A 72,089-nucleotide genomic window follows, 5' to 3' on the forward strand; every position below is an offset into this window, starting at 1 on the left:
TTCAATTTGTGCATTACAAATTCTAAAATATTAAATTCTAATTCTACATCCTAATACAAATTCAAAATTATGGAATTCCAAAACATTTCTGTTGGCACTGAAATTGCTCAATACTTGTCACACTCAACAGAAGAAGGATTAGGAACATGTTTGTATATCTTTAGCAAAACAAATCAAGTATTTAGCCGACTAACCAAGGCCATTATTGACAGTTATTGATAATTGCAGCTTTACTTTCCAGGTCACTCCTGTGTAGGCCATGACCTTTTGTTGCCTTTGGCTGTTAATGTCGGGGAAACATGACTTAGAATTGTTGAAGTTCCCATTCCAGCGAAAACTATTACGATGATTAGGAGATAAGAAAGTGACTCTTTATTTCTGTTTTTCATTTCAAAGGAAAAAACAAGACTAAACATGGCTTTGGTCCAGTGGTAAATACAGTAAGTAGAAGCCAAGGTTATATGATTTAGTGAACCTAATGATCTATTCAGCTTGAGTCTTTGTTTACGGTTCACCTTCAACTTTTTATTTAACCTAAAGAAATTGACAATGGACAAATTGTTATTATTTTTCACAAATGATAACATAATATGTATTGTGTACGAGTCATTAGAAAACAGTTCTGAAACTCGTAGAAAGAATGCACCAGGATTGCAAAATGCTATGGTGCTGAAGGCCTGTTTCTGAGAATTGAATAATATAAAACATACTGTATTGTATGCCTTGAATAAAAAATATGTACATTCATTCTAGGCTATATTACAAATCATACAGTGCCATCGGAAAGTATTGACCCCTTGACTTTTTCCACATTTTGTTACATTAGAGCCTTATTCTAAAATGGATTAAATAACTAAACATCCTCAGCAAGATACACACAATGCTCCATAATGACAAAATGAAAACAGGTTTTTCGAAATTGTTTCAAATGTATTAAAAATAAATAACAGTAATACCTTATTTACACTATTCAGACCCTTTGCTATGAGACTCGAAATTGAGCTCAGGTGCATCCTCTTTCCGTCGATCATCCTTGAGATGTTTCTACAACTACATTGGAGTCCACCTATGGTAAATTAAATTGATTGGATATGATTTGGAAAGGCACACACCTGTATATAAGGTCCCACAGTTGACAGTGCATGTCAGAGCAAAAACCAAGCCATGAGGTCGAAGGAATTGTCCGTAGACATCCGAGACAGGATTGTGTCAAGGCACAGATCTGGGGAGGCGTACCAAAACATTTCTGCAGCTTTGAAGGTTCCTAAGAACACAATGGCCTCCATCATTCTGAAATGGAAGAAGTTTGGAACCACCAACACTCTTCCTAGAGCTGGCTGCAACCATCCAATCTACCTACCTCATCCCCATATTGTTTTTATTCACTTTGCTGCTCTTTTGCACACCAGTATCACTACTTACACACCATCATCTGATCATCATCATCTGCTCATCTATCACTCCAGTGTTAATCTGCTAAATTGTAATTACTTTGCTACTATGGCCTATTTATTGCCTACCTCCTCACGCCATTTGCACACACTGTATATAGACTTTCTTTTTTTTATATTGTGTTATTGACTGTACGCTTGTTTATTCCATGTGTAACTCTGTTGTTGTTTCTGTCGCACTGCTTTGCTTTATCTTGGCCAGGTCACAGTTGTAAATGAGAACTTGTTCTCAACTAGCTTACCTGGTTAAATAAAGGCAATTATTTTTATTTTTTTTAAATCTCTGCAGCACTCCACCAATCAGGCCTTTATGGTAGAGTGGCCAGACGGATGCCACTCCTCAATAAAAGGCACATGACAGCTCGCTTGGAGTTTGCCAAAAGGCACCTAAAGACTCTCAGACCATGAGAAACAATTCTCTGGTCTGATGAAACCAAGATTGAACTCTTTGGCCTGAATGCCAAGTGTCACGTCTGGACAAAACCAGGCACCATCTCTAAGCATGGTGGTGGCAGCATCATGCTGTGGGGATGTTTTTCAGCGGCAGGGACTGGGAGACTAGTCAGGATCGAGGGAAAGATGAACGGAGCAAAGTAGAGAGAGATCCTTGAAGAAAACCTGCTCAGGACCTCAGACTGGGGCGAAGGTTCACCTTCCAACAGGACAACGACCCTAAGTACACAGCCAAGACAACACAGGAGTGGCTTCGGGACAAGGCTCTGAATGTCCTTGAGTGGCCCAGCCAGACCCCGGACTTTAACCCGATCAAACATCTCTGGAGACACCTGAAAATAGATGTGTAGCAACGCTCCCAATCCAATCTGATAGAGCTTGAGAGTATCTGTAGAGAAGAATGGGAGAAACTTCCCAAATACAGGTATGCCAAACTTGTATCATCATACCCAAGAAGAGTCAAGGTGGTAATCGCTGCCAAAGGTGCTTCAGCAAAGTACTGAGTAAAGGGTCTGAATACTTATGTAAATATAATATTTACGTTTTTTATTTTTAATAAATTAGCACAAAAAAAAAATGTTTTTGCTTTGTCATTATGGGGTATTGTGTGTAGATTGTTGAGGAAATATATATTTTTTTAATACATTTTTGAATAAGGCTGTAATGTAACAAAATGTGGAAAAAGTCAAGGGGTCTGAATTCTTTCTGAAGGCACTGTAGGTTACATTGTATATCTATAAACATAAAAACCATGGCAACATTGCATCATAGCTACATAGACCGTCTTATTTAAAATGTCTTTGTTGATATTATGGCATCACCTTATCAAGCCCAGCTAACTCCTCCACTCTGCTCACTCTCCAATCAGAACATTCACAGTGTTTTTGGAACACGACATTTTTATACTACTATACTACTAAAAATATTAATTACATTTTCATAATGCTCTATGTAGCTATAATGCAATGTTTATGATGTGTGTATAGATGTGTAATGTATGATTAATGGTACACATTCAATGTAAATTGTTAACATAGATTCATAGCACATGATATTGTAGATGCTGTCAGCATTAGGGAACTTTATAATAAAGCAGGAAGGTGATCTGTGATTTATTCATAATATATCATAGCATCTTGTGCCTTGTTACTTTACTATACAGCTCCATATTGTTCTATAGACTGCATCTTAATTCATAGGTGCTATAAATATGTTTATCTGGCAATATGAAACCATTAATTCCTTGTGTATAGTCTTTATCTTACTATACATTCAGTTGCATGTTCAATTGTTATTCAAGTATATTTACTCATACCTAATCCATATACATGACATAAACTGTCATTGAACGTTCATTGTCAATATCACTGTTTCTGATTTATGTGGAACAAATATTCATGGATTAAAACATTTATTTCAGAGGTCTAGAATTGCTTACAGGTTATGTCTGTGCTGTAAAGTCCTCCACTTCTAAGCCCTGAAATTGTGTTACTGTAGCTACCCAATGAGGTAGCCCTATTTGCTGCTGGTGAACCAAATGCATGCTGGTCCCTTTAAATGGGTGAGAGTGAACGGCATCCGAAGCAGCCAGCTGCACTGTGGGCCATGTGTTCCTGCATCCTCCTCCCCTCTCATTCAGCTGTTTCCAAATGACAACACCTCCCCCTCCCTCTTAAACCTCCTGCTCCCGCTCTGCTTTGCTCTGAGTGCAGTCATTTCTAGTGCAGAAAAATGTCCCTGGTGACACTAAAGGATGACGCAGGCTCTCTCTCGTTTTCTCTCTTTCCTTCTCCTCTCTCTCTCTCTTTCTCTTTTCCAATAGCTCAATATATCTTGCTTTGTTCTATCTCTCCCTCTCCCGCTATATCTCTCTACCTCTACCTCTTCATTTCTCCTTGCTTTCCCTCCCTCCCTCCCTCCCTCCCTCCCTCCCTCCCTCCCTCCCTCCCTCCCTCCCTCCCTCCCTCCCTCCCTCCCTCCCTCCCTCCCTCCCTCCCTCTTCCCCGGCACTGCAGTGCTGGTTGTGATTGCACACATACGTGCACACACACACACCACACACACACGTTCTCACACAGCGGAGCGTAGCTGAGAGGCAGGGACTGCAGCAGTATGCACCAGCCACGTCTGATCTGTGTGGAGACTTGAGGAAGGAGAACTAGGAAGAGGATATAATGTAGCAGTGTCTTACACAACCCAACCCCCGTGCGTACAGTAGCTACATCTCTACTCTGCAGCAGTGGCAACGGTGCATTTCAAGAGTGGACAGCTTATGTTATCTGCCCCCCTCTGACTGCACTGCCTCTGCATCCATCTCCATTCACTCTGCTCCTCCCATTCCACATCTTCATCCTCCTCTTCCTCCTCCCAACTACGGCAACATTAGGCAGGACCACGGACCGTACGAGATTGCCAATGCTGATCACAGGACCCTCAGGTTTGTCCTGTCTGATGGAGTCGTGCTGGTTATGCTAGATCATCATCACCTTCATTAACGACTGGATTCTAATCGAGCTCAGGAGACAAGGAAAGAAAAAACATCCCCCAAAAACGAAAAAGGAGTGTTGGATGTTTGTGACGCTCTTTGTCGGCTCTGTTGGGTTGTTGGCTCTTTTCCTGTATTTGCTTGGTTGTTTTTGCCTTCTCTGAGACCGGCTAGCAGGCACTGCAGCACCAGGAAGGACTGCAGGAGCCGTGAAGTAGTATGGCATGAGGACCCAGGGGCGAGCGAATCGGAAGGGCTTGAGCTACCATTACTGCTGCTGCTGAGGTGCTTATCTTAATTTTTTTTCTCCAGAAAGGGCATCTGGAGGGGGCTGGGTTGGGGTGGGTTGTGACAGTGAAGGTACCCGGGACCCTACAGAGTGGAGTGGGTGTCTCTGGCGTAGAGGAGCCACGCAGATAGGCAGGACGTCCTGTGGGAAAGGAGGAGAGAAGAGAGGAAGAGGGGCTGGCTCAGGCTCGGGCCCCTGATGGTGGCTATTTTTGTCTCCCCTAGCTGAGTGATTGGGGACAGCAGGTAAAGGAAAAGATGCTTATGGGTGCGGGACGAGACACGGCGCGGGATGAGGCCCAGAAGCTTCACAGGAAGTGGCTGAAGCACCAGGCCTTCATGGCCGAGCTGGCCCGCAACAAAGAATGGCTGGCCAAGATAGAGCAGGTGAGTGGAAAGGGCAGGGGAGAAGGTGGTGGGGGGAGGTCAGAGAGAGCAGGTGAATGGAGAGTGCAGGGGATAGGGTGGTGGGGGAGGAGGTCAGAGAGAGCAGGTGGATGGAGAGGGGAGGGGAGAGGGTGGTGGGGGGAGGTCAGAGAGAGCAGGTGGATGGAGAGGGGAGGGGAGAGGGTGGTGGGGGGAGGTCAGAGAGAGCAGGTGAATGGAGAGGGTGGTGGGAGGAGGTCAGAGAGAGCAGGTGAGTGGAGAGGCTGGTGGGAGGAGGTCAGAGAGAGCAGGTGAATGGAGAGGGTGGTGGAGGGAAGTCAGTGAGAGCAGGTGAGTGGAGAGGCTGGTGGGGGGAGTTCAGAGAGAGCAGGTGAGTGGAGAGGCTGGTGGGGGGAAGTCAGAGAGAACAGGTGAATGGAGAGGGGAAAGGGAGGTGGGGGAAGGTCAGACAGATCAGGTGAGTGGAAGGTGCAGGGGGAGGGTAGTGTGAGCACATGATTGAGAGAGGGTTTGTGCTTGGGGAGGATAGTGTGTGTGTGTGTGTGTGTGCGTGCGTGCGTGCGTGTGTAAAAGGGATGGTCACGGCGGCAAGACACACTAGGCATATTGGGGAGGGGGGGGGGGGGGGTTGTCATTACTCCGTTTTGATTACTCAGCCATGAGTAAACTGTAAGCAAATATTGTTATATGCTTCTCTTAAGGACATCCTGAATTTCAAGTTCAAGGTTATACATGTGGAATCATTGTTATGCTTTCTGCATAACTGAAGCAGTAAACCCTGGGCAATGTATTTTTCCCATTGCCTTTTCATCGGCCCATGCTATAGCTACATAACATTGGATTATATTTTACCAGTGTGCTTCTTCCTCAAAATATGTATTATCAATAATTGTATGAAACGTGAACATCATGACAGTTAGTGGGCAATCTATCAAACCTGTGTGCTATTGTCAACATACAATCCATTCTTGGCCTTATTTTATGAATATCCCAACAAGCCTGTATTAATAGCGTAGTACTGTCCAACATGCAATTGTTTGTATGGTAACTAGAGAGGCCTACAGTAAATGCTGACATCCCAGTTCTCTGGTGCTGTTTTATCAGTGAAGACAACCCATACCTGGGTTGGGTTCAATAGAGAGAATATTTTCGAAACTGGGAGGTACTACTTGAACTTGTCCAATAAGAACAAGCCTTGGTGTTACTGTGTGCCCTACTGACCCCGATCCAAGTGTTCTTCAACCACACTGCTGCAGAGAAGCCTGGTGGGAGGCTCATGTGGGTGCTCCACGTTTTAATTAGTTGATTTAACTCGGAATTCCACATCAACCCCTAGCCCATAAACCTAAGGCACTCAGCCAATCAGAAGGCCAGGTGAGGCAATTGACATAATATTGCCATACACAATCCTTTCAGATCTACAGGGACTAGGCTCGATTTAGAATAAGTCTACCCATTCCAGGAAAAGGTCTACTGGATGTAGAAACATTTATTTTGTAAAAGTCTTCACCCCAAGTAAGTCAATTTAGGGCCAGGCTATACTGTGAGAATTAGCTTATCTAGCCCACATGCCCTTTTGAATGCTCTCTTGACCACTATTGTTTATTTAGGCATATCAAGAGATAAATGTAATCGAACAAGTCACTGCATACAAATAACTTGGTATTTGGATTGACAATGACTTATTGTTTAAAAAAACATACAGATGAGCTTGTTAAGAAACTAAGATTTAAAGTGGGCCTTTTTTTTACAAAACTGATCTTGTCTCTCTCTAGTCAGCAGGAAGCAGATTGTGCAGTGAACCTATCTACCTGTTCTTGATGAGGGTGATGCTATTTATCAAAGTGAAACTGCCTCTACTCTTAAACCCCTGGATGCCGTTTCTCATAGTTCATTTTGTTTTATCACAGGAGACAGTTTTAATACTCATCACTGTATTCTTTACCAAAAGGTTGGTTGGACCTCTTTGAAGTCACGTAGAGCACATCATTACGCTCTTTTTGTTTACAAAGCCCTGCTCCACAAGCTTCCGACTTACCTAACTTCACTATTAAGATTTAAAATGACAAGTTATCAAACTCGTTCATAGGGTTGGTTAACTCTGGAGATTCCTATGTTTGTCAGTGCAATTTGTGTCGTGCTGTATTTTACTTGTTTTATATTGTATTCATTTTTTTTGTTTCATGAAATTGTATATTCAGGGCTCCCTTCAAAAAGAGACGCTTGTCTCAATGGTGACTCCTTGCTAAAATAAAGGTAAAATAAAAAAATGAAATAAAAATATATTGGATGTGAAAACAACATAGGACCTAGCTAACTAGCTAACTAATTATTGTGGGTAACACCATTTTGAAAGCCTTAAATGTCTGCTGGATGTCTTAGCCTTAAAATTGTATCGAAGTATATGCTATTTTCATGCATTTCCGGGCACTCTTACCTTTTTTAATTTTCTAAGACTTTTGCAATGTCCTGTGCTTTCCTGCAAGAACGTGATTTTAACCTCAGTTGGAATACCTTCACGATTGACATTTCAATGGATTTCATTTCAATTATTTAATTTATTCCGGTAAATCTGTTTTGTTATTGTAGCAGTTTACTGAAATGATTTTTTCATCGAGCTCATAAGCAAGGTATTTATCTTTTTGCTCTCACATTTCATAGAGTATTATGGCATGATAAACTGAAACACCTCTAATTTATGAAAATGACTTTGTTGATATATATCACAAATGCAGAAGTTTTATATCAAAAGGGATTATTGATAACAAATGTTATATACAGTACCAGTAAAAGGTTTTAGAATACCTACTCATTCAAGGGTTTGTCTTTATTTTTACTATTTTCTACATTGTAGAATAATGTTGAAGACATCAAAACTATGAAATAACACATATGGAACATGTAATAACCAAGAAAGTGTTAAACAGCTTCATGAGGGAGTCACCTGGAATGCATTTCAATTAACAGGTATGCCTTCTTAAAAGTTGATATGTGGAATTTCTTTACTTCTTGATGCGTTTGAGCCAATCTGTTGTGTTGTGACAAGGTAGAGCTGGTATACAGAACATAGCCCTATATGGTAAAAGACCAAGTCCATATTACAGCAAGAACAGCTCAAATGTGCTAAGAGAAACGACAGTCCATCATTACTTTAAGACATGAAGGTCAGTCAATACAGAAAATGTCAAGAACTTTGAACATTTCTTCAAGTGCAGTCGCAAAAACCATCAAGCACTATGATGAAACTGGCTCGCATGAGGACTGCCACAGGAAAGGAAAACCCAGAGTTACCTCTGCTGCAGAGGATAAGTTCATTACAGTTAACTGCTCCTCAGATTGCAGCCCAAATAAATGCTTCACAGAGTTCAAGTAACAGACACATCTCAACAACTGTTCAGTGGAGACTGTGTGAATCAGGCCTTCATGGTCGAATTGCTGTAAAGAAACCGCCACTAAAGGACACCAATAATAAGAAGAGCTTGCTTGGGCCAAGAAACACGAGCAATGAACATTAGACGGGTGGAAATCTGTCCTTTGGTCTGGAGTCCAAATTTGAGATTTTTGGTTCCAACCACTGCGTCTTTGTGAGATGCGGTGTGGGTGAACTGATGATCTCTGCATGTGTATTTCCCACCGTGAAGTATGGAGGAGGAGGTGTTATGGTGTGGGGGTGCTTTTCTGGTGACACTGTCTGTGATTTTTTTAGAATTCAAGGCACACTTAACCAGCATGGCTACCACAGCATTCTGCAGCGATACGCCATCCCATCTGGTTTGGGCTTAGTGCGACTCTCATTTGTTTTTCAACAGGACAATGACCCAACACACCTCCAGACTGTGTAAGGGCTATTTTACCAAGAAGGAGACTGATGGAGTGCTGCATCAGATGACCTGGCCTCCACAATCCTCCGATGGTTTGGGATGAGTCGGACCGCAGAGTGAAGGAAAAGCAGCCAACAAGTGCTCAGCATATGTGGGAACTCATTCAAGACTGTTGGAAAAGCATTCCAGGTGAAGCTTGGTTGAGAGAATGCCAAGAGTGTGCAAAGCTGTCATCAAGGCAAAGGGTGGCTATTTGAAGAATCTCAAATATAAAATATATTTTCATTTGTTTAACACTTTTTTGGTTAGTAGATGATTCCATATGTGTTATTTCATAGTTTTGATATCTTCACTATTGTTATAAGATTGAATGAGTAGGTGTTCTAAAATGTTTGACCGGTAGTGTAAATCAAAATGATATATTATATATATATTATATATAATTATGTATATTATTAGATATATATATATATATATATATATATTAAATATATATTATTACTGAGAGGTTATATGTTATAGCAGAGATTAAACGTGAGGTGATGAATGAATGTCTTATTGAGGATTTGAGAGCCTCTCACCATACCATACGTATCTGAATGCTCACATGGCCATCTTGCTTGTCCATGCATGAAATGTGTCATGCAGTGTACGATGCAATAGTATGCCCCCCTTCATGAGCCTGATGCTGCTCAATGATGCTCAATGTTCTGCCCTGCAGTCAAAGGCAAATGGGTTTTCTAGAGGGTCCAGGTAGTAGGCCTTTTTATAAGCATATGTCTTTGTTTATTCTTGATGTGGCTGTAAAATGAAATTGGATTATATTATAATAAGTGCATGAAATAACCGATCAATCCAACTAGTAATAAAAGTAGTCAGAGAGCAGCAGTACCAAACATTGGTAAATCGCGATCTCTCCAACACTGAGAAATCTTTGGAAAGACCAGGGCCATGTTCAGTAGGACACAAGGTCATGGAACGTTTAGATATACATATATTTGGAAAACAGACAAACCTATTTGCCTTGTAGAGTAAGGATTGGAGATGGTTCTCAAATGGTTGATTTTTAGGAGTGAGGATGTACATGGTGCTGTTGTGTCTGTTGGTAGAGTAGATACAGTATAATATGTACATGCATAAAATAGCTCAGTCATAATCAGTATTCGATGTTAGTGACATACATTTAATACCTGTGATAGATATCTTGGATAAAAGCATCTTACAATTAAGTATGCATTGTTCATTATGTACATACAGTACATCTACAAATGGCTGTGAAATGTCTACTGGTGTCACAGAGAGACCCTCGCTTGAGCTAGAATGACAGCTAGCTCAAAGTGAAAACGGAATGAAAAAGGATACCTGCTCTGCTTCAGAATCATCAGCGTATTTGTATAACCTTTCATACCAGATACCAGATAGATACAGTACAAAAGTACATTAAAAGAATGGACACAGAAGATGTCTCCTCTGTCTGTGGTGACTGTATCCACAAGGCTTCCTAGCGGGGTTTCTGAAGGGCTCTATGTCTATGCTAGCCCCACGCAAGATGTGTTTCAGAGACCCTCGTGTCTTGCTACTCTCGAGAACATCACTTAATCGGCCCCCACCTATCCTTCCTCCTCTCTCTCTCTCGTTACCTGAGAGACCGGGGAGAAAAGATTATGCTGCGTTCTGCTGCGATTTGAGAACTCTCTGTCCTTTTGGAAGGGTTCCCGCCCCGGGCCAATTCCTCTGCTCTCCCTCAGTACTTACTCAGCAGATGGGCCTGAGTCCCAGCTTGGAGCTCTGAGCTGGGACTGGGCCTGAGCTCAGAGCTCTGAATTGGGGCTGTCTCAGTAGAGGCCTCTTCAGTCCCGTGGGGATGCTTGTCTGTAACAAAGAGAGGACTCTGGGGTTTACTTAAGACTGACCTTGTGGCAATGCTTTGCCAATGTCAAATGCTCTGTAAACATAGAAAAACACTGTGTAAACACAAAAACACCTATCTCTCTGGAACACTTGATACTGTCAAACAAAAGCATACGACAGGATCACATCACATCCAGTTGATGTCCTTGGATTCGGTCTGGTGAACATATAATAGTTGAGGTCTGTTGTTGCTGTTTTTAAGGTGTTGGTTTTGCCAGCGAAAAATTAACCATGCACTAGCCTTTTAGTCAGAATCTAGAACTGCGTCAGTCACACGTTGTTTTGGTTGCCCAGAGTAGTAGCTAGAATGTATCTGCACACCCACTTGAGAAACCATGTAGCTGCACCTAGCTAGCTGTATGTAAAGTATCGTTATGGTGATGTCATGGATTAGTTTAGCGTCACAATATACCTGCCAATAGGGTAATTAACAGCAAATGATTCTAACCAGGCCTCTGATGGCATTGTGGGTGTGTGTCTGTATGTGTGCGCACGCACGAGTGTGTGTATCCATGTGAATGCCATGTTTGAGAGAGTGTGAGTGCCTATTGATTTTCATAGGCTACACGTACGGTGCATTCTGAAAGTATTCAGACCCCTTTTCCACATTTTGTTACGTTACTGTCTTACTCTAAAATGGATTAAATAACAAAAAGTCCTCAGCAGTCTACACACAATACTCCATAGATCTGGGGAAAACATTTCTGCCGCATTTAAGGTCCCCAAGAACATAGTGGCCTCCATCATTCTTAAATGGAAGTAGTTTGGAACTGCCAAGACTCTTCCTTGAGGTGGCCGCACGGCTATACAGAGTAATCACGTTCCTTGGTCAGGAACGTGACCAAAAACCTGATGGCCACTCTGACAGAGCTCCAGAGTTCCTCTGTAGAGATCGGAGAACCTTCCAGAAGGACAACCATCTCTGCAGCACTCCACCAATCAGGCCTTTATGGTAGAGTGGCCAGACAGATGCTACTCCTCAGTAAAAGGCAAATGACAGCCTGCTTGGAGTTTGCCAAAAGGCACCTAAAGGACTCTCAGACCGCGAGAAGCAAGATTCACTGGTCTGATGAAACCAAGATTGAATTTTTTGGCTTGAATGCCAAGCATCACTTCTGGATGAAACCTGACACCATTCCTACGGTGAAGCATGGTGGCGGCAGCATTATGCTGTGGGGATGTTTTTCAGCGGCAGAGACTGGGATACTAGTCGGGATCGAGGGAAAGATGAACAGAGTTAAGTACAAATAGATCCTTGATGAAAACCTGCTCCAGAGCACTCAGGACCTCAGCCTGGGGCAAAGGTTCACCTTCCAACAGGACAGCGACCCTAAGCACACAGCCAAGACAACATAGGAGTGGCTTCGGGACAAGTCTGTGAATGTCCTTGAGTAGCCAAGCCAGAGCCCGGACTTGAATCCGATCGAACATCTCTGAAGAGACCTGAAAATAGCTGTGCAGCTACGCTCCCCATCCAACCTGACAGAGCTTGAGAGGATCTGCAGAGAAGAATGGGAGAAATTCCCCAAATACAGGTTTGCCAAGCTTGTAGCATCATACCCAAGAAGACTCGAGGCTGTAATCGCTTCCAAAGGTGCTTCAACAAAGTACTGAGTAAAGGGTTTAAATACTTATGTAAATGCAATTTTTTAGGGGGGGGGGGGGGGGGGGGTTGTGTACATTTGCAAAAATGTCTTAAAACCTGTTTTTGCTTTGTCATTGTGGGGTATTGTGTGTAGATTGATGAGGGGAAATAAACTATTTAAGCAATTTTAGAATAAGGCTGTTACGTAACAAAATGTTGAAAAAGTCCAGTGGTCTGAATACTTTCCGAATGCACTGTATAGTGCATGAGTGTTTGTACAGTATTTTATGTCTGTGTATTTTATGAATACGTGTGCATATGTGTTTGTTATTGTGCTTCTCAGCATACAATGTATTTACATAGGTGTGTGTGCCCTGCACATCCCCCCTCTCCTTTTCTCTTCCTCTTTCTCCTCTCACTCATACCTCCCTCTCCTCTTTTCTTCTTTCTCTCTGTCCTCCTTTCTCCTTTCTCCTCTCCATCTCCTCTCCTCCCCCCACACTGATTTCTCTTCTTCCTTCTCTCTCCCTGTGTGTCAGTGAAGCCAAGGGAGAGGAGAGAGATCTAGCCTGCTTTCTGCTGGCTCTGCATTATGCGAGGAGGAGAGAGTGGCAGAGAAAAAGAGAGAGAGAGGGAGGGAGTGGGAGAGAGAGAGCCAGGGATAGAGCGCTGGCAGCAGTTAAGCATAGAGACGGTGCCAAGAGGAGGAATGCAGCACTGCATTATGAAAGCCAAAGGATAGGTCCAGCTAGAAATATGTTATATTCTGGGTTATTATGTATGTCCCTGCAAGGTATAGTTGATAGCCACACCCGTTATTTTAATTTAGCAGGGTATTTAGAATAAAGGACCAATTTTATTCAGGCTTCTCTTCTTGAAAACTAACATTGCACTAAGCAGGTCTCTACTGCACTTATGGTTATGAAGGTTTACTATGTGTGTATACAGTACAGGACTGTATGTCATTATTACTGCACAATTTCCTATGGCTCCATACGGCTGACTGACATTCAGTGGTCCTTGATACTATAGATGATGAGGAAACGTCTGATATGAACGCTTGTCATAGGAAACACCTCCTGTTCCTCTCAGTCGGAGCATGGGAGGAGACTGTGCAATGCAGAATCTATTTCAGGAGAGCTGGAGTGGAGCCACAGAGAGTCTCATATATATATGATGTGTGTGTGTGTGTATATATATATATATATATATACACACACACAGACAGACAGACAGACAGACAGACAGACAGACAGACAGACAGACAGACAGACAGACAGACAGACAGACAGACAGACAGACAGACAGACAGACAGAGAAGGAAAAGCTTTGATCTCTCTCTCTCCACATCTATCTCCTCGTACAGCTCACATCATGCACAAAGCCCAAGATTTAGAAGAAGAAACCCTCAAGTGAATGCAGGGAACTGTTGTGCTTAGACAGACAGACCAGGGGTATATTAGGGCTTTCCATGCATTCTTTTTTTTAGGTCAGCCCAGGGCTAGGTTTTGTTATACACCTGTCTCTGTGCGCGTTAAAGCCATTCAAGGCACCAGCCTTTTGGCATTACCAGGGCTATTGTGGCTTTGCTCATGAGTTAACATGGATTCAGAGACGAAGATCAGAAATGAACCACACACTTGTTATAGCCCAGAGTTTGAACAAAAGAATATGGGACATTTGGGGACACAACATTGGTGGTCAATCAAAGGGTGTTTGTCTTCCTTTCCCGAAACAACCTTTTAGTTAGGAGTCATGACCTTTAAACAGAGACAGTGCTGTGGTTTTCTGTGGTGTCTTCAAAAGATGATGCTTTGGATCTCTGGGACCCCTAGCCTTTTATTGAGGCACTGTAGACTTGTGTGTAGACACAGATGATTTCCATGGAATTCATGTGAAAGCAACCTGAAATCAGCCTGATTGCAAAAATTGTCCTAGCTTTGTGCAACCTCTGCTCCCGAGTGACGCAGCGGTCTAAGGCACTTCATCTCAGTGCTAAAGGTTTCACTACAGACCCTGGTTCAAGCCCAGGCTGAATCACAACCGGCCATGATCGGGAGTCCCATAGGGCGACGCACAATTGGCCCAGTGTCGTCCGGGTTAGGGGAGGGTTTGGCCGGGGTAGGCCGTCATTGTAAAATAAGAATTTGTTCTTAACTGACAAGCCTAGTTAAATGAAGGTTAAGTAAAACAAATGAAATGGCCATGACAAACATTAGTTTGATATGACGGACGGTCAAGTCACTTATGCATAGGCAGAGAGACATGAAACATTGTCTGTGCTTCAATCTGCTGCAGTCATCTTGCACATTTCACACTTTGCTTTGTTAGTAAGAACTGATCAAAATAGTCATATTGTATGGAGATTGTGTAGCCTGTATTTGAGAGATTTTTCAGCATACTGTACTAAATGAGGAAACAATCAGCACAGCTAGTGAGTAACATCCCTCCAAGGGAAAGCTGACATTATACTAGTGTACATGTTGGAGGGAAGCATTACATCTCCCAGTTGAGAAATATCACTGTTCATTGCTTGATTTAACGTATGAGTTTGAGTTTATCACAGTATCAGCAGCAGAGCAGCTTTACAGTTACGACAATGGTATATGATAATACAGCATGTCACCTGAACTTCCTCAACTTATATTTAACTATATACAAATTAAATAAATTGTTGGCCATGTAAGTGGCCATACTTAGGATAAGCTAAACTAAGAAAATAACTTTGGTAGGGTAAATATGTAACCACTGTTCTCTCTCCTCTTCCCCTCTATGTGCCTTCAGGAGGGCCAGGAGCTGATCGATGAGAAGCCGGAGCTGCGTTCGGTGGTGCAGCAGAAGCTGGAGGAGATCAGGGAGTGCTGGACGGACCTGGAGACCACCACCAAGGCCAAGGCCCGGGCTCTGTTTGAGAACAACAAGCCAGAGCCGGTGGTGAAGAGCTACTCAGACCTGGACCACCAGCTCTCTGGCCTGGAGAAACAGCCCCCCCAGCTGGAGCAGGCTCATCACCTACCCACCTTCAACGAGCAGCTGCAGAAATTTCAGGTGTCTATTTACTGTTATAGGTTGCTTTTCATGATTTTTGCTATGGCAGTTATTTTGTGACAACACATTTGAACTCATTTTATATTAATTCATGTAATATTTCCAATCCAAATGTCTGTTAATGCTATAGAAGCCGTTGTTGTTGACTTTTACATGCCACGTTCCCTGCCATCAGACACTAGGCTGGTTGTCGACATGAAAGAATGAACCGCATAGTTTGTTCCTAAAGCCAGCTAATCCATTACAATGCATTACATTGAAGCACAACACACACAAGAAAATAGCTCAAAGTGCTGTTCAAGCCCATGTGCTGTGTGTTTGGGCATCAGTCTCTCATCATCTGTTCCTAACGTGACCTCCTCTTTCCCACTGGCTGGCCTCCCTCAGTCTCAGATGGGGAACTTGTACAAGGACGTAGGGGAACTAGGGTCCCTCCAGGGGGTGTGCCTCCCCCAGCGAGGCAGCCTGGTGAAGGGTGGCGAGGGAGAAGGGGGCGAGCAGCCAGCCGTAGTGGAGACCCGCATCGTGCGCCTCATCGAGCCCCTGAAGGAGAGACGACGCATCCTGCTGGCCTCCAAAGAGATGCACCAGGTCGCTCAGGACCTGGAGGAAGAGATAGTGAGTGACTGACACACTTCATTACTCCCTGGTGCCTCTAGCCTTTCTTTCCCTATGTTGATTGATTTGATTTAAGTTATTTGACAATTTTTTAAATGCATTCTGTACGAGTCAAAAGTTTGGACACACCTACTCATTCAAGGGTTTTTCTTAATTTTTTTACTATTTTCTACTTTGTAGAATAATAGTGAAGACATCAAAACTATGAAATAACACATATGGAATCATGTATTAACCAAAAATGTGTTAAACAAATCAAAACATATTTTATGTTTGAGATTCTTCAAAGTAGCCACCCTTTGCCTTGATGACAGCTTTGCACACTCTTGGCATTCTCTCAACCATCTTCATGAGGTAGTCACCTGGAATACATTTCAATTAACAGGTGTGTCTTGTTAAAAGTTCATTTGTGGAATTTATTTCCTTCTAAATGTGTTTGAGCAAATCAGTTGTGTTGTGACAAGGCAGGGGTGGTATACAAAAGATAGCCCTATGTGGTAAAAGATCCAGTCCATATTATGGCAAGAACAGCTCATCTCAACCCAATTGAGATGGTTTGGGATGAGTTTGACCAAAGAGTGAAGGAAAAGCAGCCAACAAGTGCCCAGCATATGTGGGAACTCCTTCAAGACTGTTGGAAAAGCATTCCAGGTGAAGCTGGTTGAGAGAATGCCAAAAGTGTGCAAAGCTGTCATCAAGGCAAAGATTGGCTACTTTGAAGAATCTCAAATATGAAGAATCTCAAATATAAAATATATTTTGATTTGAACACTTTTTTGGTTACTACATGATTCCATATGTGTTATTTCATAGTTTTGATGTCTTCACTATTATTCTACAATGTAAAAAATAAAGAAAAATCCTTGAATGAGTAGGTGTGTCTAAACGTTTGACTGGTACTGTACATAACGCCTCCACATGCAAAATATACTTCCCTCTCTCCGTGGCATATTTCCCTCGCTCTCTCTCTCCATCTATTCTGTTATTTTCTGTCCTATAGCCACTTAAGGTCTCTAATATGCTTTTCTAAATAGTTATTATGTTCTGTGGTCAAAGGTTGACGCTGTCTCCCATCCTTTATCAATTAAACCATCAGGGTCTCCTCTCAATGAGATAGGTATGTACAGACGGTCTCTGACCACAATTTGCTGATTTGTTATAGCTGTGGATCCAGGAGCGGCTTCCTCTGGCCTCCTCTAATGATTACGGCAACAACCTGCAGAGTGTTCAGCAGCATGTCAAGATCAACCAGGTGAGAGACAGATGACCTCTATATGAGCACACAACACTATCTCTTCATAGCACAGTATAAACTCAATGACTATCCCTGCTCATCTCAGACCTAACTACAGTCCCCACACAACAGGACACACCGCCATACATTTTTAGAAAGGAAAGCGAAAATGTGAGCTCTTATTGGACAAATTCAGATAATGCCTCCCAATTTCACTCTGTTTCGAGGCATTTTTACCCAGCTAAACATGACCCCTGGTTCTTATTGGCCCGTCAGACACTGCAGAGGGATCTGCAGGGGCGCCAAGCACGGGTGGAGGAGGTGTTGGACCGGGCGGGGATCATCGCCTCTCTGCGGACCCCTGAGGTTGACTTTGTGCGTGAGGGGGCGGGGCATGTGCGTCAGGTGTGGGAGGTGCTGAGGCTGGAGGCGGAGAAGAGGTCTGTGATGCTGGATGTGGTGCTGCTGGCCCAGCAGTACTACAGCGAGGCAGCCAAGGTGGAGTCCTGGCTGGCAGGCCAGAAACTGCACCTCATCAATGAGGAGAAGGGCACGGTACGCATGGGAGGCATGGTATCATGAGATTGAACTGGCAGGGTGGGAATGAGACTGGCCCGTTGGTTAGTAGTCCACAGTGCTCCCGGAGGATCTTTACCATGATTTGCCTAATGTGCCTGTTTTTTTTTTTTTACAAAAAATGTACATGTCTGGTTGATGGTTTGGATTTTGTCCCTAATATGAGGTCACTGTTGTGTAGGACGAGGAGAGCACCCTGCAGCTGCTGAAGGAGCACCTGGCCTTGGAGGCGACAGTGGAGAACTACGCTGAGACAGTGGGCATGCTCTCCCAGCAGTGTCAGCGACAGCTTGAGCTGGGGCACCCAGATAGGCACGGGCAGACACACTGACAGTCACACCCAGGCTCAAACTACATCTAAACACATCCTTCAATGATACTCCAACTCATACCCACAAACAACAGCTAATTCACAGGTGGAATTTTACCATAGACCACACAGAAAATAAAACGGCCTCAGTTTGTATCGGCTACTACATTTCAGTGAATGATCCGTTATTTTACTGTCTACTGTGTCAGTTTCCCTCTCAATATCCCCCCTCTCTCTCTTTGACAGTGAGGGGATCACCAAGCAGCAGTCCCACATAGACCGTCTGTATGTGTCTCTGAAGGACATGGTGGAGCACAGGAAGACCAAGCTGGAGCAGCAGTACTGGATGTACCAGCTCAACAGAGAGGTGGAGGAGTTAGAGAAGTGGATCACTGAGAGGGAGGCCGTTGCCAGCTCCACTGAGCTGGGTGAAGACCTGGAGCATGTCACGGTCAGTCTATCAATCAATCAGGCAATTAATCAATCAATCAATTGACGATGGATGGTCACAATCAGTCCATGGCGAATTACATTGTCATGTGTTTATTCAGTAAACATAATTGTTGTGAGCATTTGAGTGTTTCAACAAAATGCACCATGAAAACACAACTGAATGACACAAAATAAAGTGCAATAGAAATGACAAATGAAATAGAAATGTGAAATACGATACCTGACCTCTATAACTATGGTCCCAAGCTTATTCTGGCCTCTCTCTCTCACAGATGCTACAGGAAAAATTCACCAAGTTCTGCTCAGAGACCAACAGCATAGGCCAGCAGAGGATGGAGCAGGTGAATAAGATGGTGAATGAGATGATAGACTGTGGCCACACGGACGCGGCCACCATAGCTGAGTGGAAGGACGGACTGAACGAGTCATGGGCCGACCTACTGGAGCTCATGGAGACCCGAAGACAGATGCTGGCAGCATCACACCAGCTGCACAAGTTCTTCACCGACTGCAAAGAGGTACAGCTCAGTGTTTCTCCAAGATTATTTTCTAGGTTCCCCAAGATTATTTTCAATAAGCAGAGGGAAACATAGCTAGGTAGGGAGACCTGACCTGCCTGTACAATGGTGGGAGAAACACTAGTACGGTTCGGCTGGATATATATTAGATTACATCAAACATGATAGTGGTTGGAGGTGCTAGTAGACAGTGTAGACACTTAGATTTGTGAATATCCCGGGTGTTGTATTTGTGTCTGTCCTGTGTTGTGCTGTGCTGCAGGTCTTGGCTCAGACTGCGGGGAAGATGAGGCAGTTGCCAGAGGTGAGGGCGTGCCAAGCCAGCATCGCCAACCCTGCCACCCTGCAGAGGCTCATGCTCTCCTTCGAGCACGCCCTCCAGCTGCTCGTCTCACAGGTATTGGTATTTGATTAGGATCACCATTAGCTGTTGTGATAGCAGCAGCTACTCTTCCTGGGGTCCACAAGTGAGTGTAGACGAGGTTATTTGGTGAAATGTCCCCCTCTGACCTTAGAGGACCGTCAATGCACTTTGGCTCTCCTCTAACACCATTCACTCAAATAAGTAATGCTCCTGGAGGGCATGAGGATGTTACAGATGTTAACCCCAAGATACATAGCGCAGTAAATAGAATACCAATATGGACAAAGTGGCAAAGATGAAAGATATTGTGTACCGTATGACTGGAGTCATACTTTTGCCTCAACCCTAGCTAGCACACCTGATTAACCTGGTTGTATTCTAAACTGAAGACCAACCATGATTAGTTGATGATTTGAAGGAGGCATGTCCTAGAGAGGCATGTCCTATACAGAGGCATGTCCTATGGTGTATTCCAGGTAAGGCAACTGCAGGAAAATGCGGCCCAGCTGAGGACCATCTATGCCGGAGAGAAGGCTGAGGCCATCATGAGCAAAGAGCAGGAAGTGATGTCAGCATGGAAGGAGTTACTGGTTTCCTGTGAGGCCAGTCGTGTGCAGGTCACCTCGGTGACAGACAAGGTGCAGTTCTTCTCGGTGGTGCGCGAGCAGCTCATGTGGATGGAGGGCATCATGGGACAGATTGGAGGGGACGACCCCAGGTAAGTAATGGAAAGTCTCCTAACCTGAACTAAATGCTAATTGTCAGCCATTTTGATAATCTCATAACTCTGATACTTGACTTGATAAATCGGCTCTTCTTAGTTTAAGGATAAAAAGGAAATGCATCTGTAATGTATATACCAAACAAAAATATAAAAGCAACATGCAAAAATGTCAACGAGTTACAGTTCATATAAGGAAATCAGTCAATTGAAAAAAATGAATTAGGCACTAATCTATGGATTTCACATGACTAGGCTTGGGCGCAGCCATGGTTGTGCCTAGGAGGGCATAGGCCCACCCACTTTGGAGCCAGGCCCAGCCAATCAGAATGAGTTTTTCCCTGCAAAGGGCTTTATTACAGACAGATATACTCCTCAGCTCTCCGGGTGGCTGGTCTCAGACCATCCCGCAGGTGAGGAAGCCGGATGTGGAGGTCCTGGGCTGGTGTGGTTACACATGGACTGTGTTTGGGAGGCCAGTTGGAAGTACTGCCAAATTCTCAAAAATTACATTGGAGGCTTATAGTAGAGAAATTGACGTGAAATTATCTGGCACAGCTCTGGTGGACATTCCTGCAGTCAGCATGCCAATTGCACGCTCCCTCAAAACTTGAGACATCTCTGGCATTGTGTTGTGTGATAAAACTGTACATTTTAGAGTGGACTTTTATTGTCCCCAGCACAAGGTGCACTTTTGTAATGATCATGCTGTTTAATCAGCTTCTTGATATGCCACAGCTGTCAGGTGGATGGATTATCTTGGCAAAGGAGAAATGCTCACTAACAGGGACATAAACACATTTGTGCACAAAAATAAGCTTTTTGTTCATATGGAACATTTCTGGCATCTTTTATTTCAGCTCATGAAACATGGGACCAACACTTTACATGTTGCTTTTTATATATTTTGTTCAGTATATGTATGTTATCTTCTATTTTTGTAACCTTTTCAAGCACCCCTAGTTGAGCTAATACATTCTTGGCTTGCACATACTGTAGATAGACCCATTCATGTTATGCAATAAAGCTTTACTTTGTTTAAAAATAAAATGCTTTGTCACCTTGACCTAATTTCTTTTAATATCTGCCATTCAGTTTAATTTGGTTGTGGGAAATGAGGGAAATAGATGTTGTTTTTGTTTAGAATATTTAAGTAGTCCTCATTTATATTTTAGGATACATCACATATTTAACTCTACTTTCTTTAGCTGGTTTGTCAGAACTCACTAGTCAAGCACCTGGCTAACATTTCACACATACTCTTTTCACACTAGCTGAGCTGAGCCGACCTGTACTTTGCAGGCCTGGTTACAGTATGTATCTACAGTTGCTAGAACCATACTGGAAAGTATAATATAGGGAAAATGGTAATAGGTCCCTCTCTTCACTCTTCTTTTCTGACATTTGCATTTTGTGCTTTCCTCCTGTCTGACGCTGTCCTATGGGGTGGCTTCCGCCAGGGACTCGTCTTCTGCAGAGGTGATGATGAAACAGCATGGTGAGCTGAAAGCCAAGATGGATGGCCGTAGGAAGACAATACAGCAATGTGTGGAGCTGGGAAAGATCCTGCTGGCCGCAGGCAACCCAGCCTCCGAGGAGGTCAGCATCACATATAACCTCACCTACATAAGTATACAGCAAAACCACATTACACTGAATCTGTATGCAGCAAAACCACACATCACACTGTATGGATCCAAACCACACTTCACATCACACTTTATGTATCAAAACCTCATTACGCACTGTACCCACCTAGCACAAAATGTTCTGAGAACCATATGTTTCGTAGAGCTTGGTGACAGCGTGGTTGTCCTATGTTTTTTTGTTGTTGCATGCAACCATCCCACAACTTTCAGGGAATGGTGCAGGATAGTTGCTTGGCTTTGGAACATTCTCAGCACATTTAAGGAACTTGACAAAAAATATATATTTTCTTGGTATTTCATTATTTTAACAGAATATTTCCTAAAAGTTCAAACATGGTTACATTTAATTTACAGTTTGGTAATGGAACGTTCTCCAACTGGTTTGACATTGGAAATGTTCTCAAATAGTTCAGAGAACAACTTTCTTTTGTGGGAATTTCAGTACTTCAGCATAACGTTTCCTACCGGTTTCATCATGATTCTAATTAAAGTCATGTTCTCAAGAACGTTAAGAAAACTTTACATAAAAACCACAAGAAAATGTTAGTAATGCTCAGATGAAGTTCTAAGAATGTTAGATAAAAACATATACATTCTGTTTTAAGCATCGATAAAACTCTGTCACGTTAAAGCTGTAATGTGTAACTCCATAGTGCATCTTTATTAAGTGTGTTCAGGTGTGTTGGCTGCACCCTGTTTGAGTAGACGGTAAAAAAAAACATTGCACAGCCTTCCAAGTGGCGCAGTAGCCTAAGGCACTACATCGCTGTGCATCCCAGGCTGTGTCACAACCGGCCATGACCGGGAGTCAAATAGGGCAGCGCACACTTGGCCCAGCGTTGTCCAGGTTAGGGGAGTAATTGGATCGCAAATGTGTATCATGAAAGTTGTGAGAAAAAGGGTGTAAAACACAACAACAATAACAACAACAAAAAACATGTTATGCTAGCTCTATCCTGGTGGCGCAATGAACTAATTCCATGGATAGAGAACAGAAGATTATTGGTTTGAATCTCACTTGATGCCGTGGAACAAAACAAATAAATGTGTTCGCATGATTAAAGGATAAGTAAATGAATTTCCATGTGTCTTATCTGTTCTTGGAGTTCAAAAATGTTAACCCAAAATAAGCTAGCAGTGTTATTAAAAGTCTTATTAAAACATTCAGTGAAAGTTTTAAGGAAGTTATTAAAAACGTTCTCAAAGCGTTAATATAACCTCCCAGGAAAACTTAAGGAACCAAAGTAAAACATTTTCAGAACCTCCCTGCAACCTAAACATAAATGTTTCCAGAACAGGCAAAACGTTCACTTCTGTTCTCAGAATGTTTTAAAAGCATTCTGTTTTACCGGTCTGGAAACTTATGGCTTCGTTCCCACAACTAATGTGAAACTAAAATCATACGTTCCTACAACTTCCAAGGAACCAAATGTGCAAGCTGGTTAGGCAGCAAAACCACACTTCACATCACACTGTATGCAGCAAAACCACAATTCACTCATGCTGTGTTAGTTAAAACCTGCTGCAAAACTGCAAAAAATGAATAACTGAAAAGAGCAATGAATATTGTGTAGGTTTGTCTTCAATGGAGGTGTATCACTTAAACCTCACATGATGATGAATATAATTCCCTGTCAAGACTGACTTCAAATGTTTTAATACATTGTCGTTGCATTCCATTTGTTGTGATCTTGAACGCTCCCCAACCGTCTCTCTCTCTCCCTCTTGACACAGATAAAGGAGAAGTTGGATGCGCTCCTGGCTAAGCAGAAGGATCTCTCTGAGAGATGGGACAAACAGCAGGAGAAGCTACAGCGCAGTGAGTGACTCACTACACTGGCAGGCGCCGTGGAGGGAGCACAAACAGCTTTCAGGCAGCACTGCAGAATTCTTTATATGGAAGGATGGAAGGGCTTGTGCTCGAGAGTACTGGTTTTAGATTGTGCCTCAGAGCAGGCATCTTCACGCTGCATGGTTTTTGTGAACAACATGGCTTTCACTATGAATATTTATGTTTGTGTGTGGGCTTCAACAATAGTTTCAACGTGACTAGACTACACACTAAAATAAATAGTTCTATATAGTACCAACTACGGGTTATTTGGCTTGTTACCATAATGGACCCTTTTTGGTGCTATATAGAACAATTTTTTGAAGTTTCTATAAATAACCATGCTCATAAGGTAATTTCCTAAGGTTCTACAAATAATCAGTGCATTTACCTGGAGCTAACTCTGCAAATAGCAGTGCTATTCCATTGGTATTATTAATGTGTTAATTAACAAGTTGAATCACATTTGCTAGCTATAGAACAGCTGGCGGACCCTAAGGAAAGAATTAGGAACCACTGATTTAGTCACAAGACACCATAACTGGCCATAGTCATATTTAACAAGCATTGACGTAAGACATGACATAACGCAACAGATTAGATAAACTGGAATGACATTCTCACTCATGGTTGCACAGAAAGAGCTTAGCGCAAACAAAGCACCAAAATATTCAAATGAGCCACCACCCCTACATTTTAATTATCCCTAAAAGATGAGTCATTATGGTTCAAAATAGAACCATTAAAATAGATCCGCCCCTTTTTTATTATTTAAAATTTTGCCTAAAATGACAAGCCCAAATCTAACTGCCTGTAAGCTCAGGCCCTGAAGCAAGGATATGCATTTTCTTGGTACCATTTGAAAAGAAACACTTTGAAGGTTGTGGAAATGTGTCAGGAATGTAGGAGAATATAACACAATAGATATTGTAAAAGACAATACAAAGAAAAAACCAACAATATTTTTGTATTTTTTTGTACCAGCCCAGGTGCAATTTAGCAGTGTATGTGCAAGGTTTTAGACTGATTCAATGAACCATTGCATTTCTGTTCAAAATGTTGTATCAAGACTGCCCAAATGTGCCTAATTTGTTTATTAATAACTTTTCATGTTCAAAACTGTGCCCTCTCCTCAAACAATAGCATGGTATTATTTCACTATAATAGCTACTGTAAATTGGACAGTGGAGTTATATCAGATATGTCTATGTCCTGGGAAATGTTCTTGTTACTTACAACCTCATGCTAATCGCATTAGCCTACATTAGCTCAACTGTCCCACAGGGGACCTGAAGAAACATATTTTATAAATGTGTAGGTTACACTTTACAGAACAGTACAGCCATCAAATACATCTGATACAACATCAACACAAGACCTAGCCGATTCAGAGTTGAGATAACCACGCCAAACTCAGACTTTCATGTAAATCATTAATTTATGTCAATGGAAGACCCATTCATGCCCATGCAGCATAAATGTGTACAGTATATGAGGTTTGTGAATGTTCAAAAACTTTGTTATAATAAGGAATATGGGGTTAAGCATGCCTATCTCGTCTTCTTTCCTTCAGAGAAGGATCAGTTCCAGTATGCCCAGGAGACGGTGAAGGCGGAGGCCTGGCTGAAGGCCAAGGAGCCCCTGATTAGCTCCAGCTCCTCCTCTAGGGTGGCTGGGGGGGCTGGAGGAGACGCCCAGGTCCAGACTGATGAGGTGGAGCAACTCATCCTCCGCCACGAGGCCTTCCGCAATGCTGCAGCCACCTGGAAGGAGCGCTTCAGCTCACTGAGACAGCTCTCCAATGTAAGCCTTTCTTTAGATAGATACAGACAGTCTACTTAAGTATTTACTTATGACTGTTGTCTAACATATCCATTAGGATTTTGTTAAACAAGGGTTTAATTAGATATTTGATTCAATAATTTATAAGACAAGTCTTTGCAGTATATGTGCAGTAAACTTGCTAGTTGTTTTACTATTACATTTGAGGTTGCAGTTCACTTAAATCTCTCCTCTCAGGCAGAGAAGCTGAGAGAAGAACAGAGCAGCAAGCCTTCCCCAATGCCACTCTCCAGTCGGAGGATGTTCCCATCATCCTGTCTTACTCCGACCATTCCTCTTGCTACCTCAACTCTGCTGAGACAGACGGTCCAGGTGCATATTGAGCCCAGGCCCAAGCAGACCAGTCTGGAGATGTCTGCCTCTGCCTCCTCTGCAGCCCAAAGGTTGGGTTCTACCATAGCCAGCTATGCTCCTGTCATAAATGGCTCTGGTTACCATGGACTGGACAATCAGAGCAGCAGCGGGGGATTGGAGAGTTCCAACTACCCTGGACTGAACCATCCAGGCAGTGGAGGAGTGGACAGCAGCTCTAGTTACCTTGGAGGGAACCATCAGACTGGCTCCCCGCCAGTGGATAGTTCTGGCTACCTTGGACTGAACCATCAAAACAGTGGGGGTATGGTTAGTCCAGGCTACCTACCTCAAAACCAAAGTAGTGGAGGTATGTGTGGTCCAGGCTACCTACCTCAAAATCAAAGCAGTGGGAGTATGGGTAGTCCAGGCTACTTGCCGCAAAATCTAAGTAGTGGGAGTATGGGTAGTCCAGGCTACCAGCCACAAAATCAAAGTAGTGGGGGTATGGGTAGTCCAGGCTACCTGCCAAAAAATCAAAGTATTGGGGGTATGTGTAGTCCAGGCTACCTGCCGCAAAATCAAAGTAGTGGGGTTATGGGTAGTCCAGGCTACCTGCCTCAAAATCAAAGTAGTGGGGGTATGGGTAGTCCAGGCTACCTGCCGCAAAATCAAAGTAGTGGGGGTATGTGTAGTTCAGGCTACCTGCCGCAAAATCAAAGTAGTGCGGGTATAGGTAGTTCAGGCTACTTGCCGCAAAATCAAAGTAGTGGTGGTATGGGTAGCTCAGGCTACCTTGCACAAAATCAAAACAGTGTTGGGATTGGTAGCTCAGGCTACCTTGGGAAAAATCAAAGTAGTGGGGGTATGGGAAGTACTGGCTACCTTGCACAGCACCAAGGTAGTGGGAGTATAGGTAGTTCAGGCTACCTTGCGCAAAGTGTTGGGGGTATGGGTAGTTCTAGCTATCTGCCTCAAAGTGGTGGGGTCATGGACCCCAAAATGGCATATGCGTGGCAGCATCTGAAAGCTGACTGCATGCAGCCCAGGATCAACCACATGCACAAAGCTGTCAACCCCCTCCTGGAGGCCAGCAGGGCGCAGAGGGAACAGTTTGGGGACATCCCCATGGTGGACATGATCGGGCCGGAGTCTGGCCTGGATCTCCTCCACGGCAGGCTCCAGAGGGACCCTCGCGGCAGCCGCTCCGACCCCCAGATGGACCACCTGCGGCGGGAGAGGGAGTACAAGCTGGGTCGGCAGACCTCCAGCGAACAGGAGATTCAGGCGCGCCTCAACGAGCTGCCAATGATTGTGCGCCAGGAGCGCTATAGGCGACGCCTGGAGAGGCAGTCGTCCAGCGAGCAGGAGGGCAGTGGGAAGGCGAGGACACCGAGGCAGGACGACTCCAGCGACATGGAGTCAGCCAAGGAAGGCTCCGACAAGCGCTCAATGTGAGTCCAGGACTGCCTGGTCATAACCTCAGCAGTTCTTCACAGTGCTGTTTGTTTGTGGAAATTTAACAAGGTCATTACAAAAACAGTTATTACAATTTGTCTGGTCAGCACTGTCCACCATGATCCAAAACCATTGATTTGGAAGGTAGAGTATTGATTATATTCCCCGTTTGGGTGACTCATGGCAGAAACTGTGTCATTGCAGAGAGAAGAGAGCCACCACCATGGCTGAGATTGTGGAGCAGGCCCAGGAGAGAGAGGCAGCACAAGTAAGTTATTTTACATGTACAGTATTTAACAGTATTTTGTATTTTGTTTTTGTATAATGAAGATCGTTTGTTAGGCCACACAGGCCTGCTTTTTGGATTACCTCTCTCCTGTCTGTTCCAGGCTCGAGGGGAGATGTACCGCCCCACCAGCAGCCTCTCAGCACCCGTGACCTACGAGCGCCCGCGAGCCCGAGACCGCCCCAAACCCCGCAGGAGACCCCGCCCCAAAGAGCCTGAGGAGAAGCGACGCTCTCGCTCGGCTCCGGCCCAGAGCCCGGCACAACTTCTGCCACCCTCACACACTGCCCATAATGAAGGCTTCCTGTACCGCAAACACGACTTTGAGGGGCACCAGAAGAGTCCCAGCAGGTGGGCGTCCACCTACTCACAGTTACACACACCACACACCACACACCACGCAGACAAAGGTTAAAATGTTAATGTAGCTAGATCACTACAGAATATGTGTATATACAGTACTCTATTGACACACTGTGACACACATATTGACACACTATGAGTTCACTTTGGAAGAAAGTAGAAACGTGCATAAGCTGTTGCCCAACAAGCTGTTCTTGTTTTGCAGTAAGTCCTGGGTGAATTTGTATTGCGTGTTGTCAAAGGGAGGGATCACTTTCTACAAGGACGCCAAGAGCACCACCACACCTTACAATGAAGAAACCCCACTCGACCTGAGCGTCTGTATATGTGATAGCACCATAGGATACAAGAAGAAGAAAAATGTCTTCGTTATCAAGTATGGCTTGATGAAGAGGATATTTTTTTACTCCACCTTATTCCTTATTTTAGCATATAATAATTTTCTTCACCTTAAAACATTTGAGTGACCAGAGGATACTCTTGGTACTTCCAGTAACAATGTCTCTCTGCTTTCTTCTCCAACAGGAAAAATGATGGCAATGACTATATTTTCCATGCAAAGGATGAGGTAAGAATGCCTTTAATGTCTTAAAATCAATGTTTTGTTCCCATTAGAGAGCTAGATAGGCCACCCCTCTGAGCAGAGTTCCTCTCTAGGTTTCTTCCTACAGTAGGTTCTTTCCTTCTAGGGAGTTTTTCCTGACCACTGTGCTTTCGCTTGGCTTTGCTTGTTCTTTGGGGTCTAGGCCAGGTAACCGTAAAGCACTTTGTGACAACTGCTGATGTAAAAAAGGGCTTTAAAAAACACATTTGATTGGTTAACTTACTGGTCCTGCTTCTTGGTTTTGTGGAAACCCTGACAATATCATGTATCTGGGTGCACTTTTGCAGGAGGACCTGAAGGCTTGGGTCACTAACATCAACACCAGTATAACTGAACATGAGGAGATCGCCAAGTGGGACAAGCCCACCACCTCGTCCACAGATCCCGACCGCTCTGAGAGGAAGGAGAAGTCAGAGGGCGACGCAGACGCCAGGTCAGAGAGGTCTGAGATGGGAGGAGAGGTGGAGGAGGAGGAGAGGTCAGAGAAAGAGAGGTCTGAGAAGGGAGAGGGGTCCAAGAAGACGGGAGAAGGCTCAGAGAAAGCAGACACGTCGGAGAGGGGTGAGAGGGCAGAGGGGGGGGCAGGGGGCTCCAGCACGTCAGGGAAGAGCAAATGATCCCCGCTGAGTGGAGGAGTGGACTGGCATCCAACCATCTAAAGCCCCCCCCCCCCTCCTAACTTTACCCTACGACACCAGACAGTGCTGAACAAGGGAGACGGAGGGAGATGTGTACATTTCTGTGCATATCTTCTCTCTTTTTCTCTCTCTATATCTCTCTGTCTCTCTCTGTGACATCCTGAGGCTTGGGTCCTAATGTTAACTGTGACTGTCTGATCTTTCAGCCCCTCCCCCTCCCCCAGGCAAAATACATCAATACTTGCATTGCATTGTGGCCCTTGCTGGTAGGTTGGAGGATAGGGGAGATTAACCAGCGCCACTGTGTGGTCACAGGCATTTGTCACAGTCACGACTCATTGATCATTTATTTCTTGGATTCACAGCATCTCTCAGTATATATATAATATACCTATGACTGACTATGTAATGCTCTGTCTAAAACAACCCAAGCAGTGGTGAATGAAATGTCTCACAATATTTTGAAAAAGCTTTTTTCTGAAGCAATATACTTTTTTATTTATTCTCTTTGTTTGAGAGAGAGGGAAAGGAGAAAAGAAACAGTTGCTTATTAATTCTATGATTGTTCACATTCATCATCAGCTTATTTCTGTCAGGTCAGCAGCACCTTAAACACTTCCAACACGTTTGTGTATACTCAGCATATTGACATTTCAAACCCACCTCATCGCTATCTCTGAGTCATGTTGTCATGATGGAATGCTGGTATTACCTATTTGTGTTAATAATTGAATTGATCAACACATGATTCTCTTCTGAACTTTTGGATTAATCATGTACAGTCCCATGCCATGCCAGGAATAAATGTGAAATAGGGTTGCCAAAAAACTCCATCACATCCAAGAGTCTATTCAAGGAGGCAATGCCCAATTTAACCTCCTTGTGGTGCCAGACCTGTGTCATGGCATGACAGTATAGTGCACCTTCTATTTGAATGCCTTCATGTTCTTCGTGGTCTTGAGAGGTTCACCAGTTTTTAAATGAATTTGGCAGTGCAATAATTCCATCTGAAGGGAAGGTCTGTGTAAAATGCTAATATCATGGTAGATCTTAAACTATCCCCACATAAAGTATGGTGATAAGAAGATATGTTTTAATGACATAGCAGAGAAAAGCCCAAGCCAGAAATAATTAATGCTTCTTTTGACTGCTATTTGATCTGAGACAAATTAAGAAGCATTAGAACCCCATTGCTGTTTTTATTATATTATTAGAATATATTCGACAGGGACTGTAATGGTTTCACTTGTGGAAATACAGTAGTAACATCAACATTAGGTGAACCCCAAAATATACAGTTGAAGTCATAAGTTTACATACACTTAGTTTGGAGTCATTAAAACTTGTTTTTCAAAAATTCCACAAATGTAATGTTAACAAACTATAGTTTTGGCAAGTCGGTTAGGACATCTACTTTGTGCATGATGTTTACAGACAGATTATTTCACTTATAATTCACTGTATCACAATTCCAGTGAGTCAGATGTTTATGTACACTAAGTTGACTGTGCCTTTAAACAGCTTGGAAAATAACAGAAAATGATATCATAGCTTTAGAAGTGTCTGATAGGCTAATTTACATATTTTGAGTCAATTGGAGGTGTACCTGTGGATGTACTTCAAGGCCTACCTTCAAACTCAGTGCCTCTTTGCTTGACGTCATGGAAAAAACAAAAGAAATCAGCCAAGACCTCAGAAAATAAATTGTAGACCTCCACAAGTCTGGTTTATCCTTGGGAGCAATTTCCAAATGCCTGAAGGTACCATGTTAATCTGTACAAACAATAGCATGCAAGTATAAACACCATGGGACTATGAAGCCGTCATACCGCTCAGGAGGGAGACACGTTCTGTCTCCTAGAGAAGAACGTACTTTGGTGTGAAAAGTGCAAATCAATCCCAGAGCAACAGAAAATGACCTTGTGAAGATGCTGGAGGAAACAGGTACAAAAGTATCTATTTCTACAGTAAAATGGGTCCTATATCGACCTAACCCGTAAGGCCGCTCAGCAAGGAAGAAGCCACTGCTCCAAAACTGACATAAAAAAGCCAGTCTACGGTTTGCAATTGCACATGGGGACGAAGATCGTACTTTTTGGAGAAATGTCCTATGGTCTGATGAAACAAAAATAGAACTGTTTGGCCATAATGACCATCGTTATGTTTGGAGGAAAAAGAGGGAGGCTTGCAAGCTGAAGAACACCATCCCAACCGTGAAGCACGGGGGTGGCAGAATCATGTTGTGGGGGTGCTTTGCTGCAGGAGGGACTGGTGCACTTCACAAAATAGATGACATCATGAGGAAGAAAAATGATGTGGATATATTAAGCAACATCTCAATATGGGATATTGGGTCTTCCAAATGGACAATGACTCCAAGCATACTTCCAAAGTTGTGGTAAAATGGCTTAAGGACAACAAAGTCAAGGTATTGGAGTGGCCATCATAAAGCCCTGACCTCAATCCCATAGAAAATTTGTGGGCAGAACTGAAAAAGTGTGTGCGAGCAAGGAGGCCTACAAACCTACAAACCTGACTCCAGGTTACGCCAGCTCTGTCAGGAGGAATGGGCCAAAATTCACCAAACCTATTGTGGGAAGCTTTTGGAAGGCTACCCGAAACGTTTGACCCAAGTTAAACAATTTAAAGGCAATGCTACCAAATACTAATTGAGTGTATGTAAACTTCTGAACCACTGGGAATGTGATGAAATAAATAAAAGCTGAAATAAATCATTCTCTCTACTATTATTCTGACATTTCACATTCTTAAAATAAAGTGGTGAACCTAACTGACCTAAGACTGAATTTTTACTAGGATTAAATGTCAGGAATTGTAAAAAACGGAGTTTAAATGTATTTGGCTAAGGTGTATGTAAACTTCCGACTTCAACTGTATCATAAACTACTTCTCCCTCCCTGTTTTCTGTCTTTCTGAGATTAAACCAATAGAAAATGATTGTCAGTCAGAGGAGGATTTATGTACAAGTGTCATGATCTGGTCATTAAATTGTAGATATCTTTAAGTACAGTCCACCAATAAATCCTATGCTCATTCTATGGAATGAAGTGGGTTAAGATTAAAACAATTATGTTAATCTACACAAATTAAATGTGGAAACAATACCAGTCAATTACGATATTACTGTTTATTTCATTTAAATGAAAAGAAAAATGCAAATTAGGAGTCACTAACAAAGGATAGTGTATATACACCAATATCTAGTTACATTTTACATTTTACAAGGGAAAAGAGTGCTGGACCTAGGTACATTTGTATTTATAAATGTGCTTTCCATTTAATTGATCATACGGGTTTGCTACCGACAGTTTTTTCTATTAGTAGTTCGATCCTGTCAGGCAAGTGAATTATTATAAGAACAGTCCTGTAGCGAATGATAGGCCTTCGCTACATTTACTTGAACCGGTTAACAAGCTCGGACGATAACAAAGAACTTGCTAACCTGAATGCTAGTTTATTTAGCAACTCTGGAGCTGATCAGACTGGTATCCAGGCTACACACGTTTTAGCTGTGACTCTTGAGCTATGACTTCAAAGCTAAATACAACCATACATCCACAAAATGTTTTGCTTGCTTCAGTCATATTGGGTGACTACTTATAAACATATATTGATAAGAAAGTGAATGAACACAAATATGTTGGTTTAGTTAGTACTGTACACCTACAATATGAAACCTCAATAGCCAGCATAGTATGATTGAAATTGGGTCAACTCTGTTTCAAATGGGCTACTTTTGAATTATGTTTACAGATGTGTTTTTATCTGATTCCTAAATGCCCCATACCATGGACCTTCCAAATCAAACATAATTGATTAAAGTGGTCTGTGTGTGTTATTAGTCATAACCAAATCTGTAAAAAAAATTAAAAATTAAAAAACCTTGTTAAGCCTTATCCCCAAAACCAGTATTTAGAAAATTAATTGATTTCACAATATACTCAATACAGACTGTTCCATGTGACCCAGGAAGCAAATACTGGCACTCATTGGTATTAAAGTGTTATGACACAAGCAACAGTCCAACTGCAGCTTGTTGATTGGACGCAGTTATCTCATTGGTAAGACTTGAATATATCATGATATATGTGTTATGTCATCTGTTACAATGTCGACTAGAAACTGTTGAGAAACTGTCAATTACAGTAAAACAACAAACTGACTATTGTAGGTGGTTATTGTAGGTACCACCATGCCATTCTGGATTACAGGCTTTAAAAACAAATGGTACCTAAAATTATAATTTATTAGTAGGCTTATTACAAATTGTTTTCATTGTAACTATTTCCTCTGAAATTGAGCCTTTCATTGCAGTACATACCGTATTTATTAGTTAAACACTAGTAGCTGTTTCTCTTATTTTCCACTGTGGAAAGTGAGAGGCTCTCCTAATTCTATTCATTCTAATTCTATGGTTCCCGCCATCTACATTCTTATCAGAGAAATCCCAGCATCACTTGATGAAACAAACAGGTTAATACTATAATACTTACTAAACACACATAAATACTACAATATCTACTAAACACAGAAATACTATAATGCCTACTAAACACACAGAAACAAGGTAACGTAAAGCTCTTGACCTCATGGCTGGTGTTTTTGTGATTTTGTGTTTTTCTTGTCTCAGATACTGTGTTAGTGTACCTTAATGATACCTATACCTTGCTGCTATGACATTTTCTCTATGTAAACCTCTTTATTTGCTGATGCAAAATGTCCGTGAACATTGGTGTATGCTTGACACAAAGGTGTTAAGCCAAGAGTTTTTGAAAAAGTAATCATCAACCATCCTCCACAGCTCAGTAGATACATAATGCATTCTATATAGTAGTGGGAGAGATTAAGAAATTCCTGATGTTGCAGCCACTCACAGTGTTTAAAAATCAAAGTAAATTTGCTTGATTGAGTAGAGAAAGTTAACAGATTCCTGTGTTAGAGATTTCACTCTGAAGTAGAATAAAACATTATTTTAATTTAATTTGGAAAATTAGTAAACCTTGCCAGAGTGTACTGTTCTTGAGACAGGCGTACGCAAAGGTCAATTCTCTTGATTTAGAGGGGGTAAACATACTGTCATTATAACACCAAATGACGTAATCACCAATTAGCATTGGCAAACATTTATTAGAATTCATGGACTTAATCCATATGACCAGCTATGTACTTAATGCTCCAATCTCCACTTCTTAATGCCTTTGTGCATTTAACAAATGGAGCAAAATGTCAAGTGTCATGATGACACACTTATGTAGGCATAATGACACAGTTATGTAGGCATAATGACACAGTTATGTAGGCATAATGACACAGTTATGTAGGCATAATGACACAGTTATGTATACGCCTTCAACTAAAGTATTCCCTGTATTTAACCAAGTCATTTGTTATTTTTTTTGTAAGAAGAAGAAAAACTGTTTGTGTCATAAAGCCACCTGGGGATAGTAACTGAACCACATAGCTCTGACAACCTTAGTGAAGAAATCAGTCATAGATGTCAAATGAAGGGCTGGTCTTTTAAAAAACAACTGTGTTTTCTGTTTTGAGGTAATAACGCTTCAGATCAGTAAGCTTGAAATCTTTGCTTATGTACAGTATGTTGGTACACAATAAAACATTTGTATGCTGTATTCTGTAGCCCTCTTATAGCAGATCAGTGAAAGGCTGAAACACATCAGAGCTACTTGCAGTTTTCAAGAGAGACGCAAGTCGAAAACACTAATAATTGATGATGTGCACAGTGTAAAACGCTAGTGGCGACGCAGGGTCTATAAGAAATATACATGTATACAGTATTGCACAAAGTCTGCACAACTCAATGTATGTCTTTTAAGAATGTACATTTTAATTCTGATTTGTTTATTAATAGACTGGAGCAACATCTGCCAATATCTGTCTGTTGAAATATGGTATTGTCTCATAAACTCTGTTCATCCCTTAATCTGGGCACTGTCATTTTTAATACTGTATATAGCTTGACTGGCACCCATTTACATGAAAATCACATTATTTATTTAAAAATGCACAAGAACCTCAAATCTAATTATTGGCTCTGATCATTGGCCAATTTCCAATAATATAAGCAGATAAATTCTGTATGGCTTCTATATGATATGATACTGTGTAAAATGATTTACTGATGCGTGTTCTCTACAATAATACTTTAGGTGTATGTTGGTCTTTGTCCTGCACCAACCTGCAGATCTCTATCACTACATCTCTGTTTTAGACATGGACACTGGTAGACATGGAACTGTCCTTTCAAGAAGTCGGTTGAGTCCAAATGTATGCCCATGCACCACCAGTTTGTTATCGCCACGTGCCAGGCTTCAGACACACAGGTAGTGAAGGAACACTACCGATCAGTGAACTCAAGTGAAAAGGATATCTTTACCTATTTAAAGTCTTCCGCAAGCCATGAAACAACAAATGGTTAAGACAAATGGTTGATAATGAGGCGTGACAGTGAATTCCATATATACTGTAAATATGGTTCATGATAAAAGCACAACAGGAAGAAAGTATCATGAAAGAAAAGTGAATATGCTGTTATTTATGAGTAAGAGATAATAGTAATAGCTCATTCAACATTAAATGGCATTTGTAAGAAATGCATACATGATAGTTAGAGGGAAATATCATTATTAGCATATAATACTGTTAATAAATGTGTCAATATGCTGTGTTAGCATTCAGTATACTCGTAGGAAAAGGGTTCCAAAAGGGTTCTTCGGCTGTCCCCATAGGAGAACCCTTTTTGGTTCGGGGTAGAACTTGTTGCGGTTCCATCTGGTTGGGGGTTGTTGGGGTTCCCTTGGAAAGGGTTCTACACAGAACTCAAAATGGTTATACTTGGAACCAAAAAGGGTTTTTCAAAGGGATATTTCTGTGTTTTATTTTTAATAAATTAACAAATATTTCTATTGTGTGTAGATTGATGAGGGAAAAAAACAATTGAATCAATTTTAGAATAAGGCTTTAACCTAACAAAACATGGAAAACGTCAAGGGATCTGAATACTTTCCGAAGGCACTGTATATCGTTCATTTATAACGATTTTTTCTATTTTTTTATTAATGACTTCTTGTGGGTTTGGTGTAAGAGTTAGGCTTACAGGCAATCTACTTTCTCACAGATCCAGGAGATTACTCAGATGCATCATTCCATCTCTTTAACGGACCACCAGAGAAAGCAGTTTCCATCTCAGTAGTCCTCATTACTAGTCTCACCAGAACCTATAAACACACAATACACTCAGAATGTCAATGTCCATTCATGGATTTTTGTACGTATTCTTCAGTAGGCAAATGTGACACTAAAATAATTGTGTTACCCTATGGTCAATGGTGTGCCATCCACCCATTTCGTGGCCAATTCCTTATCTTTGTCTGTCTGACTAATCCAGTATCTCTTCTTTTGGAATCCATTGATAAATTCCTAGCATATTGGCAGAAAAAATATATTAGCATGAAAAAAATATCAGCATACTGCCATCAACAGTACTAGACTAATTCCAGTTCCTCCCCCACCCCACCCCTTTATTTCTCTTCTTTCACTCTCACATTCTCTTCTTTGCTGTTTATGATAACTGGGTTTGCTCCTCTCCCCTTACAGTTTTTTCTACTGTCCTCCCAGGATTTAGTCTCAGTAGAGATGTAATACCAACTGGAGTCGAAATACCTCCTTCCCTGATGAAGAGCAGCATAGCAGAGCACTGGAAATGAGCACTCATGTCCATATTGACACACAAACCTATTAGTGAATTATCCATTATATCAAAAATATTTTTAAGGATTCTAAGCTGGTGAATCAATGACTGTTGTTTACTCTTGTGCTCTCCCTTTTCAGATACAGTACAACTCACCTAGCACACAGAGCTGAACCCGGCCTCTCTCTTTAGTCAAGGCATCATAACTGGTCTTCAACCGGTCTATCTCTTTAGTTGACTGGTCTCTCTCTTTAGTTAACCGATCTCTCTCTTTAGTTAACTGGTCTCTTTCTTTAGTCAACTGATCTCTCTCTTTAGTTGACCGATCTCTCTCTTTAGTCAACTGATCTCTCTCTTTAGTTGACCGATCTCTCTCTTTAGTTAACCGGTCTCTCTCTTAGTTAACCGGTCTCTCTCTTTAGTTAACCAGCTTTGAGTCGTCTTGGGTATGTCTGTATAAGCTTTGCACATATCGATTTGGGGATTTTCTCAAGCTCTGTTAAGTTAGATGGGGAGCGGCGTTGAACAGCAATCTTCAAGGTTTTCCACAAATGTTCAATGGGATTCAAGACTGGGCTTTGGCTGGGCCACTCAAGGACTTTCACCTTCTTGTTCTGAAACTATTCCAGCGTTGCTTTGGCTGAATGCTTGGGGTTGGAACATGAATGCATTGTCCGGTTGGAACATGAATCTTCGCCCCAGTCTAATGTCGTTTGCAATCTGAAGCAGGTTCTCATCAAGGATTTGCCTGTATTTGGCTCCATTCATTGTTCTCTCTATCCTTACCAGTCTCACAGTCCCTGCCACTGAAAATCATCTCCATAGCATGATGCTTCCACCACCATGCTTCACGGTAGGGATGGTGTTAGATGGATGATGAGCTGAAGATTCATTCAGGCCAAAGAGCTTTGCATTCAGACCAAAGAGTACATTTTTTGTCTCAACAGACCACAGAATCTTTTGCCTTATGCTCTGAGTCTTTCACATTACTTTTTGCAAACCCCAGGCTTTCTGTCATTTGCCTTTTTCCCAGGAGTGGCTTCCATCTGGCCACTCCCATAAAGCCCAGACTGGTGAAGTGCTGTAGAGACTGTTGTACTTCTGGCAGGTTCTCCAATCTCAGCCAAGGAACTCTGTAGTTCTTTCAGAGGCGTCATTGGTTTCTTGGTCACCACCCGGAGCAAGGTCCTTCTTTACCCGGTTGCTCAGTTTGGTCAGATGGCCAGCTCTAGGCAGAGTCTGGGTAGTTACATGTTTTTCAATTTCCCAATTCTGGAGACCACAGTGCTCTTGGAACCTTTCAACTCTCTCAAAAAAAATTTATACCCTTCCCCAGATATATGCCTAATCACAAATATATCATGGTGATCTACGGACAGTTCCTTGGACATCATGGTATAGTTTCTGCTCTGACATGCACTGTGAACAGTGGGACATTATATAGACAGGTGAGTTTCTTTCTAAATCATGTCCAAATAATGGAATTGGCCACTGGTGGACTCCAATCAAGTTGTAGTGACATCTCAAGTGATGATCAAAGGAAATTGGATGCATCGGAGCTCAATTTGGAGTGTCATAGCAAAGTGCTGTGAATACTTATGTAAATGAGATATTTCTGCATTTAATTTTCAATAAATCTGAAAAAAAAAAAAAAAACATGTTTTCACTTTGTCATTATGGGGTATTGTGTGTATACGGGTGAGAAAAAAACATATATTTAATCCATTTAATCCATTTTGAATTTAGGCTGTAATAAAACACTTCACATTTCTCATGTAAAAGGGGCATAAATGGCTGTCAGTGACGTTAAGTGACACTGAACCTTCTCCTAAGATGACCTCTGACCTGTCCTTTGAAAACACCCTTGGACTGGTACAGTTTAATAGGCAGTGGAAGACTATTCCACAAAAGAATGCCAGTGTAGAAGAACAAGCTTTTTGTCACATGCATAAGTACAGTGGAGTGCTTAATGCTTAACTTGCAAGCCCTTCCCAACAGTGCTGTATTCAAAATCCAAATAGTATAACTAAAAAAATCACGAGTCACGTTATGGCCATGTTGAGTATGAACCATAGCTATTTTTGAGCCTAAGTAGTTAGGGGCAGTACCACTAATGATGTTGTACATGTGGTTAAGCTTCAGCTGTTTCATTGTGAGCTGTAGACAACAGACCCACTGCTTGGAATGAATTTCCTCCGATATGTGTTCTGATTGGGTACAAATGTAGGATCTTAATTTGATAACTATTTTCTTGTGCAGGAAATGCAAACCTGTATTGCATTTGAGTTTTAAAAAGGCTTTTGTAATTTCCACTTTGACATTTCAGACTTGAATTGCCCAAACAAAAACTGTATCAACCCCTACAAAAATGTCTATTAATTATAATCCATATAATAATTCACATTTCCTTTTGCTGCAGGATTTTTTCCTGCTCTATCAAACTGGCTCAAATTATAATCCTACATACATTAAGCAGATACCTAATGAGGTTGTTTTGCACAAGCTGCATCTTGTTCTTCAGTTTTGTAAGCAGACGACTGTACCACGCAGAGCAGGTGTAATCAAAATTACACTGTACAAATGTTGTCGCAAGCAGTTTTTTTATTTTGATGTCAAACTGCCTTGTTCTGCAGTACATGAATTTTAGTTTGGATATAACGGCGCCGGAGGGGATGGTTGCCGTTTTACGGGCTCCTAACCAACTGTTCTATTATGTTATTTTTTTCACATTGTTGGTACTTATTTTGTACATAATGTTGCTGCTACCCACTCTTGACCTAAAAGAGCTTCTGGAATCAGAACAGCAATTACTCACCGCAAACTGTCCGTAGATTTTTTCTTTAATGAGTCCGATGCGAAGGATATGGTGCTTCCCCGAGACCAGGCCCAAATCCCGTCATTCACGTGAAGAAAAGAAGGAAATACAGGGGGCAGAGGTTGGGATGCATTGTGAGAATTCGTTGGTGAGTGGGTAAACTGCCTCTACCATCCATACTATTGGCCAACGTGCAATCACTGGAAAATAAACTGTATGATCTACGATCAAGACTATCCTACCAGCGGGACATTAATGTTTCACCGAGTCATGGCTTAACAACCATATGGATAATATACTTGCTAGCTGGGTTTTCCGTGCATTGGCAGGACAGAGCAGCAATGAGACGAGGGATGGGGGTGTGTGTCTATTTGTCTATAACAGCTGATGCGCAATGTCTAAAACGAAAGAAGCCTTGAGGTATTGCTCGTCTGAGGTAGATTACCTCACGATAAGCTGTAGACCACCCTATCCACCAAGAGAGTTCCCATCTATATTATTGGCCGTCTATTTACCACCGCAAACCGATGCTGGCACTAAGACTGCACTCAACGAGCTATATAAGGCCAAAAGCAAACAAGAAAATGCCCCTCCAGAAGAGGCGCTCCTAGTGGCCGGGGACTTTAATGCAGACAATCTAAAGTAGGCAATCTACATGTCCCATGTGCAACCAGAGGGAAAAAAAACTCTAGACCACTTTTACTCCACACACAGAGACGCATACAAGGCTCTCCCTCACCCTCCATTTGGCAAATCTGACCATAATTCTTTCCTCATGATTCCTGCTTACAAGCTAAAGCTAAAGCAGGAAGTACCAGTGACTATATACTTCAATATGGAAGTGGTTAAATGATGTGGATGCTATGCTACAGAACTGTTTTGCTAGCACAGACTGGAATGTGTTCCGGGATTCATCCAATGGCATTGAGGAGGCATTACAGGCAACATCCGCTCCAAGTTAAAGGCTACAGCTGCCGCTTTCAAGGAGCAGGACACTAATCCGGACGCTTAAAAGAAATCCCACGATGCCCTTCAATCAAATATACGGTTCTAATAAAAACTAAACGATTTAAGCAATAATACATGAGGCCATGTGTTATGACATTTTTATGATAAAATGTGTATGATAAATGATAAAATTATACATATTCAAAAAATGTCATAACACATGGTCTCAAGTGTATTATTGATTTTATACAAAGGATTACCTGCATTAAAAAGTAAGGTTCTTTCCCAAACTGGTTGTCAAACGCTGGTTGATAGTTCCTGACCTTTACAGGTTACTATGGTAAACAAAAATGGTTTCTATGGAGGGTCTGTCACGTTCTGACCTTTATTTTCCTTTGTTTTGTCTTTATTTAGTATGGTCAGGGCGTGAGTTGGGGTGGGCAGTCTATGTTTTGTGTTTCTATGTTTAGGTTTCTGTTTCGGCCTAGTATGGTTCTCAATCAGAGGCAGGTGTCGTTAGTTGTCTCTGATTGAGAATCATTCTTAGGTAGCCTGGGTTTCACTGTTGGTTTGTGGGTGTTTGTTTCTTGTGTTAGTGTTTGTGCCACACGGGACTGTTTTGGTTTGGTTTATTTCACGTTATCGTTTATTGTTTTGTATTTCATAGTGTTCAGGCTTTTCTTATTAAAATCGTCATGGACACTTACCACGCTACGTATTGGTCCGATCCTTGCTACACCTCTTCAGACGAAGAGGAGGAAATCTGCCGTTACAGGCTCTCCCCCCCCCCCTTGCTCGCGAGCCAACTACACAGCTAACACAATTACTTCAGACTGAAGCTGCAAAGCCAGCAAACTAGCTACATTTAGTTTAATTTGACCTGTTGACATCGATTGACATTTCTTTGTACATATCCACAAAAAAATATGCTGATTCATGATTTCGACTGGCTGAGAAAAAATGCTTGTCACATTCATTATTATAGGACACAGTGGAGATTGAATTTCAATATTGTTGCAAATGTTGGAGATGTCAAGATCCTGTCAAGATCCTTTTTACAGAGGACATCAAGTTTTTTAAGTTGCATGGATGGACAGATGAGACAGTGGATCTGTAAAAATAATAATAGTAGTAGTAGTAGTAGTAGTGCGTTGCTAGGTAAGGATGTAAACGATCACACTTTTTATGAATGTGGCCATGTGTATGTTGCCTAGTATACAGTATCATGGACAGGATAGACTCTAACAATGGGAATTCCAAACCACCCAGAAATAATTTTGAGGTCCAAGCCCTGGTTATAACCCATTGATATATTGGTTAGGGGGCAGCTTCAGCCCCCTAAAACTGTGATGTGTGTGTGAACGGAGAACTGGGAACTACCCTACAGACACTTAACCTTGACCACTGGTTCTAACACTCCAAATGGTCTCCTTAATGACAACCCAGCATAATTACTGAGTAGTCCTCACAAGGAATGCACCATGAACATGATACCGCTGCCTTTGGAGTATGTCTTCAGCTAAAATCTTCTATTCTTATGGGGGCCGATTCCGACCCGATTGAAGTAAATTGAACGTAATTCTCTTTTTATTCACTTTTCTCTCTATGTATATTCTGAACTTGAATTTAAGCATGAGAATAGAGGTGGAGATCAAATGTGGCGGAGGTGTGTCCCTAATAATTCCACCACCTTTGCACCATGAATAAGGTCCAGCGAACCTATCGGTTCCAAGTGGAAAAAGCATAGACTATTTTTTGTTGTTGATAGAAATAACACCATTCTCCATGCACTTACAACTTGATAAGAGATATTGATAAGAGCTATGTAAATGAGTAATCCGTTTGGATAAGGAAATTGTAAATATAAAGGACACTTGTTTTAGATCTATTTGACCTAATAATCGCTGGAGACAAATGTGAAACTATGGCAGCAAACTAAAGCATATTAATACATCAAGTTTATGAAATGCTGTGCCATTATGCAGAATTTAAATTGTGCAGCCTTTTAACTTGCAGGGATGGGCACTCTTGAATGTCTTAATTATAGGCTATCCTTCCGTTTAATGACATTGTTTCGTTTGACCTTCATTTGGTTTTTGTTTTGTTGCTGAGGGTCATTAGTAACAGTTAATATATATTTTAAAAAGACATGTAGGCTAATTAAATTGTTGTGGAGCAGAGTGTACATCAAGCTGTAACAGTTTGAACCCGACACGGGGCGCAATACTTGGCCGTGTCATTACACAGTTCCATGGTTAGTGCAGGCAATAGACGAGGATTGTACACAATTGTACACAATTTTTCCTGTAATAATTATATATACACTAATCTTACAACATTACCATGGGTTGAAGAACTGAATGTGTCAATTTTAAGAATGAATCAAACCACATTTTTCTTTCTTTCATGCGTAAAGGCTCTCCAAACCAATTTTTATGATTCATAAAAAAATTCCTAAACCTAAATAACGTACACGATTAGAACATTTTTAAGTATCAGGATTTTGTCTATTTAAGTCTACCAATTTGTGCTGAAATGGAGAGGAGTATGCATATATTTAGATGGATTTGTATAATTTTTTATTAAAAAATTTGGGGGGTGGATCAGTTTTAATATTTCAGACAGACTGCGGCTTCCATCAAAAAGTAAAAGTAATTTCCAATTCCCCATATATTTTTGGGGGTAAATATACAGAACCAGTCAAACATTTGGACACACCTACTCATTCAAGGTGTCACGCCCTGGTCTTAGTATTTTGTGTTTTCTTTATTAATTTGGTCAGGCCAGGGTGTGACATGGGTTTTGTATGTGGTGTGTTTTGTCTTGGGGTTTTTGTTAGGTATTGGGTTTGTATTATAGTAGGGGTATCTAGCATAGTCTATGGCTGTCTGGAGTGGTTCTCAATCAGTGGCAGGTGTTTATCGTTGTCTCTGATTGGGAACCATATTTAGGCAGCCATATTCTTTGAGTGTTTCATGGGTGATTGTTCCTGTCTTTGTGTTGTCACCAGATAGGCTGTTTAGGTTTTCGCACATTTATTGTTTTGTTAGTTTATTCATGTATAGTTTTTCTTAATTAAAAAAACATGATAAAGAAAACCGTTACACAAGGGTTTCTCTCCCTTTTTTTTACCATTTTCCACATTGTAGAATAATAGTGAAGACATCAAAACTATGAACACATATGGAATCATGAAGTAACAAAAAAAATGTTAAACAAATCAAAATATATTTTATATTTGAGATTCTTCAAAGTAGCCACTCTTTGCTTTGATGACAGCTTGCACAATCTTGGCATTCTCTCAACCAGCTTCACCTGTAATGCTTCTCCAACAGTCTTGAAGGTGTTCCCACATATGCTGAGCACTTGTCTGCTTTTCTTTCACTCTGCGGTCAAACTCATCCCAAACCCTCTCAATTGGGTTGAGGTCGGGTGATTGTGGAGGTCAAATAGCCCTTACACAGCCTGGAAGTGTGTTGGGTCGTTGTCCTGTTGAAAAACAAATTATAGTCCCACTAAGCGCAAACCAGATGAGATGGCGTATCGCTGCAGAATGCTGTGGTAGCCATGCTGGTTAAGTGTGCCTTGAATTGTAAGTAAATCACAGACAGTGTCACCAGCAAAGCACCTCCACACCATCACACTGCCTCCTCCTCCTCTTCCTCCATCCTTCATGGTGGGAACTACAAATGCGGAGATCATCCGTTCACCAACTCTGCGTCTCACAAAGACACAGCGGTTGGAATCAAAACTCATCATCAGACCAAAGGACAGATTTCCACCCGTCTAATGTCCAATGCTCGTGTTTCTTGGCCCAAGCAAGTCTCTTCTTCTTATTGGTATCCTTTAGTAGTGGTTTCCTTGCAGCAATTCCTGTGGCGGTCCTCATGAGAGCCAGTTTCATCATAGTGCTTGATGGTTTTTGAGAGTGCACTTGAGGAAACTTTCAAAGTTCTCGACATTTTCCTGATTGACTGACCTTCATGTCTTAAAGTAATCTGCCTGTCTGCCTTCTTTATATTTATTTATTTTTTATTTTACCTTTATTTAACCAGGTAGGCAAGTTGAGAACAAGTTCTCATTTACAATTGCGACCTGGCCAAGATAAAGCAAAGCAGTTCGACAGATACAACAACACAGAGTTACACATGGAGTAAAACAAACATACAGTCAATAATAAAGTATAAACAAGTCTATATACAATGTGAGCAAATGAGGTGAGAAGGGAGGTAAAGGCAAAAAAAGGCCTTGGTGGCAAGGTAAATACAATATAGCAAGTAAAACACTGGAATGGTAGTTTTGCAATGGAAGAATGTGCAAAGTAGAAATAAAAATAATGGGGTGCAAAGGAGCAAAATAAATAAATAAATTAAATACAGTTGGGAAAGAGGTAGTTGATAGGGCTAAATTATATGTGGGCTATGTACAGGTGCAGTAATCTGTGAGCTGCTCTGACAGTTGGTGCTTAAAGCTAGTGAGGGAGATAAGTGTTTCCAGTTTCAGAGATTTTTGTAGTTCGTTCCAGTCATTGGCAGCAGAGAACTGGAAAGAGAGGCGGCCAAAGAAAGAATTGGTTTTGGGGGTGACTAGAGAGATATACCTGCTGGAGCGTGTGCTACAGGTGGGAGATGCTATGGTGACCAGCGAGCTGAGATAAGGGGGGACTTTACCTAGCAGGGTCTTGTAGATGACATGGAGCCAGTGGGTTTGGCGACGAGTATGAAGCGAGGGCCAGCCAACGAGAGCGTACAGGTCGCAATGGTGGGTAGTGTATGGGGCTTTGGTGACAAAACGGATTGCACTGTGATAGACTGCATCCAGTTTGTTGAGTAGGGTATTGGAGGCTATTTTGTAAATTACATCGCCAAAGTCGAGGATTGGTAGGATGGTCAGTTTTACAAGGGTATGTTTGGCAGCATGAGTGAAGGATGCTTTGTTGCGAAATAGGAAGCCAATTCTAGATTTAACTTTGGATTGGAGATGTTTGATATGGGTCTGGAAGGAGAGTTTACAGTCTAACCAGACACCTAAGTATTTGTAGTTGTCCACGTATTCTAAGTCAGAGCCGTCCAGAGTAGTGATGTTGGACAGGCGGGTAGGTGCAGGTAGTGATCGGTTGAAGAGCATGCATTTAGTTTTACTTGTATTTAAGAGCAGTTGGAGGCCACGGAAGGAGAGTTGTATGGCATTGAAGCTTGCCTGGAGGGTTGTTAACACAGTGTCCAAAGAAGGGCCGGAAGTATACAGAATGGTGTCGTCTGCGTAGAGGTGGATCAGAGACTCACCAGCAGCAAGAGCGACCTCATTGATGTATACAGAGAAGAGAGTCGGTCCAAGAATTGAACCCTGTGGCACCCCCATAGAGACTGCCAGAGGTCCGGACAACAGACCCTCAGATTTGACACACTGAACTCTATCAGAGAAGTAGTTGGTGAACCAGGCGAGGCAATCATTTGAGAAACCAAGGCTGTTGAGTCTGCCGATGAGGATGTGGTGATTGACAGAGTCGAAAGCCTTGGCCAGATCAATGAATACGGCTGCACAGTAATGTTTCTTATCGATGGCGGTTAAGATATCGTTTAGGACCTTGAGCGTGGCTGAGGTGCACCCATGACCAGCTCTGAAACCAGATTGCATAGCAGAGAAGGTATGGTGAGATTCAAAATGGTCGGTAATCTGTTTGTTGACTTGGCTTTCGAAGACCTTAGAAAGGCATGGTAGGATAGATATAGGTCTGTAGCAGTTTGGGTCAAGAGTGTCCCCCCCTTTGAAGAGGGGGATGGCCGCAGCTGCTTTCCAATCTTTGGGAATCTCAGACGACACGAAAGAGAGGTTGAACAGGCTAGTAATAGGGGTGGCAACAATTTCGGCAGATAATTTTAGAAAGAAAGGGTCCAGATTGTCTAGCCCGGCTGATTTGTAGGGGTCCAGATTTTGCAGCTCTTTCAGAACATCAGCTGAATGGATTTGGGAGAAGGAGAAATGGGGAAGGCTTGGGCGAGTTGCTGTTGGGGGTGCAGTGCTGTTGACAGGGGTAGGAGTAGCCAGGTGGAAAGCATGGCCAGCAGTAGAAAAATGCTTATTGAAATTTTCAATTATGGTGGATTTATCAGTGGTGACAGTGTTTCCTATCTTCAGTGCAGTGGGCAGCTGGGAGGAGGTGTTCTTATTCTCCATGGACTTTACAGTGTCCCAGAACTTTTTTGAGTTAGTGTTGCAAGAAGCAAATTTCTGCTTGAAAAAGCTAGCCTTGGCTTTTCTAACTGCCTGTGTATAATGGTTTCTAGCTTCCCTGAACAGCTGCATATCACGGGGGCTGTTCGATGCTAATGCAGAACGCCATAGGACGTTTTTGTGTTGATTAAGGGCAGTCAGGTCTGGGGAGAACCAAGGGCTATATCTGTTCCTGGTTCTAAATTTCTTGAATGGGGCATGTTTATTTAAGATGGTTAGGAAGGCATTTTTAAAAAATATCCAGGCATCCTCTACTGACGGGATGAGGTCAATATCCTTCCAGGATACCCCGGCCAGGTCGATTAGAAAGGCCTGCTCGCTGAAGTGTTTCAGGGAGCGTTTTACAGTGATGAGAGGAGGTCGTTTGACCGCTGACCCATTACGGATGCAGGCAATGAGGCAGTGATCGCTGAGATCTTGGTTGAAGACAGCAGAGGTGTATTTAGAGGGGAAGTTGGTTAGGATGATATCTATGAGGGTGCCCGTGTTTAAGGCTTTGGGGAGGTACCTGGTAGGTTCATTGATAATTTGTGTGAGATTGAGGGCATCAAGTTTAGATTGTAGGATGGCTGGGGTGTTAAGCATGTTCCAGTTTAGGTCGCCTAGCAGCACGAGCTCTGAAGATAGATGGGGGGCAATCAGTTCACATATGGTGTCCAGAGCACAGCTGGGGGCAGAGGGTGGTCTATAGCAGGCGGCAACGGTGAGAGACTTGTTTTTAGAAAGGTGGATTTTTAAAAGTAGAAGTTCAAATTGTTTGGGTACAGACCTGGATAGTAGGACAGAACTCTGCAGGCTATCTTTGCAGTAAATTGCAACACCGCCCCCTTTGGCAGTTCTATCTTGTCTGAAAATGTTGTAGTTTGGAATTAAAATGTCTGAATTTTTGGTGGTCTTCCTAAGCCAGGATTCAGACATAGCTAGAACATCCGGGTTGGCAGAGTGTGCTAAAGCAGTGAATAGAACAAACTTAGGGAGGAGGCTTCTAATGTTAACATGCATGAAACCAAGGCTATTACGGTTACAGAAGTCGTCAAAAGAGAGCGCCTGGGGAATAGGAGTGGAGCTAGGCACTGCAGGGCCTGGATTCACCTCTACATCGCCAGAGGAACATAGGAGGAGTAGAATAAGGGTGCGACTAAAAGCAATAAGAATTGGTCGTCTAGAACGTCTGGAACAGAGAGTAAAAGGAGGTTTCTGGGGGCGATAAAATAGCATCAAGGTATAATGTACAGACAAAGGTAAGGTAGGATGTGAATACAGTGGAGGTAAACCTAGGTATTGAGTGATGAAGAGAGAGATATTGTCTCTAGAAACATCATTGAAACCAGGAGATGTCATTGCATGTGTGGGTGGTGGAACTAATAGGTTGGATAAGGTATAGTGAGCAGGACTAGAGGCTCTACAGTGAAATAAGCCAATAAACACTAACCAGAACAGCAATGGACAAGACATATTGACATTAAGGAGAGGCATGCTTAGTCGAGTGATCAAAAGGGTCCAGTGAGTGGAGAGGTTGGTTTAGGGTCACGGCGATTTAGACAGCTAGCCAAGCCAACCGGTAGCAAGCTAGCATAGGATGGAGTCTGTTGTTAGCCACCTCTTGCGTTCGGTCAGTAGATTAGTGGGGTTCCGTGTGGTAGAGGGGATTAATCCAAATCACACAACAACAAAAATAAGAACAATAGATATAGTTATAGAGGCCCGAGAAGAAAACATAATAATTCAAATAAATAAATTGTCCGATTGTCTATTCAGATAGCAGCCGGAAAGACAGCTAACGGTTAGCGGGCCGCAGATGGGCGTTCCGGTAACGTCGCGACAGAGGAGCCAGCCGGATCTCCTTCAGGTAGATAACGTCGGCAGTCCGGTTGTGAAGGCCCGGTGGGGCTCCGCGTAGGCAGTGAAACGGGTCCGGATAGGTGACTGCAGCCCAGGAGTGAATGATGGAACTCAGGCGTGATTGACGGAGCTGGCTAGCACCGGAACAATCGATGTTTGCTCCGGAATCGACGAAAGCCGACTGTCACACGGATAGCAGCTAGCTAGCTGTGAGATCCGGGTATGAATGTCCAGAGAGCAGTTGAAATCCAGGGACATGGAGAGAAAAATTGGTCCGGTATGTTCCGTTCCGAGCCGCGCTGCGCCGTACAAAACTGGCGATAGATTTTCGATAGATTTTCGAACTAAAGGACAGCCGATGACCACAAACCGTGGTTAGCTTCTGATTAGCTTCTGGGCTAGCTCCTGGCTAGCTTCTGGCTAGTTTCTGGCCAGCCTCCTGGAGTTTCTGGCTAGCTTCCTGAAGGATTGCAGATCTGAGGTAAATAATACTTTTTTATAAATATAAATTGGTGAGGCTGGTTGCAGGAGAGTGTTTAGAAGATGAGTTGATGGAAAATAAAAATAAAATGTATGTGAAAAAAGTTGTAAATATATATATATACAGGACACGACAAGACGAGGACAAAAGACGTCTGAACTGCTATGCGATCTTGGATGAGAAATGCTGGGACCTACACCAGGCCGGTCTGCATGTGGACATGTAAAGGGTAGGGGTGGTAAAGGAGGGGAGGCTGTGCTGCCTGGGGAATGTAGTAGCTGCTGAATATGGGGTCAGCCATGTAAGGTGCAGGCTGGTAGAAGCCATATAGCAAGCCATGACCACGTGATTCACTGTCTGTAGGAGTGAACCATTTTTGTGAACGAGGTGGTGTACCTAATAAACTGACCACTGTTTCAGGTGATAATAAAACATGTTTCGTTAAGTAACTTTTTCCTCAACTTGTTTCTAAATTTATAGCAAGTCAAACTAGCTGGCAGAGCAGCTAGCTTTCTAGCTAAAAGCTAGGCTAGGTTGAAGGTGCCACTGTAGCTACCCCCATGCTTGAAAATATGAAGATTGGTACTCAGTGATGTGTTGGATTTGCTGCAAAGATAACACTTTGTATTTAGGACAAAAAGTGCCTTGATGCAAACAGGATACATGTTTTAGAATATTTTTATTCTGTAGAGGCTTCCTTCATTTTCTTATTTTAGTATTGTGGAGTAACTGCAATATTGTTGATCCATCCTCAGTTTTCTCATATCACAACCTATTAAGCTCTTTAACTGTTTTAAATAACCATTGACCTCATGGTGAAATCCCTGAGAAGTTTCCGTCCTCTCTGGCAACTGGGTTAGGAAGGACGCCTGTAACTTTGTAGTGACTGGGTGAACTGATACACCATCCAACGCCTAATTAATAACTTCACCATACTCAAAGGGATATTCAGCATCTGTTTTTTTTTTTTTTTTTTTTTTTTTTTTTTTTTTTTTTTTTTTTTTACATCTACCAATCGGTGCACTTATTTGCGAGGCATTGAAAAACCTCCTTAGTCTTTGTGGTTGAATCTGTGCTTGAAATTCACTACTCCATTGAGGGACCTTACAGATAATTGTATGTGTGGGGTACAGAGATGGGGTAGTCATTCGAAAATCATGTTACTCACTATTATTGACACGGGTATGAATCCATGCGATTTGATAAGCACATTTTTACTACTGAACGTATTTAGGCTTGCCAAAACAAAGGGGTTGAATACTTTTCGACTCAAGACATTTCAGCTTTATTTTCTGTATTATTATTTGCTAAATAAAATTCTCACTCTTATGACATTATTACAACATTTAATCAATTTTAAACTCAGGCTGTAACAACAAAATGTGGAAAAAGTAAAGGGGTGTGAATACTTTCTGAAGGCCCTGTAATTGGCTTAACAGCCAATGTGTATTATTTAACATTACTATTAAAATAGTAATCACTTATAGGAATGGGCAAATATTTGTCCCCAAAAACCACATATTTTCATCTTCTTCTGTGGTTTGGTCACTTCTTGTTCTTCGACGGACTCTGGCTGGCCTGAAGACTATGCAGAGTTTGGAAAAGTATGCAGCGTTCGTCTCACAACGGAGTCTTCAACTGCAAGGGGGCATTGCAATTCCACTCCGTTGTGGACGTCCCCACTTAAAGAAATGACTTCCTGCGCAACGTAACGGTGTGCCTATGGTTAATATGAACGAGGCATAAGTCTGAATCAGCACCAAGCTGCACAGACAAATAGAACATTGAAGCTGCCTATGTGTTGTAAAGCTGATCCCCTGGCTGTGACCCCACTCTCCTAACACACCTAAGACATGTATAGGTTACCTACTTGTACATATAGTGAAACAGGACTATATACCGTAAGCACCCCCTAATTATTATTATTATTATAATCAAATCAAATTTGATTGGTCACATAAACACATTTTTAGCAGATGTTTTTGCCGGTGTAGCGAAATATCAATTGCTAATGGGGATCTTAATAATAATTTTAAAAAAAGCTTTCACTGAGCACTGTTTTCTGCCATTATATAACGTATCATAAACATGACATGATACTGTACATGGTTTAAGGGAACAACTCAAAGTGCTAATTTTCCTGTAGTGATGTGCTGTGGGTGCACAGCATATACTTTGTTTCGTTTAAGTATTCAATCAGCAATTCACAACACATGCTTCTGTTTGGAGTATACTAGAGAATACCTTATCATTCTTATAATAATGGCATGATTTCTCATTGTTTGTTTTTGTTTGAAATCGGCATTTAGGCAGTCAAACACAGGGAGGTGGAGCTGCTTACATTGCTACACTATATGCAGGTTGGGGTAACTGTTGGACATGACATTCACAGATTTGCATTTCTCTAGTCTAATCCTAGGCGTAAATTAGATCACTAGAAGGGGTTTTAGCAATCCTCTCCAATGCCTATAAGACTAAGAGAGACAGGGCAGTGTGCATCATCCCCAACATCTACTGTATAGGCAGAAGGCCTATTCTTCAACTGGAAGAATTCTTCAACCCCTGAGTGAAATCTAAGCATGCCCTTGCCACTTCTTATTTTAAATGTATGTCGTTCTGTCCTTGAGCTGTTCTTGTCTATTAATGTTCTGTATTATATCATGTTTTATGTTTTTTGTGGAGCCCAGGAAGAGTATCTGATGCAGTAGCAACAGCTATTGGGGATCCTAATAAAACCAAAACAAAACTAAGCTTATGAGATAACACGTTTATCACTGAGCACTGTTTTCTGCCATGCCAGAAAGATCTGGTTACCATGGAGTAAAAAAAACATCAAAACAGCAGTGATGTTGAAGTGCAGTACTCTTCAAAACAACTAAATGATTAATAGTCAACATTTTGACAGGCATCCTGAGTATGACACTTTCAGTGTTGAGTTGTGTGTGCTGGAGAAGCCACCGGCGTTATTTCCACCCAACATTTCAGATTTTATGGCCGGTGCGCTAGCTGAAAGAGATTACAGCAGGCAAACATGCGTAATTGCCAGTAATTTCAGACAGAATGATTCACAATGTTGCACATCAGTAACCTTCCACGTTTTCATGTGTTGTTTAGAGCATGTTTAGAGGGACCTTTGATGTATTCACACTGTATGTATGGTATGGGGCCCTGAGGTCTGTCTTGGGGGGCAAGTACCCCTCTGGTTTGGTTTGAGTTCTCTCAACTCGCACATTGATGCTCTGATACAGCCCACACAAACACACCTTACCATTCAACTTGACAAAATTACAGGATTTTGGACTGATCATTCTGAGTGTGTATGTGTGTCTCATATACTATGTGGCTCACTCCCTCTGTTCACCAGGGAGGAAAAAGTGACACAGAAGACTAGAGGCCTGCCTGACTCAGAAAGGGAGGGGGATTCCTCAATAAATCTCTAATCTGGTCCAAGATATGACATCATTGCCTGTGACAGACAGCATTAGTCAGTGACAGGTGACATCAAGCGATAGAGAGATCTGAAGGGAGATGTGGCCTGATAGGTTGATACATAGGAAGGAAATAGTTAATTGCCTTACTAACGTCACTCCACTGAACAGAGCACTACAGATCAATGTTGAGTTGCTGAATTCTTTGGTGCTAGAGGTCTCAGTCAACTCTCAAGTAAATCGATGTTACATTCAATAATCAATACTAATTTATGCATGGATACACATCTCTTAATTCAGAGACACTCATCTAAAAGTAACTAAACGTCAATGCATGTATTATGCATATCACAGATATGGCTATATGTGCCAATGCCTTGAGCAGTGCTACAGTATAATAAGCAGAATGGCAAGCATTAGGGTTACTAAATAACTATCATAAAAATGACAAAAATATTTTTGAGTTTACAGGTGAAAACATCTATCTTAAGACATTAACAATTCCTCAGGAACTGTGGTGTGAGAAAATGGAAGTGCCTAGAATAACGGGGAGCCCTCCTTTTTGACTGCAGGCTTTTTACTGAGGTGAGAAAATTCCAGAGCGGACACCAAAAACATGCATTAACATACCACTGCAAAGCCAAGGTTAGCGAACCCGGACCTTACTCACTTATTACCCGTATAACTACCCCTTTGGGAATATATATCTATAACGTTTGGCACACAGACCTCTAATAACGAGCAGGTAACAACTAGTCATTATGTGAGCTTCTAGCAGGAGATTTACAAATCTCAGGTTCAGTGGCGTTGGGCAGGTTTCTCTTGCTTGAAAATGGTTATTCCGTCAAGGGTATGGTGAGGTAAGCAATAAAGGTCTGTGATTTATTCCCGGCGGCCGATAATTACTGGTGTCTTGTCACCTGTCAAAGTGAATGGACTGGGAGAGTCCGAGGCTCTAGTCTCTCCATGCTCTCTCTACAACCGCAGCAGTAAATCTGATGTGCTCGTAAAGACATAAATCACATACAACTCTTGTGAGGAAGAGAGAGGCCTTAGCTAGCTGCTCACTACTTGAAACTGCATGACTCCATGTTGCAAGTAGGGAGTTGGACATGTCAAACACTTTTGCATATTGTACAGTATTGTGGTATATCAACAGGGTAGCATGGTGTTGCAGTATGGACAATATGGTTGCCTTGAATAGACAACTGGATCAGCTGTGGACTATAGAATCAGCCGAGCAATGGAAGTGCAGGACAAATAGGCTGGGAATTATTGACAGCTCAAATCAAAGTCATTTGAAAAAAATTCTGCTTGCCACTGTCTGTATTCAGCTTTCTATATCTTTGTACATAGAGAAAACATGATTCTAGTGTACAATAAGTCTAGTGTATTGATGTCATAACAAAACTGTTCCCCAAAAAATGAATTTTGCCACGCACCTCTGATTGATAGTTGTGATTGGTAAGAGCTGAAACCCTGGCCTTGTAATTGTTCTAACGGTTGGCCTCGCTCAGCAGTGATATGTACCAGAACATTAAGAGGGCAGGAAGGAAACAATGTTTCTCAACGACCTCCAGTTCACCATGAGGGCCTACCCTTTAGTTACCTGACCCAACACACACACTTGGCCAGGAGCCTTGGATAAAGGTCAGGCCAATCACCTTTCACTGTCCACCAAAGCAACCGACGCAAAGGTCAATCCTGTGTATGCAGGGATTTCCCCAACTCCAAAACATTTACTCCACACAGTTCAAAATACTGTTTTCTGTGATGATGTGAAACTTTTAGAATGTGCTCTTTCAATCTGTTCAGTTGACATTCAATCTGTTCTGTTCATCTGACATCCAATCTGTTCTGTTTAGTTGACATCCAATCTGTTCTGTTCAGTTGACATTCAACCTGTTCGTTCAGTTGACATCCAATCTGTTCTGTTCAGTTGTCATCCAATCTGTTCTGTTCAGTTGACATCCAATCTGTTCTGTTCAGTTGACATCCAATCTGTTCTGTTCAGTTGACATCCAATCTGTTCTGTTCAGTTGACATCCAATCTGTTCTGTTCAGTTGACATCCAATCTGTCCCTTTCAGTTGACATCCAATCTGTTCTGTTCAGTTGACATCCAACCTGTTCGTTCAGTTGACATCCAATCTGTTCTCTTCAGTTGACATCCAATCTGTTCTGTTCAGTTGACATCCAACCTGTTCGTTCAGTTGACATCCAATCTGTTCTCTTCAGTTGTCATCCAATCTGTTCTCTTCAGTTGACATCCAATCTGTTCTCTTCAGTTGACATCCAATCTGTTCTGTTCAGTTGATATCTGATTTAGATAATCCACCTCATTTGGAACACAATCATCTGTACCTTATTCAGAGCATGGTAATCTGTATAACCCAATTCCACTAAGACACGAAACACAATCTGAAACTTCCATCCAACCAGTTTGGACAAGACCTATCTTGATATCTCAAAAACCCCAAAAATGTAAAGCATTACCATGGAAAGGTTGAGTTGATGGCTCCAGCCCAGTCAGCCGAGCTAACAGTGATTGCAGGTTCTAATTGTAAAATATTTGCCTTCATTTTTCCTTGGCTTTGAAGTCCAGGCCCGTGCTCTGCTCCTGTCCTCAGGTGCTGCCCAGGCCTGATTTATGAGGATAGGGTTCCACAGGAGTCCCCCTAAATTATATGGCCCTTAAACCTAGATAGAGAGAAGGAGAAAGAGAGAGAGAGAGAGAAATGGGGGAGGGAATCGAAGGGAATCGGCACTCTGTATACAGCTAATTACATGGACAAATCCCTCCTTCCCTCTCCCACATTGGTGAGACGAGGGGAAACAAACACAACACAGATTAGGCTGCTATTTGATAAGCACACAATTTGTCATGGACATCCTGTGACTAATTTTCATGTAACTCCCCCATTAAGATAAACATCAGAAAACCCCTCACTCTACCCCGTACCATTCTATACAACATGTGACTAGTAGGCCACAAAATAATAGGTATTTGAGCGGAAATAAATGTATTTGTGGATTTACATCGAAGCAAGAGTCATACATTGGAGCACCCTCTTAGAGTCAAAGTGATTCATCAATGGCCTAGATACGGTATATACCAAAAATAATCAATAGGTGGATGTCAAGAAAAAGTCAATTGTCATGCCAAAAATGAAGACTTTGCTTTTGCTTGTTATGTATTACAAGGCTGTGGGACTGCTGAAACACTTAGAGATCCTGTAAGGTATGAGAGGGAGTGTCTGTGGAGGAGGAGAAGGAGGAGGAGGAGGTGACAGCGCCATTTGCCTGGAGGGTGCCCATAAACCAGGTAGAGAGAGAGAGCACCATTCCTCATGGGTGACTGTACCATGTGACTGGAGGAGGAGGGCTGGCTTTAAAAAGCAGGCAGGGCCGTCCCGCGGAAACATAGGTAATCACAGGGCACCAGGAGAGGAGGAGGAGACAAGGGCTGTCAGGACACAGCACCCAACAACGTCCCGACTGACAGCTCTGTGAAAGACGCCGCAAAACACAGCACCCAACACCAACCTGACAGGCAGCCCCTCAGAACAAGCCACAGATCGACAGCAAAGGAGGTCCTGGCACCGCAACGACAACTTTGCGAACACTCCAGCAACTACTAAGTAGTCAGTGGCTACAGAGAAACTACAACAACAACCTTCACCATAGCTCCACGGCCAGCCAGTGATGATGATCTGCAGAAACCTGGCAGGGTCAGAGGAGTTCTCTGAGGAGGAGCTGGAGCTGTGCATGCTGGGTCAGGGGGAGGATAACGAAGGGAGCGATGGAAACCCCAAGGGCCCCTTCAAGGACAGTGAGGGCTCAGCCAGCAGCCCCCCCAGTGACGATCCTGAGGAGGGCCAGGCCAAGAAGCGCAGCCGCCCAGTCCGCTCCAAGGCCCGCCGTGTGGCTGCCAACGTCCGTGAGCGCAAACGCATCCTGGACTACAACCAGGCCTTCAATGCTCTACGTGTGGCTCTCAACCACGACCTTAGTGGCAAGAGGCTCTCCAAGATTTCCACCCTGCAGAGGGCCATCAACCGCATCTCAGCCCTGTCTGTCTTCCTCAGCTCCAACCCCCCCAGTAAGCCCTGCTCCCACCGGGAGTGCCACAGGCCGGCTGGGGGGCCACTGGCGGTGGGAATGGTGAGGACGTCACGGCTGGACCCGAACAGGGTGACAGTCGCTCCTCGCCAGGAGCCCCAAAGCTACATCTCCTGGCACCAGGCATCACTCCCCCACCAGATAGAGCCCCAGCAGGGCACCCATCCTCACAGGCTGCCAACAGAGACACACCTCTACATGGACAGCATGGGCTCCTCGTGTCCACCCTCACCACACTACCCCTGCTACTCCACCGAGGGCCAGTTGTACCCCTTACACGGACACTGTGGGAAAGGGAACCCCTTGGAGCAGCTGCCCAGCTCTATCAGGTACACCCAGGTGGGCGAGGGGCTGGGGTACCAGCCGGGGGTGTGGGCCTCCTGCGCTCAGGGCTACATGGATGCATTTGTGGACCCGTCTCCAGCCTTGGGCCTCCCCTGGCAGGTGAGCTACCTCCAGGAGACAGCAAGCCCCCAGCACAACCTGTCCCTGCTCTGACACTTGGACCAGACACGTTAGAGCCTAGCTATGCACCACTATGACCCCTGAAGCCTGGAGAATAGACCAGCCAACTGTCCAAATGATCTCAGGGAAAAATAAGAAAAAGTGAGCTTCATGTGCTCTCACTGTTGCAATGGATTCAGTATTACAGTGCTACTCTCTAAAGTAGAGCAGAGTCACTGATTTAAATGTGTTATCTAACAATGTAAATATGATTGTCATATCTTGAATGCAACGGCAATGTACATTTCAGCATGTTTTAAACACGACCATTCAAACCTTGTTTTCTATTTCAAATTATAAAGCCAATTAATGTTATTCTTATTGATGGAAAAGTTTCAACTGCTCAAAACACACACTTCACTTCACGTCCAAAGTGTTGAGTGTCTGGCAATATAGCCGCAATCCTCTTTACAAACCCAAAGAACAAACTTATTTGAGTTTTCTATATTTCATTATTGTACTCATGTACAGGTATATGGATGCTACAGTTTGTGAACTAAAGTTTTGAAACTTGTTAATAAAACATTTGTTTTAAATACGACTTACGAGTGAGTAGGTGTTCTGTCTGTCTTTGCAGAGAGTCTGCAGTTTGCATGAAAGCTTGTGCGTGTGTGTATGTGTGTGCTCGTGTGCATGTTGATTATAGCCTTGAGGTCTGTACTCTATAGCCTCTATCTTCCCAGGGTCTCAGCTGACAAGGGTCTCTCACCTAGCTGAGAAATGGGTTTGCTTGCCCATTCTTGTCATATTTCCAGGAAAAGAGAAGCCAAGGTTCTGTTTACATGCCAAAATAAAAGTCTGAACCAATAGGCAGTGGTGCAACACCACCTCTTCTGTTCACATTGTGGAATCATTGAGGAATGCTGGGACTAATAAATGTGTGTTTTTCTTTGTTTTTTGGTGTGTGCATGTGCATGCGGGTATGTATGTGTTCATCAGTGGAGACTTCTCAGAGGAGGAAGGGGAGGACCTCCTCAGTGAATTTCATAACAATAAAAATAGTGAAACGTTAAAAAAGTGATCCTTTGTAGATAAAACTATACTAAATATATTCATGTCACCAAATAATTGATTAAAACACACTGTTTTGCAGTGAAGGCCTTCAGTAGCCTCGGCAGCACTCTGTAGCGTAACACCTTAGTGTAGCCAAAAGACAGCTAACTTCTGTCCTCCTCTGGGTATGTTGACCTCAATACAAAACCTAGGAGGCTCATGGTTCTCACGCTCTTCGATAGACTTACACAGTAATTATGACAACTTCTGGAGGACATCCTCCAATTTTGCAGCATGAACTGCAGCATGAACTGACATGTTGTCCACCCAATCAAAGGATCAGATAATGAATATAGTGCTGAAAGCAAAAGCTACATCTAGCTAGAACAGCAGTGCATAAAATGGGGTGAATAGCTGACTAAGAGAGAGAAAGACAATAGTTGATCCGTTTTGAACAAATCTGTTTCTTCCTAAATGAAGGAGAAGCAAGAAAGAGAGAGCTACGCATTTTAAAAAAACTTTCCCTTAGCTTGCAAATGCAGCCTACTCAAACACCCGGCTCAAACAGAGAGGTGTTAGCTAGCTGGCTATGGCTAACCAACACTAGAACTCTTCCAAGTCAATGTAACATTTTGTTTTTATAAATGTATTGCCATTACACTGGGCCCCGGTGTAATTGCTAAACTGCTTTGATTGTAGAGGGTTTACTAATGTGTTCATTCTAGTAGTTCTAGTTGACTATGACGTGACAATGAGGTAGGCTGTGTGTAGTGGTTAGTGGTCATGAAGGTTTGGCTAGGAAAGTTTTTTTCTACTGGTCACAGACATGTGATGTGTTGTGCACTGACGTCCACAAGCGAAGGGAAGAGGTGAGAGGAGGAGAGCACTTCTATAGTTGCGAGAAGGAATTATACATACAACGAGCAAAGCGCTCATTGCTATTTTTATGTGGCTGCTATGAAAGTGAACTGTTTGCGTGTCATCAGGGGTGTACACGTTCCTCCGATTCTGTTGAAAAACATTTCTTAAACGGAAACAAATGGAATGAAACGGGGATAAACATACCTGAATTTGTCCAATAGAAACTCTCATTTGTAACTGTTGGACTAATGATTACACCCTAGATCAGCTAGATGCAGGCAAGAGTGTGCAAGGCGGTATTGAATGTGTCACTGACTGCCACTTTGTTTACTCAAAATTCTCTCGACCTGTGCACCTACGTTGTAAACTTACATTCATAGGCTAGGTTGTAGCAATCTCAGGATGGGTACAGGGAACACAATCGTCCTTCATCTTAAACGACACTGACCGCCACTGGTGTTCATGTGCATTGCATAAGGATGTGCAAGTGTCAATGAGCATGCCTATGTTTGTACCTACACTTCCACATAAACTTAGATCAAATACAAATACAACAACTATGCAATACTACACAGTGGTCCACTCCACAGTACCTACTACCTATAAGACAAAAGACCAACAGCCCCAGAAGACGTGGAGTGAAGTCTAACATCCCCCCCACCCCATCCTACCATCCAACTTGCACCTGTACTCACAACAGCTACCTACTCCCCTGTGTGTGTGTTTGAATGGTTGTGTGAGAACACCGTTTGAACACCATGGAGGTCTGCCAGGATGGGCCTTGGGCTGACACTGAAAGGAGCTGGCCTAAGGAGAGCTACTGTACAATACACTCAGTGTAGAGCCTGTAAGTGTGTGTCCGTATGTGTGCATGTGTTTGGTGGTTGTGTGTGTGTGTGTCTGTTGAAGGGTGGAGAGTGGATAGAGGCGTATCGAAGAGAAAGAGGAGGATGAGAATGAGAGGGAGACATAAATTCAGTCTTTTGCTCCTTCATTCACAGACGTGACTCACTGGAAAACCTTGACTCACCAAATCTCATCATAGACACATTTGACTGACAGATCATGGTGACGTCTTCACACCTACTGTGGCAAAAAGCCAAGCCAACCCTGCCAAGCTGTTTGCATGCTCGTCTATGTAGGTCACCTGTATATAATTGCGTGAAAGTGTGTCTGTCCACTGTCCACCATGTGCAAAATACTAATCAATCTCAACCTGATATCATGTAAGGGTATTAATGGTGCAGTTTGCGGTGGACCATGAACACACTTTCACCCAAGTTTAAACCACCTTATATACCACCCAAGTATATATCACTTTATATACCACCCAAGTATATATCACCTAAGTACATACCACAGTATAAACTGGGTGGTTCGAGCCCTGAATGCTGATTGGCTGACAGCCATGGTATATCAGACCATATACAATGGGTATGACAAAATATTTATTTTTACTGCTCTAATTACATTGGTAACCAGTTTATAATAGCAATAATGGCACCTCGGGGGTTTGTGATATATGGCTAATATACCACAGCTAATATATCACATCCAGGTGAAAACTATGATCACTTATTGATGTCACTTGTTAAATCCACTTCAATCAGTGTAGATGAAGGGGAAGAGACATGTTAAAGAAGGATTTTTAAGCCTTGAGACAATTGAGACATTGATTGTGTGTATGTGTGCCATTCAGAGGGTGAATAGGCAAGACAAAATATTTAACTGCCTTTGAACGGGGTATTGTAGTACACTCTTAGAAAAAAGGGTTCCAAAAGGGCTCTTCGGCTGTTCCCATAGGAGAACCATTTATGGTTCCATGTAGAACCCTTTTTGGTTCCAGGTAGAACTCCTTTGGGTTCCGTGTAGAATACGCGGACAGAAAGGGCAGAAAGCACTTTTTTTCTAAGAGTGTAGGTGCCAGGCACACATGTTTGTGTCAAGAACTGCAACGCTGTTGGGTTTTTCACACTCAACAGTTTCTCCTGTGTTTCAAGAATGGTCTACCGCCCAAAGGACAACTGTGGGAAGCATAGGAGTCAACATGGGCCAGCATCCCCGTGGAACTCTTTTGACACCTTGTAGAGTCCATCCCCCAACGATCTGAGGCTGTTCTGAGGGCCCAAACTTTCTGTCATCAAGGCAAAGGGTGGCTACTTTGAAGAATCTCAAATAAAAAATACATTTTGATTTCTTTAACACTTTTTTGGTTACTACATGATTCCATATGTGCTATTTCATAATGTCTTCACTACTATTCTACAATATAGAAAATAGTACAAATAAAGAAAAAGCCTTCAATGACTAGGTGTGTCCAAACTTTTGACTGGTACTGTACATATATATTTATATACAGTGGGGAGAACAAGTATTTGAAACACTGCCGATTTTGCAGGTTTTCCCTACTTACAAAGCATGTAGAGGTCTGTAATTTTTATCATAGGTACACTTCAACTGTGAGAGACGGAATCTAAAACAAAAATCCAGAAAATCACATTGTATGATTTTTAAGTAATTAATTTGCATTTTATTGCATGACATAAGTATTTGATCACCTACCAACCAGTTTTTTTTACCCTTATTTTACCAGGGAAGTTGACTGAGGACACATTCTCATTTACAGCAACGACCTGGGGGATAGTTACAGGGGAGAGGAGATGGGATGAATGAGTAAATTGGAAGCTGGGAATGATTAGGTGGCCATGATGGTGGGAATTTAGCTAGGGCACCCCTGTACCCCTCTCTGTGGTCACTAAAGATCCCAGTGCCATGGGATCTATAGTGACCACAGAGAGTCAGGACACCTGTTTAATGTCCCATCCGAAAGACAGCACCCTACACAGGGTAATGTTCCCAATCACTGCACTGGGGCATTGGGATATACAGTATATGCAGTGTATATATAAGAGTGCCTCCTGCTGGCCATCAAACACAACTTCCAGCAGCATCAGGTCTCCTATCCAGGGACTGACCAGGACCAACCCTGCTTAGCTTCAGAGGCTGTGACAGCACCATTTCAAGTATATGTGAATGTGCTTGGCGAATAAAGTTGATGCTGATTCTAAAGTTACCTTGATAACTAATTGATCCTGCTTTGTAGTATACCCCTAATGCATACTAATAGAACGTGCACGAGAGCACCAGCTGTTCTGGATGACTGTGTGATAACGCTCTCGGTAGCCAATGTGAGAAAGACCTTCAACATTCACAAGGCCACGGCTTACCAGGACGGGTACTCAGACCATGTACTCAGACCATGCGTGAACCAACTGTCAAGTGTCTTCACTGACATTTTCAACACCTCCGTGAATAAGTCTGTAATACCTACATGTTTTAAGCAGACCACCATAGTCCCTGTGCCCAAGGAAGCGAAGTTAAGCTGCCTAAATGATTACCGCTCCGTGGCATTCACGCCGGTAGCCATGAAGTGCTTTGAAAGGCTGGTCACTCCAACAGCATCATCCCGGACACCCTAGACCCACTCCAATTCGCATACCGCCCCAACAGATCCACAGATGACGCAATCTCAATCTCACTCCACACCACCCTTTCTCATCTGGGCAAAAGGAACACCTATGTGAGAATGCTGTTCATCAACTACAGCTCAGCGTTCAACACCATAGTGCCCACGAAGCTCATTACTAAGCTAAGGACTCTGGGACTAAACACCTCCCTCTGCAACTGGATCCTGGACTTCCTGACGGGCCGCCCCCAGGTGGTAACAGTTGGCAACAACACGTTTGCCACGCTGATCCTTAACACTGGGGCCCCTCAGGAATGTGTACTGCGTGGCCAAACACAACTCCAACACCATCTTTAAGTTTGCTGGCGACAGAACAGTGGTAGGCCTGATCACCAACAACAATGAGACGGCCTATAGGGAGGAGGTCAGAGAACTGGCAGTATGGTGCCAGGACAACAACCTCTCCCTCAATGTGAGCAAGACAAAGGAGCTGATCGTGGACTACAGGAAATGGCGGGCTGAACAGGCCCCCATTAACATTGACGGGGCTGTAGTGGAGCGGGTCGAGAGTTTCACGTTCCTTGCTGTCCACATCACCAACGAACTATCATGGTCCAAACATACCAAGACAGTCGTGAAGAGGGCACGACCAAACTTCTTCCCCCTCAGGAGACTGAAAAGATTTGGCATGGGCCCCCAGATCCTCAAAAGGTTCTACAGCTGCACCATCGAGAGCATCCTGACCGGTTCCATCACTGCCTGGTATGGCAACTGCTCGGCATTTGACCGTAAGGCGCTACAGAGGGTAATGCGTACGGCCCAGTACATCACTGGGGCCAAGCTTCCTGCCATCCAGGCCCTATATAATAGGCGGTGTCAGAAGAAAGCCCATAAAATCGTCAGAGACTCCAGTCTCCCAAGTTATAGACTGTTTTCTCTGATACTGCACGGCAAGCGGTACCGGAGTGCCAAGTCTAGGACCAAAAGGCCCCTCAACAGCTTCTATCCCCAAGCCATTAGACTGCTGAACAATTCATAAAAATCGCCACCGGACAATTTACATTCACACCCTTCCCTCTTGTACACTGCTGCTACTCGCTGTTGTTATCTATGCATAGTCACTTACAGATTACCTCAACTAGCCTGTACCCCTGCACACTGACTCGGTACCGGTGCCCCCTGTATATAGCCTCGTTATTGTTATTCTTATTGTGTTACTTTTTATTACAACTTTTTATTTTAGCCTACTTGGTAAATATGTTCTTATTCTTGAACTACACTGTTGGTTAGGGGCTTGTAATTAAGCATTTCACGGTAAAGTCTACACTTGTTGTATTTGGTGCATGTGGCAAATAAAGTTTGATTTGATGTTGTGTGGACTAAAACATCATAAAGCATGATCAAATTAATTTGCCAGCTACAGTAATTTTGAGAAACATTGAGACGTAGTTTGGCTGATTTACCTTTGATAAGCAGCTAGCTAATCTGTACGTTTTTCTAAACTCTGAAATATTGAGTTATTTCAGAATGAAAGTTACCTGGCTAGCGCATCATGCTTTGTGACATTATGATATCTAGCTATCCCCAGTTAGATAATATGTTTTCACTTATTGCATCTGCATGCTTGTTGCGTTCTCCTTGGTTTCCATTAGTTACCCACGGCCACAAAGTAAAAATTGTTTATATTGTAAAAATTCATTTAAGGTTAGGTTAGGGTTTAGGCAGTGTGGTTAATGTTAGGGCTAAGGTTAAGTTTAAAATCACATTTTATGAGGCTCGCTTTATGACTTTGTGATGACCGTTCTCCCTGGTGCACTCGTTTGATCGTGAGCTGGCTGCTCGTTCTAAATAGTATAATCTAATCTGGTTAAAACAGTGGCAGCATGTGCAGCAGTGGTCATTCAGTTTTTGACATTTAAAAGTGAAATAGGTGTATTTATGCTGCTGTTTCAAATGCACAGATCACTTTACATATCTTCTCAAAGAAACTACTGGTTGTTTGAAAACTTGGCATCATATTTCTGTCATGCTGATTTGTTGACAACTCCAACCACCTCACGCCCTGGATATTCAGAAAATCAGTGGCTGCCGCTGCCTAGACTTCATCCAGAAAGAGCATAATCTCCCAGGCCAGGCATCTCATGTTGTGACTAACCAGGGATTTTACCGCAGTATCTAAAAACGTAAACCCATCAGCGATGTATCTGTCAGACAACTCCGCCTCCATGACGTCTGCCGCCACCGACCTGACAGAAAGAAAAGAAAACAAGATACTTGTGTGAGAGAAACGATGCCAAAACGCTGAGCAGTGTGTTTAGCGTGTGTGTGTAAGATGCAGAAATGAGTCACCTGCCTGGACCGCCTTTCCAGTCAAAGGAGACAAGAGGACTGACTTCACACCTTAAACCCACCCCCACAACTAGGGCAATTCAGGTGACACACACACACACACACACACACACACACACACACACACACACACACACACACACACACACACATACATACATACATACATACATACATACATACACATTCACACAAGCATTCTCACTCTAGCACACGGCGGGCACACATACAGGCCTTCATATTCACAGTAGTAAAGACACCCATGGTACTATGACATCACCAAACGCAGGGTAAGGTAGCTTCAGGGCATCTGACACCCTTATTCTGACACCCTTGTTCCCAAGACATGTATAAACAAACTGATAGTGGCTTACTTTCCTACCTTCTCACTCACAGCCTCCAATTACTACCAGTAACTATGAGAGTTAAATTATATGACAAACCTTTACGCTTCAGATTATTTTCAGAGGGTGAATAGGCAAGACAAAATATTTAAGTGCCTTTGAACGGGGTATTGTAGTACACTCTTAGAAAATAGTACAAATAAAAAACCCTTCAATAACTAGGTGTGTCCAAACTTTTGACTGGGACTGTACATATATATTATATCACGTATATGACGGGAGTCAGGAAGCAGGTGAGTTTAATAATAAAAAATGCAAAGAAACAAAACATGAGATGGTTAAAGAACATGAATGGAAACAACACTGCTTGATGACTTAGGCTATAGAGGGCTAAATAAAGGGAGAGTAATTCAGGTGATAATGAAGTCCAGGAGTGCTTAATGATGGGGAGCAGGTGTGCGTAACGAGATAGCTAGGGCCGGCACGTGGCTCCAGCCGCAGGACGACGCCAGCCAGGGGGACGGCCCCGAGGGCGAGGATCAGGCCGGTCTGGACAGTGGAGATGTAAACCTCGGATGATGTTGGGGTCCAAGATGTCTGCCACCGGGACCCAACATTGTTCCTCTGTTCCGTACCCCTCTCAGTCCACCAGGTACTGGAGCCGACCTCCACAACGTTGGGAGTCCAGGAGGGACCTGACGGCATAGGCGGGAGTCCCATCCAGGGGGGGACGACACCAGCCAGGGAAGCAGGAACCACCGGCTTGAGGAGGGAGACATGAAAAGAGGGTGATATCCGGTAGTTGGTGGGGAGTTGTAAGCTATAAGTTACGTCATTGACCCTCCGGAAGACCTTGAAGGGCCCCACAAACTGGGGGCTCAGCTTCCGGCAGGACAGGCAGAGCAGGAGGTTCCTGGTGGGGAGCCAGATGCGATCACCAGGATGGATCCGCATGCTCCTTCTGTAGGCGAAACCACTCGTCTACCGCAGGGGCTTCAGTCTGTCTCAGGGTCCACGGGGCTATGGCCGGCTGATACCCCAGTATGCACTGGAAGGGAGTCAGCACGGTGGAGGAGTAACAAAGTGTACATGTATAAGCAAGCATTGCTTGCTGTTTGGGGTTTTAGGCTGGGTTTCTGTACAGCACTTTGAGATATCAGCTGATGTACGAAGGGCTATATAAAATAAATTTGATTGATAAACAAACTGACAGCGGCTTACTTTCCTACCTTCTCACTCACAGCAACCAATTACTACCAGTAACTAGGAGAGTTAAATGATATGACAAACCTTTAAACCTCAGATTATTTTGTCACGTTCTCATGAAGATTCCAATGGGCAGTTTCACTGAGGAACACTAGGTGGTGCAATAGGGCAGTAGTGTTCAACGGAATACGGATGCATTATACCTGAAGTGTTCTCAGGTAGAGAACGAGTGCATTCCACATTATTTGCGATTACATGTGATAACCAACTGATGGCAGCACCACACTTAGTTCGTACTTCATTCTATTCACACATTTAGCCTAAATCATGTGATTGATGGGATATAATTTCAGTGGTTATAATTGTTCTTGTGTCAGTTGTAATAAATATGGAAAAGGTGAAGTGGGGAGAATGGATTTGATTGCCGGGGGTGCATTCAGGCATGGCGAATGTTTCTTACTACATTTCAAAGGAGATTCACTCGTAGGTGACTAGATAAGCATGCCTCTGTCTTGGCCTATACTCCTACATACTAGTGGTGTTCCAAGTGTTATTTATTTTAGACTGCACATTTCAAAAGATTGCTATATCATATCAACAAGGTTTCTGACACGTTTAAACACTTTCCTGGACGTGGTGAGATCTGATCATCTGTGCATTGTGAATGCAATAAAGACGTTCTGCAACGTGCCCACTGTCTCAGACCTGTCTTCCATTTCTGCTGACCTGGAGGTAGGAGGGGGAAGAAGAAATATAGGCCTACTGTAACAGAGACTTCCTCCCTCTCCTTCTGTCTCTCAGACAGTCTCCCCTCCCTCTCTCCTCGACCCTGACAGGCAGCTGACAGACAGGAGAGAGCTCATTTTTCAGCGTATCCTTCAGCTCAGACATCAAGAGTACAGATCCAAGGCCATCAACTCCACTATTACTCCAGGCATAAGAAACAAAAAGGCGTATGTATGTATGTATGTATGTATGCATGTATGTATGTATGTATGTATGTACTGTAAATATGTATTATGTACTGTATGTATGTATGTATGTACTGTATGTATGTTGGTATGTATGTATGTATGTATGTATGTATGTATGTATGTGTTTGTGTAAATCTACACAGGGGGAAGGGCATTCTCCAACGCCATGCCAACCTGTCCTAACCATTTATCAATCTGTGTGTTCTCCTCTGGACACTCCCCTCATGCCATCATACATACATCACTATGATACCAGTTTGCTTCAGCTTGGCGGGAAGCAGTAGGACATTACATTTTTAGGTTATAACCTGACCGCAACATCAACATGTCGGGTACGGGGACCTGGGAAGAAGTTGAGTGACACATCTCCCAAGGCACCATGGTTACACTGCTTGGCTAGTAGAACAAAGACACAGGCATTGAGCCGCACACCCTCCCTGGTTTTATCCCATACTCTGAGAGGAAGACTGCAGTCCTGTTCTGAGTTTGCAGTGTGCTGGTGGCTGTGTTAAGGTGATATCTTTGGCTTGCCTCTCTCTAGCCCTGTTTATACCTGGTGCTAAAATGGGTCCTTTGTCCTGATCTTGTCTACATTCTGAAATGTGTCTACACATGGTATTATAATGTGTATTTTATGGGCCTCCTGAGTGGCACAGCAGTTTAAGGCACTGCATCACAGTGCTTGAGGTGTTACTACAGACCCAGGTTCGATCCCCTGCTGTGTCACAACCAGCCGTGAACGTTAGTCCCATAGGGCAGTGCACAATTGGCCCAGCATCGTCCGGGTTGGGGGGAGGCTTTTACTCAGCTCATTGCGCTCTAGAGACTCCTTGTGGCGGGCCGGGTGGCTGCAGGCTGTTGTCAGTTGAGCAGTGTTTCCTCCAACACATTGGCCCTTCCGGGTTAAGCGGGTGGGTGTTAAGAAGCGTTATTTGCGGGTCGGAGGACGCAAGACTCAACCTTTGCCTCTCCCGAGCAAGTTGCAGCGATGAGACAATATTGAGAGTGGGGTAAAAAGAATAATAACAAAATTCAATAAATAATATGTCTGTTATCCATCCACTGTATCTGCATTGTAACCATATTTCCTGGTGCCTTCCTTTATGCTAATTATATCACAGATATGTTTTCAAAATAATATTTATTTATTTATTGGAAGACACATATTGATGTAATCAGTCAATTGTTCCACATATCAATGACTTTATAGGGTGGAATAAGTATGGGATAATCAACGAGGGGCTATGCGTTCTATGGAAAATAACGAATGACATGTAAGGTGTGAGTGACATGTAACCTCCTATAGAGTTGCATTATTTTCAAGAGAACACAGAGAGCCCCGAGTTGATTATCCCTGTGTTACATACACCTGTTATACAGTGGGGCAAAAAAGTATTTAGTCAGCCACCAATTGTGCAAGTTCTCCCACTTAAAAAGATGAGAGGCCTGTAATTTTCATCATAGGTACACTTCAACTATGACAGACAAAACGAGAAAATAAAATCCAGAAAATCACATTGTAAGATTTTTTATGAATTTATTTGCAAATTATGGTGGAAAATAAGTATTTGGTCACCTACAAACAAGCAAGATTTCTGGCTCTCACAGACCTGTAACTTCTTCTTTAAGAGGCTCCTCTGTCCTCCACTCGTTACCTGTATTAATGGCACCTGTTTGAACTTGTTATCAGTATAAAAGACACCTGTCCACAACCTCAAACAGTCACACTCCAAACTCCACTATGGCCAAGACCAAAGAGCTGTCAATGGACACCAGAAACAAAATTGTAGACCTGCACCAGGCTGGGAAGACTGAATCTGCAATAGGTAAGCAGCTTGGTTTGAAGAAATCAACTGTGGGAGCAATTATTAGGAAATGGAATACATACAAGACCACTGATAATCTCCCTCGATCTGGGGCTCTACGCAAAATCTCACCCCGTGGGGTCAAACTGATCACAAGAACGGTGAGCAAAAATCCCAGAACCACACGGGGGGACCTAGTGAATGACCTGCAGAGAGCTGGGACCAAAGTAACGAAGCCTACCATCAGTAAGGGCATTGAAGATGAAACGTGGCTGGGTCTTTCAGCATGACAATGATCCCAAACACACCGCCCGGGCAACGAAGGAGTGGCTTCGTAAGAAGCATTTCAAGGTCCTGGAGTGGCCTAGTCAGTCTCCAGATCTCAACCCCATAGAAAATTTGCCCAGCAACACCCCCAAAACATCACTGCTCTAGAGGGGATCTGCATGGAGGAATGGGCCAAAATACCAGCAACAGTGTGTGAAAACCTTGTGAAGACTTACAGAAAACATTTGACCTCTGTCATTGCCAACAAAGGGTATATAACAAAGTATTGAGATACACTTTTGTTATTGACCAAATACTTATTTTCCACCAAAATTTGCAAATAAATTCATTAAAAATCCTACAATGTGTTTTTCTGGATTTTATTTCTCTCATTTAGTCTGTCATAGTTGAAGTGTACCTATGATGAAATTCACTGGCCTCTCTCATCTTTTAAGCGGGAGAACTTGCACAATTGGTGGCTGACTAAATACTTTTTTGCCCCACTGTACGTACCATGGCCATAATTTAACACATTTGCTGCTAGAAATGTGTTCAAAATCCACTGAAGTAGCTATGAATTTAGTAACCAAACAAACCTACTTGCTAGTTTTGCTAACCAAACCATCAGTCCTAGCTTGCTATTATGAAAATCAAATTCAACAGTGCCAATCATGTTTTTAATTCGACTTTTGCTTTCAAAAGCAGCTCAAACATAGAATATGCAAGAATGAACTATAAGCATTGTATTTTACCACGCTGATATACCGTGAGTTATAGGGAAATAATGCAAGCTCAAGAATGCCCTTCAAGGAAATCAGAAACTAGCATTCAATAATGCCATGGTATAATGATGATTTAAATGGCTTCTCTGTCCAGATCTGTCTACACTTGTAAGATATCCAGACACAATGTGTGTGTCACGTTCTGACCTTTATTTCCTTTGTTTTGTCATTATTTAGTATGGTCAGGGCGTGAGTTGGGGTGAGCAGTCGATGTTTGTTTTTCTATGATTTGGGGATTTCTATGTTTCGGCCTAGTATGGTTCTCAATCAGAGGCAGGTGTCATTAGTTGTCTCTGATTGAGAATCATACTTAGGTAGCCTGGGTTTCATTGTTGGTTTGTGGGTGTTTGTTTCCGTGTCTGTGTTTTTCACCACACGGTACTGTTTTTGTATTCAGTTGTTCATGTGTACTATTTCTTATTAAAAGAACCATGGACACTTACCACGCCGCATATTGGTCCTCCGATCCTTTTCGCCTCTCCTCTTTAGAAATCCCTTACAGTGTGTCTGACTACCTCCGGAGTTGGGCAGGATGATCTGGCCACAATTGGGTCACGATATGTCTTTTTGATTGTCTACACCTGTTTAAAAATGTGGGCACAATCAGAATGTGGACAAGATCAGGATAAAAGATGCAAGTTAGCACCAAGTATAAACAGGGCTTCTGTGACTGTTCTGAATGTGTGGTTGGTCACAGCAGGGCTCCTGCTAGCAGTGTTTAAACCAATACTAAAGCATGCTGGGCCAGTGTGTGTCATCTCAGCAAACCAGGGTCCAAACAATAATTGGTTTTCTTTCAAATACTTTAGCTGCACTTGATTGATCATGCTTGGCACAAGGGAACTAATGGAACAGACCCAAAAGTGCAAACCTCACACATCTGGCACTCCAGGCAAGCTGAATCATACACACAAATATATTTTAAAGACAGCAAAATACTATTTGAACCCAGGTCTGCATCTCAGTCCTGATACGTTTTTAACATGGTCAACAATCATTCCCTGCTGTTTTTCTCCCAACTCGATCACTTGATATTTACTTTGATTATGACTCATTATCAGGTGACTCAGTCCAATGACTCAGTTTTATTTAGATTCCATTTGAAAAACCCTGCCATTATTCACAGGCAGTAGTTGGTGCTTAAATATGCTGCAGAAGAAAATAATCAGGAAATGGCTAAATGAACAAACAGAAAATACTTCATTTGTCATTACAGTTACCAATGTATCTACATCAAGGTATTGGTGGATCTTCCCTTGTGGATGTCTTAATAGCTATGTATTTTTGTCATTGGTGGTGGGGTGCTGTGCTATTAGGGCCTCATTCTTTTCCCCTTCTTTCCTCTCTTTCTGGGAATTAGAGGCCTTGAGCTCACATATCGATCAGTCGTCAAAACTGCTCCGAGGACAGTCTGTTCCAATTAAACACACATCACAAGTGTTGTGGAGAAAATCGTATAAAAACACTGTCTGGAAAAACATCTAGGGCATACTTCAAATGTCAGCCTCCAGACGAGCCCTCAGAGAGCCTCACTCTTCAGATCTCTGTTTAGAACTTTCTTACTGAAAAATACCAACCAACAACATTACCACTGCTAAAACCACACACAAATATTAAACATTTTTCAAAATAGGGTGGTGCTACATTAAAAAGACAGACATTTAATTGTGAATATATTACTATAAGGAAATCTACAGTATGTACTGTAAATGAATACTGGTAGGTCTCTTATCTTTCATCAGATGAGGACAAAAG

At 42.6% G+C, this 72,089-nt stretch overlaps 2 protein-coding genes and 1 long non-coding RNA gene across 3 annotated transcripts; 2 read left to right on the forward strand and 1 right to left on the reverse strand.

Moving 5' to 3' along the window:
- Nucleotides 1-3,764: 3,764 nt before the first annotated feature.
- LOC110533671 (spectrin beta chain, non-erythrocytic 4) lies at nt 3,765-34,833 on the forward strand. Its single transcript, XM_036990084.2, has 20 exons — nt 3,765-5,064; nt 15,166-15,429; nt 15,817-16,047; nt 17,210-17,299; nt 17,558-17,836; nt 18,039-18,169; nt 18,414-18,618; nt 18,893-19,138; nt 19,401-19,535; nt 19,979-20,220; nt 21,684-21,822; nt 23,607-23,691; nt 25,277-25,506; nt 25,723-27,290; nt 27,499-27,562; nt 27,684-27,931; nt 28,149-28,319; nt 28,469-28,511; nt 28,835-34,461; nt 34,506-34,833. The coding sequence occupies exons 1-19, from the start codon at nt 4,936-4,938 to the stop codon at nt 29,162-29,164; spliced, it is 4,830 nt and encodes a 1,609-aa protein (XP_036845979.2). The 5' UTR covers nt 3,765-4,935; the 3' UTR covers nt 29,165-34,461; nt 34,506-34,833.
- On the reverse strand, nt 34,590-38,605 carry LOC149979994 (uncharacterized). The gene is made up of 2 exons (XR_016483655.1): nt 36,540-38,605; nt 34,590-36,441 (listed from the first exon to the last, which is right to left on the reverse strand). It is a non-coding gene; the product is annotated as an uncharacterized LOC149979994 (long non-coding RNA).
- Nucleotides 38,606-56,052: 17,447 nt separating this feature from the next.
- Nucleotides 56,053-57,828, forward strand: LOC110534913 (class A basic helix-loop-helix protein 9-like). The gene has a single exon (XM_021619830.3). The coding sequence runs from the start codon at nt 56,367-56,369 to the stop codon at nt 57,279-57,281; it is 915 nt and encodes a 304-aa protein (XP_021475505.2). The 5' UTR covers nt 56,053-56,366; the 3' UTR covers nt 57,282-57,828.
- Nucleotides 57,829-72,089: the final 14,261 nt, after the last annotated feature.

This window comes from Oncorhynchus mykiss, chromosome 10 (genome assembly GCF_057628025.1).
Source record: "Oncorhynchus mykiss isolate SJ-2025 chromosome 10, ASM5762802v1, whole genome shotgun sequence".
NCBI lineage: Eukaryota > Metazoa > Chordata > Actinopteri > Salmoniformes > Salmonidae > Oncorhynchus > Oncorhynchus mykiss.

Bases quoted from the DNA above. Each gene is read 5' to 3' on its own strand.
- LOC110534913 (XM_021619830.3), top strand. From the start codon at position 56,367: ATGATGATCTGCAGAAACCTGGCAGGGTCAGAGGAGTTCTCTGAGGAG.
- LOC110533671 (XM_036990084.2), top strand. From the start codon at position 4,936: ATGCTTATGGGTGCGGGACGAGACACGGCGCGGGATGAGGCCCAGAAG. The intron at 16,048-17,209 runs GTGAGTGACTGA...GATTTGTTATAG, and splicing joins AGGACCTGGAGGAAGAGATA to CTGTGGATCCAGGAGCGGCT. The intron at 20,221-21,683 runs GTAAGTAATGGA...GGCTTCCGCCAG, and splicing joins ATTGGAGGGGACGACCCCAG to GGACTCGTCTTCTGCAGAGG.